The sequence below is a fragment of the Hordeum vulgare genome, chromosome 2H (assembly GCF_904849725.1).
Source record: "Hordeum vulgare subsp. vulgare chromosome 2H, MorexV3_pseudomolecules_assembly, whole genome shotgun sequence".
Taxonomy (NCBI): Eukaryota; Viridiplantae; Streptophyta; class Magnoliopsida; order Poales; family Poaceae; genus Hordeum; species Hordeum vulgare.
The window spans coordinates 516,613,024-516,684,565 of NC_058519.1; the positions used below are offsets into that span (position 1 = coordinate 516,613,024).

Genomic DNA, 71,542 nt, shown 5'->3' on the forward strand with positions numbered 1-71,542 from the left:
TAAACACTGACAACTGGCGGCTTGAGAGACAACAGCGCGCGTCCGACGCCGTCCATCAGCGGAGACACCAGGGTCGCCTGCCCCATGACCTCAATCCGACCCGTCTGTTCGACACTCCACGAACCCCCGGGATGGGAGCCGCCCCGACAGGAGGACCGGGCCGCCCACCTAACCCGCCGGCTCAGCCTATTGAGGGTCAAATTCCTCGTTTCCGGACGCCTCAAGGCCACTTCTCCAACCCGGTGGATAACGTGCTTGCCGCAACTCGCCACCTGGAGTCTCTTCTGATTCACTGCAACACCCCAGCTGAGATAGAATCAAGGAATGCCATCGAGATGTTGAAGACGGCGGTGGTTCAAAACGCCCAGTTCTCGCATAGCCTCGAGAGGTTGCACTCCACCCCTCAGGCAAGCTATACCAGGAGCAGGCCAGAGGACCAGCCTGCCATAAACAGTGGGCCACGACACTTCCCGCAGGACAACCCGCCCGAGCGGAACCCGCCGGGCCGAGATCTCCCGAACATCCAAGACGCCCTGGCCCCCCTCGTAGGGGGCGGAGGGCGAGTTGGGGTACCATCCTTGTCCCGGGCCCTTCGGAACGAAAGGATGCCCAAGGATTTTAAGGGACCAAGGAAAGTGCCTAATTATACACCAGACCTCGAACCAACGTCATGGATCGAGGGTTATGAGATTGCCATGGACAGGCTCGACGTGAACGAGGCGGTTTGCGCCAGATACTTCACGATGATGCTCGAGGGGTCGGCACGCACTTGGTTGAAAAACTTGCCTCCCAATTCCATCCAGTCCTGGGCCGAGTTAAAAGAGCGTTTCATCAAAAACTTCCGGGGAACCTGCAAACGTCCGATGACGATTGTCGATCTACAACATTGTGTTCAGCGCCCGGATGAATCGGCCCACCATTGGTCACGGCGGGTTGCAGAAATTATTCATTCGTCAGATGGTATTACGGCGGCTCAAGTTGTGCTTATCCTCGAGCACAATTGTCATTACGAGCCCTTAATGCAGAAGTTGGGGTGACTCAAACGGAAGGTCCAAGACATGGGCGAACTGATGGACACCCTCACTAGATATGCCGAGGCTGATGATACTAAGGATCCCGGCGAGGATGGTAAGATTAACTCGCCCAAAAAGGGCGAGTCATCCAAAAATCATACCCGTTTCCAGGGGCGCAACCGTCACAATCAGGGGACCAATGGCAAGCGTAGACCGCAGGAGGAGCCCTCGGACTTGGTCGCCAACACCAATGCCAATGACGGCAAAAAGAAGAATCGAGGCTTTAGTGGGAAAAGGCCGCGTAACTATGAAGAGTTACTCAAGGGCCCTTGCCCGCACCACGCCACGGCTGACGGCCCGGCGAGTCATTCTTGGGAAAACTGTTTCGTGATGCGAGAGTTTCGGGCGGAGGCGATCAAGAAGAGTCAAAACGAAGATCCAGACCGACGCCAGGACCAACTCGCCGCGTCCAACCAAAGACAGAACCCCTTCGGTGGTTTTCCTGAATAGGGGGCTCAGGGAGGCCCGCAGCCAGGCGGCGGCCAGTACCCGGTGCACCACCAGCGGCGGTACAACCCGCCGGGAGTTTTCCAGCAGCCACCCCCACAGGGGGCTCCACAGGACCAGGATGATAATGGGGGCTTCCGCAGCAACCCCAAACAGCTAAGTAATGGGCAGTACCATGTTTTCACTACTAATGCTTGCAGGCATGATAAAAAGGTAAGTCATCGGGCGTACAGTGTATCTGAGCCGGCGATCCCCAGATATCTCCATTGGTCTGAGCAGACCATAACATGGAGCAGGGAGGATCACCCGCCAAGAGTAGATAACCCGGGCGATCCGGCGTTGGTCATGGCTCCCCAAGTGGGGGGTTACACCCTATCAAAGGTATTAATGGATGGTGGCAGCAGCATCAATATCCTATACTTCGACACCTTCTAGAGGATGAATCTATTGGAGAAAGACTTGATGCCTTCAACCACGGTTTTCCACGGAATTGTCCCGGGCAAGTCGGCTTATCCCATAGGCCGGGTCAGGCTCACAGTGGCGTTTGGAACTGCGCAGAATTACAGGTCGGAGTCTCTAATATTTGAGGTGGTCAAGCTGAAAAGCCCCTACCATGCACTGTTCGGGCGACCGGCTTACGCCCGCTTCATGGCCCGCCCGTGCTATGTCTACCTCAAGCTCAAAATGCCTGGTCCCAAAGGACCCATCACAGTTGATGGAGATAGAAGGATCGCAAAAGAATGTGAAGAAGGGGACGTGGCTTATGCGGAAGTCGCCTGTGCGGCGGAAGAGCTCAAACACCATCGGGCCAATGTTGACCTGGCGGACATGTCACCGCTCAAGAAGCCAACTACAGATTCTGAGTCGCCCCTCAAGTTCAAACCAACGGATGACACTAAGACAATTGATTTCGTGCCTGGCGATTCATCCAAGCAGTTCACCATTGGGACGGGTCTGGACCCCAAATAGGAAAGCGCGCTCATCGAATTCATCCGTGAGAATCGGGACATCTGCGCATGGAAACCTTCTGACATGCCTAGTGTACCAAGAGAATTCGCTGAGCACCATCTTAACGTTGACCCAAAATGCAAACCTGTCCAGCAGTACCTTCGCAGATTCAACGAGGAACGACGCAAGGCGGTTGGAGAAGAAGTCGCCCGTCTTTTAGCCGCCGGGTTCATTGTGGAAGTTTTTCACCCCAAATGGCTGGCTAACCCGGTGTTGGTACTCAAGAAGAATGGTACTTTCCGTATGTGTATTGGTTATACAGATCTCAACAGAGCTTGTCCCAAAGATCCCTTCGCTCTTCCCCGCATCGACCAAATCATTGACTCAGTGGCGGGATGCGAACGATTGTGCTTTTTGGACGCCTATTCAGGATATCACCAGATCAAAATGGTTGTAGAGGATCAGGAGAAGACGGCCTTCATAACCCCCTTCGGGGCCTTTTGCTATGTGTCCATGCCTTTCGGACTCAAAAGCGCGGGGGCGACTTATCAACGCTGCATCCAGAATTGTCTTCGTAACCAAATTGGTCGCAACGTCCATGCCTATGTGGACGATATTGTGATCAAGACCCGCCAGGGGGAGACACTATTGGACGACCTTAAGGAGACTTTTGATAATCTGCGGGTATATCAGATGAAGCTAAATCCTACCAAGTGCGTTTTTGGTGTACCTGCACGGAAATTGCTGGGTTTCTTGGTATCGGAACGCGGCATCGAAGCTAACCCGGACAAGATCGAAGCGGTTACCTCTCTCGGAAAGCCGGCGAATGTTAATCAAGTTCAACGACTGGCGGGTCGCATTGCGGCTTTAAGTCGTTTTGTAAGTCTCCTAGGGGAAAAGGCGATTCCTCTTTATCAATTATTGAGGAAGTCCGATCGATTCGTGTGGACAAATGAGGCAGACGAGGCGCTCGAGGCCCTGAAACGCCAATTGGTTAACCCGTCGGTCCTGGCAGCCCCAACTGAAAAGGAGCCTATGCTCCTGTATATCGCGGCAAATTCCAAGGCAGTAAGTGTGGCAGTGGTCGTTGAAAGAAAGGAAGAAGGGAAGGAATACCCAGTGCAACGCCCAATATATTTTATCAGCGAGGTGTTAACTCTCTCCAAACAACGATACCCGCATTGGCAAAAACTGGTATATGGGGTGTTTATGGCGAGTCGAAAACTTAAGCATTATTTCCAGGAGCACCCGGTCACAGTGGTTAGTTCTGCTCCCCTTGGTGACATCATCCAGAATCGGGAGGCAACAGGGCGAATCGCCAAATGGGCGATAGAGCTTGGGTCTCATCACATACAATATACTCCCCGCACAGCTATCAAGTCCCAGGCACTAGTTGATTTCGTTAACGACTGGACAGAGCTACAGGTTCCAGAAGACCGGCCTGACCTTACCTACTGGACTATTTACTTTGATGGATCCAGGCAGCTGGAAGGCTCGGGGGCTGGTGTGGTGTTAGTATCCCCTCAAGGAGATAAGTTCTGTTACGTTCTCCGACTCATGTTTCCCTGCACTAATAATGCGGCAGAATATGAAGCTTTGCTTCACGGCTTGCGACTCGCAAAAGAGATGAACCTAACACGAGTCAGGTGTTTTGGTGACTCCGATTTGGTGGCGCAACAAGTTTCGGGTACCTGGGACTCTCGGGATCCCATGATGGCGGCTTACAGACGAGCTGTGTCTGATGTGGCGGGTCATTTTCATGGCTATCAGGTGGACCATATTGACCGGCGCCTCAACGAGGCAGCTGATGCCCTCCCGCGACTCGGCTCTCAGAGAAAACCGGTTCCCCCTAATGTTTTTCTGGATATCTTGCATAAACCATCCGTGGTTTTACCCTCAGAGGAGGAATTGGCGATACCAGATCCTGAGTCTCAGCTCGTGGCGGCTCTCCGTGTCACTCCGGATTGGGTTCTCCCTTATCTGGCTTATCTCACTCGCGGCGACTTACCCACCGACGAAGTTTTGGCTCGCCAGATCGTTCGGCGCAGCAAATCCATGGTCATCATTAATGGCGAGTTATATAAACGGAGCGCTTCTGGGGTGTTTCAGCGATGTGTTTCCCCCGAAGAAGGATGCGCGATCCTAAATGACATTCATTCCGGAGACTGTGGACATCACGCCGGGTCACGTTCTTTGGTATCAAAGGCTTTTCGTCATGGTTTCTTTTGGCTGACGGCTCATGCAGATGCAGAAGACATAGTTCGTCGGTGCGAGGGGTGCCAACGTTATGGGAGGCAGGCTCATGTGCTGGCTCAAGAATTAAGAATGATTCCCATTACTTGGCCTTTTGCAGTTTGGGGGCTGGACATGGTTGGTCCTTTTAAAATGTCCTCCAACAAGAAGACCCACCTATTGGTGGCAGTTGATAAATTCACCAAGTGGGTTGAGGCGGAACCTGTTGGAGCTTGCGATGCGGAGACAACGGTCAAATTTTTGAAGAAGCTGATTTTCCGGTTTGGATATTCGCACAGTATTATCACTGATAATGGTACTAACTTGTCCCAAGGGGCGATGCAGGATTTTTGTCGTCGAGAACATATCCGACTTGATATTTCTGCAGTCGCTCACCCGCAATCCAACGGGCAAGTAGAGCGGGCGAATCAGGAGGTCTTGCGAGGGATCAAGCCCCGACTCATGGTTCCCCTGGAAAGGACTCGAGGGTGTTGGGTTGAAGAGTTACCTTCGATACTGTGGAGTATTCGGACCACCCCGAACCGGTCCATGGGATTCACCCCTTTATTTTTGGTCTATGGAGCAGAGGTTGTTCTCCCTACTGACATAAGGCATGACTCTCTTAGAGTCACCGCATATGTGGAGCAAGATAATGAGCTGGCGCGTCAAGATTCTTTGGATGCCTTGGAGGAGGCGCGTGACCTGGCTGCGGCCCGTTCGGCTATCTATCAGCAAGATCTGCGGCGTTATCATAGTCGCCGGGTTAAGAGTCGGACCTTTCACGAAGGCGACTTAGTGCTTCGTCTAATACAAGATCGAGCAGGCATGCACAAGTTGTCACCCCCTTGGGAAGGGCCGTTTGTCGTCAGCAAGAACCTCTGCAATGGCTCTTATTATTTGGTGGATCTTCGGCCTAATCGACCGACCATGGAGGCTGAGTCAACTCGCCCTTGGAATATTGCCCATTTGCGGCCTTACTACACTTGATTTCTTAAGCTCTACACTTTGTAAGTTTTTCAGTTTCATTATGAAGTAATAAAATACTCCCCGACTTGGGGGCTTCTTCATTAAAAAGCAAATTGTGTCATCCTGTTGCGACCGTATGAGCCGACAGAATCCGCATTTAGGGTGGGTGCACGAGCTTTCTGACTCGCCTCCCCCTGTCGCGACCTTATGAGCCGACGAAACCTGCATTTAGGGTGGGTGCACGAGCTTTCTGACTCGCCTCCCCCTGTCGTGACCTTATGAGCCGACGAAACCTGCATTTAGGGTGGGTGCACGAGCTTTCTGACTCGCATCCCCCTGTCGCGACCTTATGAGCCGACGAAACCTGCATTTAGGGTGGGTGCACGAGCTTTCTGACTCGCCTCCCCCTGTCGCGACCTTATGAGCCGACGAAACCTGCATTTAGGGTGGGTGCACGAGCTTTCTGACTCGCCTCCCCCTGTCGCGACCTTACGAGCCGACGAAACCTACATTTAGGGTGGGTGCACGAGCTTTCTGACTCGCCTCCCCCTGTCGCGACCTTATGAGCCGACAAAACCTGCATTTAGGGTGGGTGCACGAGCTTTCTGACTCGCCTCCCCCTGTCGCGACCTTAGGAGCCGACGAAACCTGCATTTAGGGTGGGTGCACGAGCTTTCTGACTCGCCTCCCCCTGTCGCGACCTTACGAGCCGACGAAACCTGCATTTAGGGTGGGTGCACGAGCTTTCTGACTCGCCTCCCCCTGTTGCGAACTTATGAGCCGATGAAACCTGCATTTAGGGTGGGTGCACGAGCTTTCTGACTCGCCTCCCCCTGTCGCGACCTTATGAGCCGATGAAACCTGCATTTAGGGTGGGTGCACGAGCTTTCTGACTCGCCTCCCCCTGTCGTGACCTGATGAGCCGACGAAACCTGCATTTAGGGTGGGTGCACGAGCTTTCTGACTCGCCTCCCCCTGTGGCGATCTTATGAGCCGACGAAACCTGCATTTAGGGTGGGTGCACGAGCTTTCTGACTCGCCTCCCCCTGTTGCGACCTTATGAGCCGACGAAACCTGCATTTAGGGTGGGTGCACCAGCTTTCTGACTCGCCTCCCCCTGTCGCGACCTTATGAGCCGACGAAACCTGCATTTAGGGTGGGTGCACGAGCTTTCTGACTCGCCTCGCCGTGTCGCGACCTTATGAGCCGACGAAATTACTGTTGCTATTTTTCGTCGTGGCATAGCCCTGAAAGTTTTAAGCCTTTTCTTTCTGATGCTTGTTGAAAATATCTATAGTTTGTTTGTCTTCACATATGCTATTCTCAAAGCTTAAGACAGATGGGTGATAAGAATTGTTTCATCCATGGCAAATTAAGCGTTATAGAAGACTCCTATAAAGGCGGGTCAAATATTTCAAATCGCCTTAAGGGCGATATAAAGGTTCTTGCAGAGGGTATCATCAAAAACAGTACTGACTTACGGAAAAAGGACATATTACATGGCTCTCAGGCCAAAATCAAAAAGGTTTACTTTGCTGGCGCCTCGGGATCATCCTGATGTGAGCTCTGGCCGACTTCGATTTGCAAGTCGCCCAATACCCAATTGCACTAGGCCAAAGCAGCAAAGTCATCTTCATCAGTCAGAATTGATGCCAGGTCTGCTTCCAAGTCGAAAGGATTCTTGGGTCGCCGAGGAGTTAGACTGGTTGTCACAAAGGTTGGTGGGCTGACCTTCTTGTTTCTGTTATCGTAAGCCGCCTGGTATTTTGTTAAATCAAGGCTTGCGGCAAGTTGAGTTGCAGCCAGCCGAGAGTCCTTGACGACTCGCTGATAGTCCTCTTCAACAAATTCGGACCCATCGTCCTTGAGCTGAGGAAAGCCTCCGGCTACTTCTTCTAAGTTGATTTCTGGAGCATACGCCAAACAGCGACTCAGGGCAGTCAGAATACCTCTCCGGGCGGCTGACCGAGTTAACTCGCCAATCTGAGGGGGAAGTGTGGACAAGCAGCCGAGCACCTTCTTGATGGAAGTGATAGGTTCTTTGGCACCCATCACAGCTTTAACAGTCAAGACACTGCATGTGTACAATTGTTCTGTCAGCGTGTAAATCGCCTTCAGCATCAACACACGGTCTTCTTGAAGGTTGGCGGCTCTCGGACCTGAATCATGATGATTAGCGACTTATCATAAGTGTTATTTTAAAACAAAAAAGAGAGGAGGAGATCAAAGGTTTAAGTAAAGCTTACCAAAGACGGCTTGCGTCATGTTAGAGATATGACGCTTTAAGCCAGACAATTCCTGTTGTACAGTGGCCAGCCTAGCTTCAGCTTTCTCTGCCCTCTTCAAGGCGGCATTTTGGTCAGCCTGAGCTTCTTTCAACTCGGCCTTGAGTTTTACCAGTTCGGCCAAGGCCAATTGACATTTTTCCTCCGACTTAGCTCGGGCGTCTTGTTGACCAGCTAAATTCTTCCTTAAGTCGCCCAGCACCGATTCGGTCTGAGCAAGGTTTTCCTATTGAAAGTTTAAAATAAGGGCAAGTCTCAGAACTACTGCAAAGCAATATCCCTGACACTTGGGGGCTAATGTATAATTTTTTCAGATGAAATTATACAAAAATCAAGACCCGGCTCATCTTTTTACTGATGACCCGGCCCTTGGGGGTTACTGGTCGCGAAGTTTTTTCTAAATTTTTCAAGACCCGGCTCATCTTTTTACTGATGACCCGGCCCTTGGGGGTTACTGGTCGCGAAGTTTTTTCTAAATTTTTCAAGACCCGGCTCATCTTTTTACTGATGACCCGGCCCTTGGGGGTTACTGGTCGCGAAGTTTTTTCTAAATTTTCAAGACCCGGCTCATCTTTTTACTGATGACCCGGCCCTTGGGGGTTAATGGGAATAATATAGTATAACAAAATTTACCTCATGTTTGTTGTTTAACATCCGCAGTAGGTTTTTCTCCATCTCATAGCTCGCCTCCAGGCGACTTGCAAAGCCAGAGCAGAGTTCCTTCAACTCCAAATTTGCATAGTCGGAAAGTTTCGCCTTGGAGAGCCCAGACTCGGGAATGGCTTGGGAGGAGGATGCTACATGTTTGGACAACACTGTCGTCGCCAGCTTAGAAGCCAGAGCCAGTAATAACTACAGCATCTGGGTTTTCTGTTGTCGTCAATGGGCTCGGCGGCTTAGGGGCATCCATTGTTTCCTTCGGCGACTCAGGAAGATCCACTTGAGTCGCAGGCTCAGTCTGATCCGGATTGTCTTGAGTCGGAGTTGATTCTTTCGTGGGTTCTGAAGTTGCATCAGGATTTGATCCACTGGTTTTCCTCTTCTTGGCTTGTGCCCTGAAAAAAGGGAATAAGCATGTTAAGGAATTGAAAAGCTCGTTATTCTCAAAAGTCAAGGCAAGGTTATCAAAAGACTTACCCCGGAACTCGAATCATTGGTGGAAGTGTCGACATCACTGAGTCACCGGAAGTGGGAGGAGAGTTCTGCAAGAATTATACGTCAATAATACAGGCGGGTTACAAGCGTGATCCAAAAAGACATGAAGAATGGTTACTCATAAGAGTACCTCGCCTGGTTTTCTTTTGTACATTGCTGGTAAGCCAGATACCAGATCGCAGGAGTGGATTCGTGTTTCCCGTTTGAGGCATGTTGTGCTTTCTTCAGTAGGAAATTTGGATCCAAATAAGCATTTGGATGTGAGAAGGGAACTTTCCCACAAATTCGCCTGGCCGGCTTAGGTGGAGAAGGAGATGAATCGGAGGAAACAGAAATTACCTCAACAGAGTCCTCTTGGCTTTCGTTATCTTCATTCTATTTCAAGGAAAGGGAGAGATATAAATACAAAGGCTAACAGTAATAGGTGGCGAGTGAAAAGAGGACGAATTTTTACCTCCGAAAGTGCATCGCCGACTTGAGATTCGTCAACTTCGGATGGTTCAGTTGCAGCAGATTTGCCCTTACCCTTGGTTTTCTTTGAGGGCGGCTTGACATTTTTCATGGCTTGCTTTTTGGGCTTCCTGGACCAGAACTTATCGCCTTTCTGAAATGGCATATATTACGAAACCACAATACAAATGAAGCATAAAGAATAAAGACCAAAGGCGGGTTAGGTTTGTTTACCTTGGGCGCCGGGTTAATTTTGCAGAGAGGCTTAAGGCCGATTTGGCCGCATTTTCCCGCAGGCTCGCCAGTCAGCTTTTTGATAATGGTAACAATATCCTTTTTCGTTAAAGTTGTGCGGAAATAGCATTGAGGATGATCCAGGGTCCCATCAAATTCACACATCAGACCATCCCGGCGGCTCAGAGGGAGGATACACCATTCAACCCAACAGCGGATTAGGTCGACCCCGGTAAGGCCGTTGTTCGTCACAGATCTTAATTCAGATAGTATTGGGATGAATTTCGATTCCTCCTCCTCGGTAAGCTTGTCTGGAAGCTTGAAGTTGGTCGGAAGGCGAGTTGGCCTGTAACCCAGAAGCTTGTTCTCGCCAGCAGGAGACGTCTCTTGACAGTAAAACCAAGACTCGCCCCAGCCTTTGCGATGGCTAGGCATGGTGAGTGAGGGGAATGGGCTATCCCTGCGGCGCTGGACATTGACGCCACCAAGTTCCAAGCTGGGGCTGTTGTGGAATTCCGTTTGGCGATTAAGATGAAAGAAATGCCAGAATAAAGGGACAGAAGGCTCGATTCGTAGATAAGCCTCACAGAGAACTTGGAATTGGCACAAATTACTTATGGAATTGGGTCCCAGATCCTGGAGACGGACGTTCATGAAAGTCAAGGCGTCCCTAAGAAATTTTGATCCGGGCGGCTTAAAACCTCGCTCCAGGTGTTCAACAAAAACGATTATTTCCCCTTCTTTGGGGTTAAGGAGATCTTCTCCGAACCCGGTGCGCCAGCCAATAACATCCTGAGGATCCAAGCTGCCCGTTTTCACATAATCGGCTAATATGGAGTCATCGACCTTGGTAGGAAGCCAGTCACTTTTGAAGACGGCGCCCATGCTACAAATAAGTAAAGTACGATATTACAAGCCTTGGACACCTACTATATGGGATGAAATCAGTTCATTTAACCCGCCGAGTAATTTGATTAAGGAAGGCTTTGACCCGCCAGATCAAAGGGCCGAGTTGGGTCACTATGGCGACTTATGGAGGTGTGGCTATTCCCAAGAGCTACGTTCTGAAGATGGTAAAGGCGCTTCACTTAAAGTACCAGGAGATGAAGACTATAAACAACTTTTTGCAAACAGTAAATAAGGAATGGATCTACCAAACAGACGAGAAAACCTAAAGAAAATGACTGGTCGCGACAGTTTATTATCAGATGATGCCCTTCGCTTGGTGAAAACATTATTTTCAAAGATTCACGAGTACAGCGGATAAGTAAAAGTATTCGGAACATTAGCTATCCTACCAACACTCGTGCTAATCGATTCAGAGCAGATGGCGTCTATATGCAAGGAGCTTCAAGAATACGGCAATGGCGGAAGTTCAAGCGGAGAGTAAATCTACTCCTAAAGATAGGTGGAAGCCCAACCTGGTGCTATCGGGTGAGAGGAGCCGACGGTGATGGGGTTTGCTGGAGAAGCACGGGCGTCCCGTCGAGCGAAGAGGTTTCCGGCGGCGGCAAAGTTCGTGGTGAATGGCGAGGTGACCGACGGCGATGCAGTCGACGATGACGATGGCGGATGTGTTGGTTGCGGCACGAGAATGGACGACGGCGAAAGCCCACAGGCAGCACCAAAGCTCCTCGCGTGAAGGCCGAAAGCTCGGTCGGCGACGGATTCCTCTGGGCGATGCGGTTTTCTTGCTGCGCCGGTGGGGAGGAAGGTGACAGGACTGGTAGGTGGGAAGCGCCAGTTCTGTCCCCCCCCCGGGCCTATTTATCAAGGCAGGTGCTGGAATCGAGGCGCCATGAGCGGGAACCACCGGGAGATAAAAGATTCGCTATAAATGTGCGTCGAAAATTTCGGGATAACAATGCGCTAAAGATCCGTTGGAGTTGTAGCGGTCTTCCCGAAAAAATAGGAATAAGAAAGGGCCAATTAGTAATGATCTGGCGACTTAAGGGATTGTCAGTGCCCACAGGCGATGGCGGGTGTGCAATTTTTTGACAGACGAAGAAAAGTAGGGAATGAATCGCCTTCAATGAAGCAGAGGTATTGGCATGAAGAAGAAAGGTTCAAGTCAATTTGGGGCCTAATGTTGGGGATGTAACCAGTGGATGACCCGCCCTAGTTGGGCCGGGTTATCCATTGAGCGATTCATATAAATGTTTAGTTGGGCCTCGTTTGGGCCGAATCAAGGTCGTACGACGAGTATGGCTCTTGGCGGGTCTCCCAGCTTTGGAAGATGGCAATTTAGAGACCGCAATGGTCACGAGTTGTAGAAAGGAAGGAATCCTTGTAAACCCTAGGGAATCGACCTATATATAAAGGCGAAGTCCCAGGGGACACGGGGGGTTAGAAATCATCGAGTGCTAGGTTTAGGCGAGTTACGCCTTCCTTGTAATCGAATCCATATCAATACACACAAAAGCAGGACGTAAGCTATTACCTCCTCTCGAGGGGCCGAACCTGGGTAAATCGCCGTGTCTCTCCCGCTTAACCCCTTTGAGTCGCCACCAAGGTGCGATGGCTCCAGTATCAAGTCCTTTTACAAGGACATCTGCCGTGAAAAAACCACGACACAGTTGATCAAGAATAGTCACGGTCTTCTGACTATGTACAAGGTGTTGTTGCTTGATAACTGGATCACATCATTGGGTGAATCATGTGATGGACTAGACCCAAACTAATAGACGTAGCATGTTGATCGTGTCATTTTGTTGCTACTGTTTTCTGCGTGTCAAGTATTTATTCCTATGACCATTAGATCATATAACTCACTGGGACCGTAGGAATGCTTTGTGTGTATCAAACGTCACAACGTAACTGGGTGACTATAAAGATGCTCTACAGGTATCTCTGAAGGTGTCCGTTGAGTTAGTATGGATCAAGACTGGGATTTGTCACTCCGTGTGACAGAGAGGTATCTCGGGGCCCACTCGGTAATACAACATCACACACAAGCCTTGCAAGCAATGTGACTTAGTGTAAGTCACGGGATCTTGTATTACGGAACGAGTAAAGAGACTTGCCGGTAAACGAGATTGAAATAGGTATGCGGATACTGACGATCGAATCTCGAGCAAGTAACATACCGAAGGACAAAGGGAATGACATACGGGATTATATGAATCCTTGGCACTGAGGTTCCAACGATAAGATCTTCGTAGAATATGTAGGATCCAATATGGGCATCCAGGTCCCGCTATTGGATATTGACTGAGGAGTCCCTCGGATCATGTCTACATAGTTCTCGAACCCGCCGGGTCTGCACACTTAAGGTTCGACGTTGTTTTATGCGTATTTGAGTTATATGGTTGGTTACCGAATGTTGTTCAGAGTCCCGGATGAGATCACGGACGTCACGAGGGTTTCCGGAATGGTCCGGAGACGAAGATTGATATATAGGATGACCTCATTTGATTACTGGAAAGTTTTCGGCATTACCGGGAATGTACCGGGAGTGACGAATGGGTTCCGGATGTTCACCAGGGGGCAGCCCACCCCGGGGAAGCCCATAGGCCTTAGGGGTGCCGCACCAGCCCTTACTGGGCTGGTGGGAAAGCCCAAGAAGGCCCGTGCACAGGAGAGAAAGAAAATCAAAGAGAAAAGAAAAACAAGGGGGGAGTGGGAAAATAGAGAAGGACTCCACCTTCCAATCCTAGTTGGACTAGGATTGGAGGAGGAATGCTCCTCCCCCCACTTCGGCCGACCCCTTTGGGCTCCTTGAGCCTCAAGGCAAGGTCCCTCCCCTCCCTCCTATATATACTGAGGTATTAGGGCTGTTTAGAGACAACTTTGCCACGGCAGCCCGACCACATACCTCCACTGTTTTTCCTCTAGATCGCGTTTCTGCGGAGCTCGGGCGGAGCCCTGCTGAGATAAGATCACCACCAACCTCCGGAGCGCCGTCACTCTGCCGGAGAACTCATCTACCTCTCTGTCTATCTTGCTGGATCTAGAAGGCCGAGATCATCGTCGAGCTGTACGTGTGCTGAACGAGGAGGTGTCGTCCGTTCGGCACTAGATCGGAGCGGATCGTGGGATGGATCGCGGGACGGTTCGTGGGACGGTTCGTGGGGCGGATTGAGGGACGTGAGGACGTTCCACTACATCAACCACGTTTCTTAACGCTTCCTGCTGTTCGATCTACAAGGGTACGTAGATCGGAAATCCCCTCTCGTAGATGGACATCACCATGATAGGTCTTCGTGCGCGTAGGAATTTTTTTGTTTCCCATGCGACGTTCCCCAAATAGAAGATATTAAAACTTTGAGTAGTAATGAAATTACTACTATGCATTTCAAGGAATTCAATTATGATAGTTTCTCCTTGATTGAATGCATTTCCTTGATGCAATCCATGTTAAACTCTCCACACACTTATAGCCAAAACAAGGCCTTTACCGATCATATCATCGAAGCTATGATAAAATATCTTGAAGAGAAACTTGAATTGTAAGTCTCTGTCCCTAGAAAGCTTCATGATGAGTGGGAACCTACTATCAAAATCAAAATCAAAAACTATGAATGCAATGCTTTGTGTGATTTGGGTGCTAGTGTTTCCGCGGTTCCAAAGTCTTTATGTGATGTTCTGGGTTTTAATGAGATTGAAGAGTGTTCTCTTAATTTGCATCTTGCTGATTCTACTATCAAGAAACCCATGGGAAGGATCAATGATGTTCTTATTATTGCAAATAGTAACTATGTACCCGTGGATTTCATTGTGCTTGACATTGATTGCAATCCTACTTGCCCTATTATTCTTGGTAGATCTTTCCTAAGGACTATCGGTGCTATCATCGATATGAAGGAAGGGAATATTAGATTTCAATTCCCTTTAAGGAAGGGCATGGAACACTTTCCTATAAAGAAAACAAGATTGCCTTATGAATCCATGATGAGGGCCACTTATGGTTTGAGCACCAAAGACGGCGATACGTGATTCTATCGCTTTTATGCCTAGCTAAGGGTGTTAAACAATAGCGCTTGTTGGGAGGAAACCCAATGAATTTATCTTTTTCTTTCTGTTTTGTTGCATCCACATCATCATAATTCTGTTGTGATTGTGTTTTTTGTGTTTCTTTTCGTGTTTGAGCCAAGCAAAACCTTTATGACTAGTCTTGGTAATGGTTGTTTTATCCTGCTGGAAAAAGACAGGAACTTTTCGCTCACGAGATGATTTTTCATTTTTATTCAGAAAGAGATTTTGAGTTGATTCTTTTTGCTGCTGGTTTATATGCCTTTTTCCAGGCAGTCCTAATTTTTCAGATTTTTTGAGGTACCATAAGTATACGAAGTATACAGATTGCTACAGACTGGTCTGTTTTTGACAGATTCTGTCTTTGTTGAGTTGGTTGCTTGTTTTGATGAAACTATGGTTAGTATAGGGGGGTACTAGCCATGGAAAAGTGATAATACAGTATCCCAACACTAATATAGATAGAATTAAAGTTTGATACAGTACCAAAAGAAGTGGTATTTTGTTTTCTTGTGCTAATGTTATCACGAGTTTCTGTTTAAGTTTTGTGTTGTGAAGTTTTCAAGTTTTGGGTGATGTTCTCATGGACAAAGAGATAAGGAGTGGAAAGAGCTCAAGCTTGGGGATGCCCAAGGCATCCCAAGCCAAATTCAAGGACACCAAAAAGCCTAAGCTTGGGGATGCACCAGGAAGGCATCCCCTCTTTCGTCTTCAATCCATCGGTAACATTACTTGGAGCTATATTTTTATTCACCACATGATATGTGTTTTGCTTGGAGCATCTTGTATCTTAGGAGTCTTTTCTTTTTGTTGTGTCACAATCATCCTTGCTGCACACCTTTTTGAGAGAGAGAGAGACATGCACTCATCGTGATTTTGCTAGAATGCTCATAGTGCTTCACTTATATCTTTTGAGCTAGATACTTTTGCTCTATGTGCTTCACTTATATCTTTTAAAGCACGGCGGTGCGTGACTTGGTAGTTTGCTTATGCTATGAAATTAGTCCCAAAGGTGATAGGTACCCAAAGAGGATGCAAAAACCTCCATCTTCATGTGCATTGAGTAGAAAGAGAAGTCTTGATTCCTCTCAATTAGTTTTGAGACGTGGATTTGGTAGTATTAAGAGCTATGTTAGTAGGGTGTTGTGAATCTAGAAATACTTGTGTTGAAGTTAGTGATTCCCGTAGCATGCACGTATGGTGAACTGCTATGTTAGGAAGTCGGAGCATAATTGATTTATTGATTGTCATCCTTTGTGTTGAGGTCGGGATCGCGCGATGGTTAACACCTACCAACCCTTCCCCTAGGAGTATGCGTTTAGCACTTTGTTTTGATTACTAATAAAAACTTTCGCAACAAGTATGTGAGTTCTTCATGACTAATGTGAGTCCATGGTATAGATTCACTTTCACCTTCCACCATTGCTAGCCTCTCTAGTGCCGCACAATTCTCGCCGGTGCACAAACCCACCATATGCCTTCCTCAAAACAGCCACCATACCTACCCACTATGGCATTTTCATAGCCATTCCGAGATATATTGCCATGCAACTCCCACCGTTCCGTCTCATGACTTGTGTCGTCACTTTCATATTGCCATTGCATGATCGTAAGATAGCTAGCGAGATGTTTCAACGTCATACGCCATGCTAGATCGTTGCACATCCTGGTACACTGTCGGAGGCATTTCCTATAGAGTCATCATCATTTTGAGCTTTGAGCTGTGAGTAAATAAAAGTGTGATGATCATCATTATTAGAGCATTGTCCCATGTGATGAAATAAAAAACAAAGAGGCAAAGGGCCCAAAAATAAAAATAAAAAGAGAAAAAAAGAGGCCCAAGAGCCCAAATAAAAAAAGAGAAAAAGAGAGAAGGGACAATGCTACTATCCTTTTCCACACTTGTGCTTAATAGCACCATGTTCTTCATGATTGAGAGCTTCTTGCTTTGTCACTACCATATGCTAGTGGGAATCTTCATTATATAACTTGGCTTGTATATTCCAATGATGGGCTTCCTCAAAATTTCCCTAGGTCTTCGTGAGCAAGCAAGTTGGATGCACACCCACTAGTTCTCCTTTTGTGCTTTCACATACTTATAGCTCTAGTGCATCTCTTGTATGGCAATCCCTACTCAATTACATTGATATCTATTAATGGGCATCTCCATAGCCCTTTGATACGCCAAGTCAATGTGACCATCTCCTCCTTTTTTTTGCCTCACAACCACCACCACACTCTATTCCACTTATAGTGCTATATCCATGGCTCACGCTCATGTATTGCGTGATAGTTATAAAAAGTTTGAGAAAGTAAGAGTGCAAAAACAATTACTTGGCCAATACTGGGGTTGTGCATCATTTACATTACTTGTGTGAGGATCATGGAGCATAGCCAGACTATATGATTTTGTAGGGATAACTTTCCTTGGCCTTGTTATTTTGAAAGTTCATCATTACCTTACTAGTTTGCTTGAAGTATTATGGTTTTCATGTCAATAGCAAACTATTGTTTCGAATCTTACAGATCTGAACATTCATGTCACGTGAAAGAAGTTGCAAAGGACAACTATGCTAGGTAGCATTCCACATCAAAAACTCATTCTTTATGACTTCCCTACTCGAGGACGAGCAGGAGTTAAGCTTGGGGATGCTTGATACTTATCCAACGTATCTATAATTTTTGATGGTTTCATGCTATTATCTTGTCAAACTTTGGATGTTTTGCATGCCTTTTATATATTTTTTGGGACTAACTTATTAACTCAGTGCCAAGTGCGAGTTCCTGTTTTTTTTCATGTTTTTGACCCCTTTCAGAGGAGGATTTTGAACGGAGTCCAAACGGAATAAAACTTCCGAAAAGATTTTTCCCGGAACGGAAGAAGATCGGGAGACTTGAGAACAAAGGCAGGGGGTCCTCAGGGACCCCACAAGCCCTCATGGCGCGGCCAGGCGGGAGCCCGCACCGTCCAGGCTTGTGGGCTCCCTGGGCCACCTGTGCCCTAGGTTTTGCGCCTATATATCCCCAAAAATTCCACAAAAAATCAGGAGATCATCGAAAGTACTTTTCCGCCGCTGCAAGCTTCTATCTTCGCAAGATCCCATCTGGGGCACATTCTGGTGCCGTGTCGGAGGGGGGATTCGGATACGGAGGGCTTCTTCATCAACACCATGACCTCTCCGATGATGCGTGAGTAGTTCACCATAGACCTACAGGTCCATAGCTAGTAACTAGATGGCTTCTTTTCTCTCTTGGATCTTCAATATAAAGTTCTCCATGATCTTCATGGAGATCTATCCGATGTAATCTTCTTTTGCGGTGTGTTTGTCGAGATCCGATGAATTGTGGATTTATGATTAGATTATCTATGAATCTTATTTGAGTTTCTTCTGATCTCTCTTATGCATGATTTCATATCCTTGTAATTCTCTTCGAGTTGTGGGTTTTTTTTGGCCAACTAGATCTATGATTCTTGCAATGGGAGAAGTGCTTGGTTTTGGGTTCATACCATGCGGTGACCTCACCCAGTGACAGAAGGGGTAGCGAGGCACTCATCGTGTTGTTTCCATCAAGGGTAAAAAGATCGGGTTTTCATCATTGGTTTGAGATTATCCCTCTACATCATGTCATCTTGCTTAAGGTTGTTAGAGCATATATCTCCATATGTGGTTTTGGTAATTGATGACAATTCCTATGGACTAATGGTTGCCTTAAGTTATATTTATAGGATTTGTCCATAGGCACTTCTTGAAGTCCATCTGTTGGGTTCAAGGAGTTTATATGATGACCAAGGTGGTATTCAAGGTATTATCCAAAGAATGGTCATAGAGACACAAGGTTGATCAAGATCGTCAGACAAAGAGTAAATCAAGATGATCAACACAGAAAGCGTACAAGATGTACCGAGAGGGATCAAGTGATCCCATGGTATGGTAAGCGGTGTCCAGTACGTATTTGTGTACTAACCCATGGTCTTTGTGAGAGTTCTATGTGGGGGTTAGGTGTGTTTCCATGGGCTTGTGTCTAGAGGAAAATCTCATACAACCCATGAAGGATGACGTCAAGTGGTGATCGTCATCAAGATTGTGGTGTGCAAGTTCAAGAGGATCAGCACGAATATATCGTGCTTGAAGCTTGCCGTCCATTGTGGTGGCAATGGACTTGTGAAGATATGCTGAAGAGTGGCTCACCCATAGTAAGTATGGGGGATCAATCAACTAGTCTTCATCAAGCCAACGCAATCAAGAAAGGTGGTCGATCTTGAGGAAGCCAAGATCATCATCATCTAGCTCAAGAGGACGAGGTGCAAGGTATAGGTTTGCCCTTGATAGGTTTTCTGTTTAGGATAGATTGATGTACTATCAAGGGGGGCTCTCCAGTGAGTAGCTTGATCGTATCGTTCGTTGAGAGCTCAAACCATTTTAGTGAGTTTTAGAGCTTATGGTCATCTTCGTGACAAGCTCGAGTTCATCAAAAACGGAGTCCATATGCATCTACTATGATGTTTTCGATGTTGGATTTTTTGTCGGTTCTTCATTCATAGAGGAATCACATCTCTATATAATTGGCATTTTCATATCTGCATGGTCTTAAGATTTCCAACAATCTTGGGTTTGCTCGATTCGGAGCTCGTATGCGAAAGTTATGGCTGTTTCAGTGGCGAGCGGTAGTACCGTTGGACCTAGTGATAGTACCGCTAGAGTTGGCGGTAGTACCGCTGGCCCTAGCGGTAGGACCGCTAGAGCTGGCGGTAGTACCATTGTCCCAGCGGTAGTACCGCCCCTGGTCAGCGGTAGTACCGCTCCAAGATTTTAGTACCGTCATCTTTGCGGTTGTACTGCGTCAGACATTTTTGCGAAGACTTTCTTGGCGGTGGTTGGCCCGGTAGTATCTTTGCGCTACCATGGGCTCAGCGGTAGTACCGCTGCAGCCAGCGGTAGTACCGCTGGAGGGTCAGCGGTAGTACCGCCGGAGGGTCAGCGGTAGTACCACTGCAGCCAGCCGTAGTACCGCCGGAGGGTCAGCGGTAGTACCGCTGCAGCCAGCTGTAGTACCGCTGGGCTCGGGCTGTAAGTGGGGGTAACGGTCTGATTCCTTCCCCCACTATATAAAGGGGGTCTTCTTCCCCCTTGGTCTTATCCATCCATTGAGCTCTTGTTCTACCTCCATTGTTGACATTCTTAGAGCTTGCTAACTCCCAATCCCTCCAATGATTCTTGCTTGTTCTTGAGGGAAAAGAGAGAGGAGATCTAGATCCACATCTCCACCAATCACTTTCTCCTCTATGTGAGGGGTACCCCTTGGATCTAGATCTTGGAGTTCTTTGTGAGCTCCTTGTTCTTCCTCTCATATTTCTCCATAGCTTTCGTTGTTGTGGAGGGATTTGAGTGTGAGGGACTTGACCACTTCGTGTATTCTTGCCATTGCATGAGTTGTATCGGTTTGAGTTCTCCACGGTGATTCGTGGAAGTGAGAAGTTGAGAAGCTTACTACCTTTGGTACTTAGTACCCTAGATATTGTTCTTCGTGGATGCTTTGGCGTCCTAGAAGCTTGGTGGTGTCTTGGAGCTCAATCATTGTGGTGTGAAGCTCCGGGCAAGCGTCGGGGTCTCCAATTAGGTTGTGGAGATTGCCCCGAGCAATTTGTACGGGTACCGGTAACTGCCCCCAAGGGTTGCCACGTGTACGGGTTTGGTGACCGCCCCCAAGGTTTGCCATTTCTACGGGTTCGGTGACCGCCCTCAAGGGTCCCTTAGTGGAATCACCGCATCTTGCATTGTGCGAGGGCGTGAGGAGATTATGGTGGCCTTAGTGGCATCTTGGGGAGCATTGTGCCTCACACCGCTCCAACGGAGATTAGCATCCGCAAGGGTGTGAACTTCGGGATACATCATCGTCTCCCCGTGCCTCGGTTATCTCTTACCCGAACCCTTTACTTATGCACTTTACTTTGTGATAGAGATATTGTTTTTTGTAATATATCTTGCTATCACTTAGTTGTTTATCTTGCTTAGCCTAAGTTGTTGGTGCACATAGGTGAGCCTAGCTGTTTGTAGGTTTTTGTGCTTGACATATTAAACGTTAGTTTTATTCCGCATTTGTTCAAGCCTAAACCTTAATTATTTTAAAGCACCTATTCACCCCCCCCCCTCTAGGCGACATCCACGTCCTTTCAAAGGCGTTACTCTGTTCGTCATGAACTCAATACACTAGATTCATGTTGGATAGCGGTCGATGTGTGGATTAATAGTAGTAGATGCAGAAAGTATCGGTCTACTTGTCTCGGACGTGATGCCTATATGTATGATCATTGCCTTAGATATCGTCATGACTTTCCGCGGTTCTATCAATTGCTCGACAGTAATTTGTTCACCCACCGTGATATTTGCTATTTTGAGAGAAGCCTCTAGTGAACACTATGGCCCCCAGGGTCTACTTCACACCATATTTTCAGCCTTACACTTTTTAATTCGTTGCACTTCCCGCCTTCAGATCTCACTTTGCAAACAATCTTGAAGGGATTGACAACCCCTTTGAAGCGTTGGGTGCAAGCTCGTTTGTGTTTGCGCAGGTACTCTGGACTTGACGAGACCCTCCTAGTGGATCAATATCTTGGTTCTCAAACTGAGGGAAATACTTACTGCTCCTTTGCTGCATCACCCTTTCCTCTTCAAGGGAAAAACCAACGCAAGCAAGTCTCCGTCAACGTGTCAATTCCTGGTGCTGTTGTTTGAGAAGTAGCATCCCCCATGCGGGGAAGGGAAGTTTTCCGCGAAGGCCTTCCCATCAATGGAGGTCAGACCAGCGCGAGTGGGTGCAAGATCTGATTGGGGGAGATATCCCTGCGTTTCAAGATCACGCAGTCTGAGGGAATATACAAAGCAACTGGCCCAGTCCCGTGGAATGGGATCGAGGGGGCGCGAAGAAGAACCAACCATGATTCCAGGGGTGTTAAGAGCTCTAGGGTTTCTTGGCAGGGCTAACATGTGATGGGGCCTCAAGACGGATTTTGATATGTTTATAAAGGGCGCTACCCTCGCCTGCTATAAGGAACGGTTCCGTCCAGGATTGCCAAAGTTGTTTAGCTCTATAAAAGGATGTGAGAATCAAGAAATATTGTTAATCTTTGTGCAAAATTAAAATTCATGGGCCCCGTGATGCTTCGGTGATCGTGAGCCAGTCGAAGACCAAGACCATCATTTCTTGCTCGGAGGAGACGAAGGAACTCTCCTTGCAAGCCGAACACTTTGGGCATAATCATCCGAAGACCCTGCACATCGGCGTTAAAGGCTAGTTCGGGGGCTACTGAGGGAGTCCGACATTAGGGGTCCTCAGGTAGTCGGCTTACTACGAAGAGGTTCGCCTGATGGACTGTGCCTATCATGGATTGGGATGTGCGATTGTCTCATATTCAAGAAGGAGAACCCCAAAGACTAGCATGGCGACCAAGTAAAGTAGGCTAGGTCGGTTGCATGTAACCATAGGCCCTCCCAATGACTATATGAACCGGGGGGTCCTCGTCCATGCCGGGGCATTATTCCACCTAGGGTTTAGTATACACGATCTCGAGGTAGACTCTGTAATCATCATCCACATCAATATAATCAAGCACGACGTAAGGTTTTACTTTATCAAGAGGACCCGAACCTGGGTAAACATTATCTCCCCCTCTCTCATGCAACCCATCGATCTAAGGTCTACAGTTCGGGACACCTACCCGAGATCTGTCGGTTTTGACACCGACAGCGGTACAACATACAATCATCCACACAAGCGTGTATTTTTTGGACTTCAAGCTTCAATGGATAAACAACTTTTTTCGCTTAGTTCGTGCTTTTGGTGAGCACATTATCTTCTGGAAGAATGTGTTCGAAAAGACTCCACAACTATATGAAGGCCTTGTTTGATAGACCGCTTTCTGCTTTCATACTGAGAAGCGCCAGTGTGACACTCAACTTGGAATATTTCTTTGTGCAACCTGGATAGAATTCTTTCTTGGAGGCTGCATCAATGGTTGGCAACTCCTTGTACTCGGCTAAATGTGCTTCTTGTCCTTGGAAATCTGCAACCATAGCAGCAAAATCTGGCATATCATCAAGGTCGATTTTGTGTGCCTCACACTTGGTTCTTCATTTGGGGGTTTCGCATGCTAGTCTTACGTCTATAGCTTGACGTCTCATCCCTGAGGTTAAATCCAACACCCATGTGACTCTGATCGGGGTTTGGCACCTCGTCGCCATGCAGTTTATTACCTTCATCCATAACCGGCTCTTCATCGTGTCTAGTCCATCGTGTGTATCCACCCATGAATCCCCTCTTGTATAAGTGAAACTCAATGTCACTAATTGGATGTGACACCGTACTGATACAATTCTTGCATGGACAGAGGACGTAATATTCTTTGCCAATTCTCCTCTTTGTCCGTTCAGCGAAAGCCATAAACTCCTTCGTGTCATCCACATACCTTGAGCTTCTTCGAACCCCCATCCGTTCAGATGGTTTCATCTGCACACATGAGGGGTAATTCAAAAAACATCAATATATGGATTAATGGATGCACAAAGATGTGTGGATAAATCACAAGATTTTATTTTCAAAATTTATGCAGGGTGTTGCATAATGTTATACAGTTGTGCGATGGCACTAACTAATGACCGGTCAATTTGCACGTATCATCCCTACCCTTGTATGAATTTAATACCTTAATTAGGCCACTCAACAAAAAAAAAACTTAATTACTTAGTCACACGGTGACCTCCACCAATCCCACAGATCGAGCAGCGCATATCAGCGGCACGATGAGACAACAGGGTCGAGGAGCAGAGCTTAGCACGGCAACCGCTTGAAATTCGAGCTCCACTATCCCGCGTACGACCGCGAGGGACGTGCTCCAATCACACCGGCGCCGACCACGAGGATTGAGCTCCTCCTATATCTCCCGCTACATAGCGTACACACACGCGCGCGCACACACACAGAGCAGCGACAAATAGAGCTATTAGCGGATGGGTCCGCTCTGAGAGAGAGTGTGAGGTGGGAGAAAGGTTGAGATTTTTCCCTTTTCCTTTATCTTTTGTTGTTAGGCCCCACATGTAAGTTATTGATGGAGGGAGGTGGGAGAGAGTTTTTTCTGGTCCTTTTTAGTTGGGGTCCACTTGTAAGCGTGTGTGAGATGGGGGGCGAGAGAAATAGTGTTCCCTTTATTTTTTGGAGTGGGTCCCGCATGTAAGTGGCAAATGGAGACCTAGGAAAAAATGACCAATAAATGTTCAGAAGACGATCAAAGCCCATTGAATGGACGAAACCACACGAAAGGGCACCTAACGGCACATGGGAGAATTTTAGCTAATTTGGAATAAGGATTTAATATGAGTAGTGAGTTTGAGTTGAGGGCTGAAATGTAATCGTCCATCTTGTATCTACGAAGAAAAACTCTCGGAGCCATGAAATCATAATCGGTATGGATCTCTCACCATTGGTGTATTTTTTTGTGTGTATCAAAATAGTGTAAGCTACACACTTACTAGTTCTTCCTCAATTCTACCACGAGATCTTCTATTTATGAAAAAATGGAGCCATAAAATCTTATGCCGTATGAACCCCTCACAATTCATGTATGACTAGAAGGGTTAGTCGTGCTTTGCTACGTCGATGTTGTTGGGTTTGCTTTTTTACCCCTTCCTTAAAATACATGGCGTATTTATTTTTTGAAAAGCAAAAACTCTTCTAAGTTTGATTAAATATGTACAGAAATATATCAATATTCATAATATCAACTCGGTATCGTTGCATTTATAATGAAATGTTTTTTGTATTTTATTTATTTAGTAGACCGTCCATAACTTAATATAAAATATTTTTGACATTATCTATGTCAAAAAGTCTTATATTAAGTTATAGAGATAGTATTGTGAATGTTCATATTTTTTGCTCTCAACCTGGTCAAAATATAAAAAATTGACTTTTCAAACACTTAACATTTTGGAATTGAGAGAATATTTGGTTTGGTGAGTGTGTGGGATGATGAAGTATGTTTTTTTCTTTACTTAATGCGGTGTTTTGGTTGGTCTTCCCTGGTGTGACTCTATGTTATCTGCTAATCAATTCATATTTATGATGAAATTTTCTGCATTATTAACTATATGTACTATATTGGTGCTATAGTATTGCATGCATGCACTACTTTTCTCTAGGTGGTGAGAGGATGTACTGGGTTGATATATTTTTATTTGTCCGTTGCTGCCGACTGATTTGATTAACCATCGTTCCCGACAAAATGTGAACCAAATTCAAAATTGTACACGTGAGTAAAATATGAGAGCTTCAAAAGTAGGAAGCATCTCAATTAGAAGAATTGAATGGGAATGCTCATCGAGAGATTGTTGATCCAGTCAAAATTGGGTGACCCAATTCTAAATTTTAGTTAATTGTGAGGATTTAAAATTAGGAATAATAGTGTATTGTATAAAAAAATCAAATGAGAGAGTTTAAAAATATTCTTGACCCGGTCAAAATTGAGTGATCAAATTCCAATTGGACACCTCAATTGATTGTGAGGCCTCCAATCCCGCGAAACTTAGGAAACATAGTGTATTGTATAAAAAGAGAGTTTTAAGAAATTGCTGACCCGATCAAAATTGGTTGACCAAATTGCAATTGGGACCTCAATTGATTGTGAGGCCTTCAATTCTAGGGAGATTAGTCATATAGTATATGTATCTTTTTTCTAGTATCAAAATAGTGTAAGCTACATAGTAACTGGTTTTTCCTCAATTCTACTATGAAACCTTCTATTTAGAATATTTTTGGAGCCAAGATGTGTATCAGCATAGACGAACTCACGTCGGCGGAGGTAGCCATGGGAGCGGACGCGACATCGCGTGAGTAGAGGGGAGGTAGACGGCGAGGAGAGGCGGAGGCAGAGGTGATCGCGACGGTGAGTAGTGGCGGGCCACGACGATTTAGGAAGGGAAGAGAGGATTTTTTTGGTAGTGTGGTGGTGCGGAAAATTTGTGAAGGGGAGATGAGAGTGTGTGAGGGAGACTGAGGAGCGAGGGGGGGGGGGGGATGGGCCACGGGCCGATGATTTTGGCCCACTAACTCGTAGCATTGGCTGGCACCACATGTGTAATATTTTTATTTTTATTTAGGTTAGTTTGTATTTAAATTATATGTTATGTTTTATTTAAGTCTTTCTTACTATTTATGTTTTATATAGGTATATATAGGAAGAGAAAAGTGATGGAGATATCAGTTACTCGTGGCTGGAAGTATTTGGTGGGTGAAAAAGTAGCCACGCAACGAGTAATCCTTTACACGCGGCGTACCAAATATGTACACATTATCATTATTACAAAAAAATAGTGATGACGTGGATTCGAATTGGCACCCCACTAATATAGATTGTGGGTAACACTTTCTCTACTAGTGGGGAGGCTTTGATTTATAGGTGGGAGTTGTAGTTTCCCTCTTTTGTCATTAGGCAAGTCTTCGTTCTGCGATGACGAGATGATGTTGTTGCCACCGGGGTGGAATAAAGTCTCATCACGTCTTCCTTACTTCGGTGATGCACCTTTTTTTATCGGCGACATGATCTTTCTCTAGATCATGTTCTTCCAGCCTCGCATTTTCTTCTACAGGTTTGTCATGATCACATGATCACACTGTCCGGCAGAGCAGACAACATTATTGTATGTCTTGATCCTCTCACTCTAGTTTTGAATGATGAAGGTTGACATCCTCGACCTCATTAAGGAGCATGTGAGGTTTGTGTTTCGAGACTCTGCCTGGCCGAAACTAGGGCGTTCTACAAGCCCTCCGCATAACTTTTATGAGAGGCGACAATTTGCTATGCATATCGTGGCCGCATGCTTTTTCTGGTTTACATCGATAATTTCTTGAATACTGTTTTTACAAGATCATGGGATTAAACAAGTTTGCTTAGCTCAGACGAAGGCATAAAAGCGGGAACCAACTTTGCACAACGCACATCATCAGAGGACGTACGTGAAAGAAGGCTTCAGCATCCTCGAGGATTTAGATCTATTTTTAAATTTTTATAAGGCCTTGTTTGGCAGGAAGGGGGTTGGGGGGTTTGTGGAGGGGGATTTCAAAGGATTGGGTGAATCCCTTCCTTCCACCCAATCCTTTCAAATCCCCTCAATCACCAAACCTCTCACATACCCTTACTATTTGGTACACAGGGATTCATACAAAGGGTTTACAAAATTACTATACTATAATTAAAAATGTAACTTTTACAACTTCAAAAGTTCACAGAAGGAATGTACTTAGAACAAAGGTTCAACTAAATTACGCAAAACAACAAACATGCTCATATAATCTGTTTGAAGTACTATCAAGGGTTCAAATGAAAATGCATATAATCTCTTTCAAGTACTATCAACGGTTCAAATCAAAAATGGTACATGCATACATGCCACGGTCCAAATAAAAAACGTGACACAAAGCCATGGTCCAAATGAGAAATACAAGATGTTCGATCAACGAAAGTCAATGGTTCATCACAACATGAACACATGTTTGATCGGCAAATGCCGTGTGACATGTTTGCGGGCGGCACGATGTGAAGGAGACTTGTGGCATCAATGCTTGGTCGCCATCTTCTGCAAGATCATGTACCTATAAAAAATAGATGAACTGGTCCAAGGGTTAGATCTACTTGATGTTGATGCGAGCATTAGATGGCTCTTTCTGAATTAAAATGTAAAACCAGACAGATTCCAGAACAGAAGAAAGGTGTGAAACTCAGCTCACACTTGTTGTATTATTAATACCTGGTGTTTTGCGCTACCTCTGATACATTTTAAAACTACGAAAATCAGTGGCTAAAATTAGAAATGTTTGACCAGTACTAGCTACTAGCTACCGTCGACGACTATCTTAGTATGTGATGATAGATGGTAGTGGTACTGTATTTAAGGTGGTCGTTGTAGACACACAACAACATAAGGAAATATATTGTCAATTATAATCATACAAGATCATAGGTCAAGAATACTAGAAAAAATGTCGCGTTCATCAATTTTAGTGTTAAAGGTAAAATAACCTTCTACGTAAGAGCATATCCTAGCATATTTTAGGAAAAACAACCACAACCCAATAGATGATGGTAAATTTAGATCCTAGCATATTTTAGGCTAACAACTAGGTTCAGGAGCGGAGGTGGAGTAAGAAACGAGGCATTCATATTCTTTGTAAATGTTGTTACAGTTTGGCTTGTACATACCTCGAGGCAAGTCTGCCATTTCGCTCCGAAGGAACACGGCGGCACTCACTTCATCTTTGGCGGCGGCATTGAGGAAAATCTCACGACTCTCAACATTTTTAATCACCTTGTATGCAACGGATCTTTCTCCGTGTGAGATGCTTTCCATCTTGTACAGAACAACAATGCACTTGCTCATGGTGAACTGTTGGGCATTTTTTGACTCTAAGAACAGAGCAGACTCCTCCATTGCTTGCTTCCGTTTGATATCCACATACTTCGCCATCACTTCCACCATGGGATCATCCCACTTCTTCTTCTTGGGCTCTTCCACTGGCTTTTTATTGGAACCACCAGGAGCACCTGCTCGAGTAACATCACTTTGAGTATCATCTTTTGGACCATCACTTTGAGTAGCTCCTCTTGGACCATCAATTTGAGTCGCATCTCTTGGATCATCACACATGTGTAAATCATCTTCGCATTGATTCAGATCAAAAGAGAAGGCAATCTCATCTCTTTCAACTTCAGGATCATCGTCACTCACTTCTGTAGCCTCAATTGATGTAAAATTGAAATTACCTTCTGCTATGTGTTCTGCACAAGCACCCAAGTTCTCATTAAAGGTCACATAGCAATAGAAATTCTTTACAAAGGTCAAGAAAAAAGTAGCAAATGAAAATCCATTAAACTCACCGTCATAAAGATCACTTAGCTTGTCATATAGAGGAAATGGCTTTGTCTGAAACTTGCTTATGTCTGGCCACGATTGTATATAAGAGAAATGATTTATCAAACCTAGATTACCCGAAAACAAGATTGATTACAAAAGAAGCATGTAATACAAGTTGCATTAACTTACAATAGTCAAGTTTTGCCAAAGATGTGGGTCGGCCTCTATCATGTGTGTATGATAGTTCCAGCTAACACCACCTTGCTTTCGAGCATCCTTGATAAGCATGTATTGACCCTTCAATTCTTTTTGCTTCTCTTGGATTTGTTGTTTTGTGAAATTTGTATGGCCATATCTTTCATGGAATATTGTTGCCATTCTATTCCAAGATTCAGTAGACCAACCATTATGTCCCCTATGATATGGATTATTGTGTTCATGAAGTAAATCTACCAGACCCTTTTCAAGATGCGGGATCCACTGAGCTCCGGGCTTCTTAACTACACATAGCACAAATTTACATTGCTCAAACTAATTCTCAACATGATAAGAGTTACTATCATTCAAATTGAAAAAAAATGCATAGAGTAAAATAGCCATGAAAATAATGGCATACTTGATCACACTCAACATGACAAGAGTTGCTATAATTCAACAAGTGGAGATGAAGCATTAAAATAACTTTTGGGTGAAAACTTCTTCACACCGTGTGAAGCCTTTTTTCGAGTCGCTTTCATAAGATTGTACTTTGGAGACCCCTTTGGATACATATTTGCATTGAACAAGGATTACATTATTAGATGATGAAGACGACATAAGTTAATTAATGCATATGTATAATGATTAAAAAACACACCACAATGTTGGTTATTCAGGATGATATGCCTCCCACATTTGCATTGCATTTTCATCCCTCAAAGTGTTCCCTAAGCCATTGTTCCCATACTTATTCTTATCATCATTTGGGAGATCAACAAAATCATTTGGCGCTATTTTATTGGGCTGGTTGTCAAGCCAATTCGTGTCTCCATTATGCATCTTGATGATATTGTGAAGAACTGCAGCAACTGCGGAAGCTTCACTTGGTTATCGATTGTATGTAGTGTGCCAACGTGAAGAATTGGGAAGCGCTTCTTAAAAATTCCTAGGGACCTTTCCACGTGGTTGTGTAGAATAACATGCCGATGGTTGAACAATTCCATGTGGTTCTGTGGCCGAGCGTGTCCATGACCAAATTCCTTCAAATGATATCGTACACCCCGATAAGGTGCCAGAAATAACTGAGTGTTTGCATAACACCCATCAGCTAGGTAAAACTTGCATTCGGGTACTCTAAATCCTGTCATCATCGCAGAGTGAAGAACTCTGTCATCTATTGCTGAACCCTCCCAGTCACATGATATGAAAGTGAATCGTAGGTCGAAGTCCCAATGCAATCATGATGTTATGACGGAGGGTGCCCTTCCTATTCTGAAATGGAGCGGCAATCCCAGGTGTTGCAGTTATAGGTACATGTGAACCATCAATGGCTCCTAAACAGTTCTAAAAGTAAATGGATTGAAGGTCCATAAATAACTTCAAGTTATATAAGTCAAGAAATTGTGGAAGTGTTACTGATGGAAACCTGGAAATAAGGATAGAATCTTGGGTCGATGGAGATTTTTGGATGTGGCTCATCAATGCTCAGAGGCTTCAAAAACGACTAGCTAAGAAAGGAATAATGTTGAAGAACCCGTTGATGTACTCATGGAATGTTTGGCCACTATCTTGAAATTCTAACTGGAGATCTTCATAAACGCGTTGTGGGACACCATGTACAAAAAATGCCAACTTCCCTCCACCTTAATTCTTGTATCCAATATCAACTTTTCTCTTCTAAGGTAAGATGCCAAAGCCCTAATAAGATATGTGGCTCCATCCTATAAGCTACGAGGCACTTTTTAATATGCCGTGTAAGAATATCATGGACATGCTTCTTTTCATATAGGATGGAGCTATGTTGCCGCTTTCTCTTGATTGATCCTCTTTTACGCATTCGGTGCAATACGAGCCAAATGAAGGACATCATGTCTTCATCATCCTCTCTTCTTCTCTTCCGAATTCGGTCGATGATTTCGCAATTCATCTCGACACTGAAACTAGAATCAACAAGCAACAAGCAGGATAATAAACGACGTGTAACATAACACATAATTACTCATATACATATATATAATATAGACACAACCATCCCTACTGTATTGTTTGATCTTTTATACCACATCTTCGCCAATTAATCCATCATCCGTGTGCTACAGTTTAAGCATGCTTACACGCAAACGGAAATGTCAAGCATTAGAAGGCAGAAACATTTTTCTCTTGCTTTTTTGCCCTAACTGAAACAGGGGGATATGATGCACTAAACGTGCCACTTCCATCACATAAAAGATCATAAAAGCATAGGTGGTCAAGTACAGCAGGCACAAGAATGATGGAACAGAGAGCTAGCACATGCAAAAAAACTAGATGACTGATTGAAACTTGATCGGGTACAAGTTGTGGTTGGGCCGGATCACTGGACATCAGAGTAGAGCATGCTTGGGTACAACCAGCAGGACCAAACACTGAACCAGCTATGACACTGCAGTTGCAGACTTGCAGGAATATAATGGAAACAACAGCAACAGGCAGGCACGAGTGTTTTGATTTTGGACCCCTCTCTCGATGGAAACAACATGCATGCACAAGCCTAGTAAAAAGGAGTGGTGATTGATTTTGGACCCCTCCCTAAATCACACCTGCTCAAGGTCAGAACAGATCATCACGAGGGTTTTGTTAGATTTTTTTTCCTTCGTCGAGCCATGTTTGCTTTACAGACAATCAACAATTAAGCCTACCGTCGGCCTACACATAATCAACAATCATGGCGCAGTGTTGGTGCCTAAGATCTGGTACCCTGTTCAAGGTGCGGCGTAGGCCATCGGGGGCGCGGGTCAACTGTTGTTGTTGCTTCGGTAGAAGTGGTGGCCGGTGACCATGGATTCTGTGCGGGACGAAGGACAAGGTGGACGAGGGCGTGCAACCATGGCGAAGACTAACCATGGGAGAGGGAGGGGATGGTGGGAGGGGGGAGGTGAGGGGCGGCGATGACTTACCACCGGAGCTCCTGTTGGCCGGAGGAGTTCGTCGCCGTCGGGACACGAGGTGTTGAGGCGAAGACGACGACAGGGTTGAAGAGTAGTCGGGCGGCGGCAACGGGTTGAGGAGGAGGTGTTGGAGTCGTTCCTCTCAATTCCCCAAGCACCCCCTCGAGGGCTTTAACCACGTGGGTTGGGGTGTTTTTCGTGGATCACGGGTCGCTGGCCTGGGGAAACCCTGTCCACCAAATGAGCCGAGAGGGAATTTAAAGGTTTTCCGCACCATGCGGGGATAATCCCCTCAATCCCTTCCTCTCAAACGACACGAAGGGATTCAGGAGGTTTCGAGAGGAAAATCCTCGGGAGGGTCAGAAACCCCACAAAACCTCGGACACCCATTTGGTAGGAGGGGTTTGCTTAACCGAATTCCCTCCGCTCCCCTTTAATTCATTTCTATCCATGTGTTTCAGGATCCTCCTTGAGGGACTGGTGGAAGTAAAATCCTGAGGATTTGAGAGGATTGGGTGAAAGGAAGGGATTCACCCCCTCCTTCCTAAACCTTCCCAATCCGCTTCTATCAAATAAAGCCTAGCCTAAGGGTGTTTTTGCAAGGGTCCGTGCTATTTTGTACAGCAGGGCCTTTGCCTCTTCGCAAATCGCAAAAATAAATAAATCCAGATCAACCGTTTGATTCGGAGGCGCACCACGCAATCGTGCGGTCGTGGCCTACGGTCATCACAACCGTTGCCGACACACACACGCCGTGGACAGGCGATAAAAAACAACAAACAAATTGAATTTGGACACGAATAAAATTCATTATACGAAAACCGAAATCTCGGAGAGCGCAAAAAAGCCCGCACCTTTGGGGTGTGTTTGGTTTGTGTCACCGGGTGGAATGTAACGGGTCCGTCCCGTCCCTAGAGGTCGTTCTTCTGTTTAGTTGGGTCCAGGAATCGGAACCCACTCATTCCCTGGAATGGCATATTCCTCCGAGATCCGGAACGCGCTGGTACCTCCGAATCGGTGGAACGACGCGGAACGCCTCGCGCTCTCACATTTCCCCCGACGCTGCCCCCTTTCTCCCATAACCTCGCTGGCCACCTCCCTCCCTAAGCCGCACCGCCGGCCACCTTCTGCTGCGCCGGCGGCCCCCTTCAGCTGCGTCGGTGGCCTCCATCAGCTGCGCCGGCGGCCTCCTTCAGCTGCGCCGGCGGCCTCCTTCTGCCGCACCGCCGGCCACCTTCTGCTGCGCCGACGGCCCCCTTCAGCTGCGCCGGCGGCCTTCATCTACTGCGCCATCGAGGCCCCTCTACCACGCCGCCGCCCCCTGCATCTACCGCGCCGCCGCCCCCTGCATCTGCTGCGCCGCCGCCGGGAGCACGCACCGCCGGGAGCACGTGCCGCAGCCCCATGGCGTGCAGTGATGGCGACGATGAGATGCAGCAGAGGATGAACAAATCCATTCCATTCCATTCCATCCCTCCAACTAAACATCAAAATGTAACCATTCCGTTCCTTTAAATCTCCTCTACCAAATACAAGGACGGAACCAACCCGTTCCAGTGGAATGGAATCATGACATTCCGTTCCACTTCGTTCCCGAACCAAACACACCCTTGGTGGCTTCGTGCTACCGAATCGAACCCGAGGAGACCCCCGTCCCCCGTCCCGTCCCGTCCCAAGCGCCGGTAAACTGCGTCACGCCCCCAATCTCCATTCGCCACAAACCCTAACCGCCCCCCTGTGTCGCGCCGCCGGCCGCCCCGTCCCGCCCCGCCGCCCCCCCTCGCCCTTCCAGGGCTCCGGCGAAGGCTGTAATCTGCGGGGAGCGGCGGCGATGGCATCCACAGCGAAGGTCACCATCACCCTCGGCCGCAGCGGTCAGGTGAGCCGTCGCATCGGATCTCCGGGCTCTAACGCTCGTGGGATTCCTCTATATCTTGAGTGCTCGTTTGTGATTCGGCTGTGCCCTCGTCGCCCGTTTGGTTGATTAGAAACGAGACGGATGATCGGGTGCAGTGCAGCTTTAGTCAAGCCGTAGCTGTAGCGCGCGCCGCGAGAATAGATGCTCAGTTTTCACTAGTCATAGCTGCGATTTTAGCGCGTCGAGTGGTGGATACCTTGTTGGCTTGAATGTTCATCTCCCCTGAAGGTTACAAGTGAGTGTTGCATCAAATGCTGTTGTTGTGGTTTCCTGTAGGTATTGATTGAGGGTGATTAAGGTCACATGATTTACTAAGTTGTTGATAAATGCGTTAGTTAACACTAGTTTCTGGATCTCTTTGCCACTAGTAGGTTTGTGGGTGTGCTGGGGGGTAAGTACATGGCTCACTATTAGGGATAAATGTCACTTGGATGACTAGGATCCTGACACATTTTTGAGTTGAGGGGAAACCACTGTATCAGGGATGTTTTCTTGTAACTATTGTTCAGACCTTCAGGGCATTGCCCTGTTGTCCAATGGTTGAATGCTCTCTGCCGGCTGTATTGACTTATCATTATTGCAAGTCCTGAATTCAGAGCTGTGTCGGTGCTAATCGTAAGTTGATAGAAGAATGCATGTCAATTCATCTCCTCCCCGTTTGCACTTTTACAATTTTAGCTGACCAACTCAGCTACGACTTCATTCCATGGCTGGTTATGTTTTCCTTTTTTTTTGGATAATGGGGTGCTAGTAAGTACTAGTAACTATCTTGAAGTTGGTAACAGACCCCCCTCCCCCTGTTTCAGGCCATTCTGTGTTGATGTTAGCATGGATGCAAGTATCTTGATTGCGTATTTAAATTATTTTATTTCTTTTAAGACTTGAGAATGCTGCGTCAATTATTCAACTTTGGCTTCCTCGCCTTATTTTTTTGGATTGCAGGTTGTCAAAAGGCGAACTATTTCTGATATGGGTAATGATGATGAAGTGCCAGTATCAGGTAGAAAGCGACCTGTCCGAGAGAGGTTAGGAAATAATGTGGCTGATTCTGATTTGTATGGAAGTCAGCAGAGTAACAAAAGGTATATTTGCTTCATGTATATTACTCAATGTTTATTAAAACAGTGTTGCAAAGTTTTTTATAAGAAGCAGTATACACAATGACCCTTGCATATCAGATGATTCAGATGGTCATGGAGTGAATCCCTTTGTGGTGTTTCACCCCCTATTGTGTGTCATCGCTTCAGTTTTACAGTCCTCCATACTATGTTCTAATGCATGTTAGTGTCAGTTTGTCACTTTATATGTTCACTTGTCAAGTAGGACCCTGCCAGTTCATCAGTTAGAATGCTGCATCACATGTCTCTTTTATTCGTGTCCCTGCATGTTTTGTTATTTTCAGTGAAGTGTATTGCACTTTGTGTCTCCTTTGCATATTTATTCAATTTTAGCTACCTTGTACATCTTTTGCACTTTTACTTACTATATTTATTTCGTTTTATTAAGAAAGCACTTGCTATCTGCAAGTTCCACTAGCTGTCTTTATGTTCAATTACTTCTCATGCTCCAGACTGCAGCTCACTGCATGTCTCTTTCTGTTGTATCCTCAGTTTGAGCATCTGTTGAAAGTGTTTGCTTATAAATTTTACTCTCCTATGCTGTTCTCTTGCAGACGGCAAACAGAAAGCAGTAGCTCCCAGCTTGGAGATGATGGTTTGGGTGATGATAAACATTTCATTTCCACTATCAGTATTCTAAGATTTCAATACTGGTCTGTCTGTCTGACATTTCTTTTTGTTTTCCTGCATACGTTGGGCTGTATAATATTGAAGCTCGCCAGATTGGCAGGGATGATTTAAGGCTGAAGCTTATGAGGAAAGGCTTGACACAGAAGAGCAACAGTGAGGCAGAACAGAATGGAGTGGATCTCCGTGAAAAGCTTTCCAGGAAGTCAAAAAAACTCCAGGGATATGAGGCAAGAAGGGGTGATCCAGAATCAAGGTCTAGTTATGATGAGGGAGAAATCCCAGAATCAGGATCTGGATATGGTTCGAGGGGGAGGGTCCCAGAGTCAAGAGCCTCTACTCTTGTAAGCCAAGTGCCTTCTTCTAGGAGTGCAGATGGGTTGTTCAAGTTGGAGTCTTCAGGAAAACCTTATCCCTCGTGGACCGCTGATTGTTTGAGGTATACGTCCCCAGACAAGCTTCCAAGTGTTCGAAGGGACATGACTCCCCCAAGAAGTGTTCGAAGAGGCATGTCTCCCCCGAGGGCCATTCGGAGAGGCATGTCTCCCCCGATAAGTGGTCGAAGAGGCATGTCTCCCCCGAGAAGTGCTCGAAGAGGCATGTCTCCTCCAAGAAATGTTCGAGGAGGCATGTCTCCTCCAAGAACAAGAAGTGTTCAAAGAGGCATGTCTCCTCCAAGAAGTGTCCGAAGAGGCATGTCTCCGCCAAGAACATATGATCATATCACAAGATCTTCTAGTCATATCACAAGAGATGCTGCTGACACATTAAGAACCCATCAACCTTACGAAGACAGCTCTACCATGGGGATCGATAGAGGACAACAAACTAATGGAATCACACCATCTGGACGCCGGCCTACATCCCCTGTGCTGGTTTGTATCTCTCATATATCTGAAATTAGCCTGGTTTCTGAATGTTCACTTTATTACTTTATTTTGTGCTCTTCATTTTCAATGATCTTTTGGGACTGTGTCTGTTGTTTGCCCTACAATGTTGTTTATGCCATGAAATTTGTCAATTATGATTTGAAAGGGAACTCGAAGTCGAATGTGAACTTATCTCTTCCTATAAGGTTCATCTTGCATTTTGGTTAGGTTGCAGTGATGTATTTGCTTAGTGCTGCATGCTCAATGCAGCCGGCTTCATAGGATCAGAATAGGACTTTCGTCTTCATAGTTCATAGAACACCCTGATACATTCTAAAGTTAACATTGGTAAAACATGCTCATTGTTATGTATGCGATATATCGTCATGTGCGCTGACCATTAGCTCAGTTTTCTCTTCACATTGCCCTCGGTTACAGGCTTATAGCTGAATTTCTGTTCACTTTGCCCATAGTTGTTGATGTGAGAATTTTTCGACATCCAGTTATGCTGACCAATGGCTAGTCTTGCGCCGATTATATTAGCGAGTTTCTGTTTATGCAATCATTGTGTTATGTGATTTTGCTCCAGATTTTTTAACATTGTTATGTGTGATTTGCAGAAAGAAATACCGTCGACAGTTACTGGATTACTGAATTCAATGGGACTTGAGAAGTATGTTGTTCTCTTTCAAGCTGAGGAGGTGATTTTCCATTATCTAGACATATTTCCTGTAGACATTAGCATTTGATGCCTTCTGTTTGATGTTTTGCATGGAGTTATGAATTTATGCCCCCGAGGAGCTCTAGCGGTTGTTTTTGTATAAGCTGGACAGTTCATTATAATTTCTATCCTTCCAGTCTCTTATCTCTCTTCTTTCACAATTATCTTGCATTAAAACAATTTCATTCCTATGCATGTTCCTCTTGACTCTACCCTATTCGATTTTTCAACTACTCCCTCCATCCACATATATAGGCCCTAATACGCTTTTTGAGGTAACCTTTCACCAATTATAGAATTATTAGTATATGAGATGTATGATATAAATTATATCATTAGAAACTCCTTTCACATACCAATTCGATGGTATGCTTTGTGTAACATGCATGTCATATATTATTATGCTAGCCCGTGGTCAAAGGCAACGCCGAAAAATGTATTAGATCCTATATATGTGGAGGGAGGGAGTACCTGTGTACCATTGAACGCTTTCTTTTTTTCTTTCTGCAAGATTGAGAATGTGTTTGTCAGTCCATTCAAGTATACTCTTGAATCCATGAGAGTATGTTCAGACATACTACTCCCTCCGTCCTAAAATAACTGTCTCAACCTTAGTATAAATTTGTACTAGAACTAGTACAAAGTTGAGACACTTATTTTGGGACGGAGGGAGTATGTTTTATTATGGAGTGTTCATTTTCCTTTGGTTTACTTGTTTGCAGGTTGATATGGCTGCATTGAGTCAGATGAAAGATAGCGACCTCAAAGATATGGGAGTACCTATGGTAGTGTTTGTCATTCAATTACTAGCTGCTTTACATGATATACATAGTGATTTTCTTGCTCTGAGTATGTTTTTTCTCTAAAAGCTATCTGATTACACTGTCAACATCAAATATTAATGGGATTGAAACGTTAGACATGAGTTGCAGGCTTTCAGCAGAATTGAACTTGATAGTAGTTAGGAATAGTGTCTGCATTATATGCTATGTTTTTTCATTGTAATTTCATTACCATGCTTCTAGTACTTGAATATGCATAGTGGAGGGATTTACCTTCAGAATCTAGCAAGAGCATGTCAAATATGGCATTGTACTTGTAGTAACCACCGCTTTGCAGTCTTGTACTCCCTCCGTCTCAAAATAAGTGTCGCAAAATTTGTACTAGGTTAGTACAAATTTTATACTAGATCAATGACACTTATTTTGGGACGGAGGGAGTAGAATTTAGGCTTTCTCTTGCACTTTTGACTGGAGTGTCACCATTGTGATGGATCAGGGCCCCAGGAAGAAGATACTCCTTGCGGTGGCGCCTTACGGAAAACAACGGCACAGATGAGCAGCATGTGCCCTGGGACGTTGGAACATTTGCTGGGAAATGCATTTTTATCGGTGTAAGCAATGCTCTGCTGCGGATCTTGTATATCCTCACTGGTAGTCTGGCTTAGTTAACCTTTTTTGTCGCTGATAGATGAATGTCGCCCTGTTCCTGGCTTGTGTAAAGTTGTGTCTGTCCGCTGATGCTCCCAAATCCTGCCATTCCTGCTGTATTTGTTAAGAGCAGCAGTTTGAAACAGAGTGGATACAACATGGTCTAGCGCCATCTTCGATCTGGACTTTGTGTATTTTGGGAGCATAGTGAGAGTCGCAACAAATCCAGTCGTTTATGTATGCCAAATGGCCAACGAATTCCATCAGTCTCATCCCAAGGGTTGGGGATTTTAAGGCTTGTGCATGGAGGTAGCAGATTGCCCTTCGTTCGTAAATATAAGTCTTTTTAGAGGTTTCACTAGGAGACTACATATGGATGTATATAGACATACTCTATAGTGGAGATTCACTCATTTTGCTCGGTATGTAGTTTCGTAGTGAAATTTTTAGAAAGACTTGTATTTACGAAAGGAGGAGGTACATTTGTTGAATTGTCATTATTCGCCACGTGGATTATCCTAGCTGTGTTGCCTGTATAGTGTATGCCGGTGCCCCAGCTTTTCAACTAGGTGTTGTTCTTCAACAATGTTTAGGACGTTGAGCATGATTAGTTACTAGCAAGGACTGGTTGATTATGCACTGCAGCTGAGTAGCGACGGCTCAGCAGGACCCGTGGAAGCTGTGCTGCGCCAGTACTTTTTTTTTGTTATCATTATGCAACGACCCAAACTATTGGCCCTGGAAATGGACGTGAGTGTTTGGCCTAATCATTGTTGTATCCAAACTGTCACAACAAGGGCACCGAGTCGGAAAAATCAGACCGTCCATGCACCCCCAGATGCCTCCCCGTACCGGCATCCCCTGTCCAGGGTCCACCATTAAAACGCAACCGAAAAAAGCTTCACCCAACATGAACCGGCCCGGCGCTGTACGAGAAAAAGGCAGCAGCCAATGCTGCCTTGCCCTCCCATGTGCCAACGGCCGGCAATCCGCTCGTGTCACCTTTGTCGCCGTTGGTCGCGTGATTATGCTCCGTTAGCTGCGTAATAACCACAAGGAGCTTCGGCGGCGGCACTTGAGCCTGTGATGACTACGCGGAGTGTATGACTGGAAGTGACAATGCATGCACAAGATGAGTCCAGGCGACGATAATGACTCGCAACAGAAAGGGAGATGCCAACGGCCCAGCGCCACTCGCTGAATTGGACGGCCTTGGTTTGGTCGCTCGCTTTTCAATTCACAAGGCCGAAAAAAGCATCACACAATTCACAAGACCGAAAAGCATCGCAATTCACAACTTCATTCAGAAAATCAGAGCGGACGCACACCAAAATCCAATCCTAATAATACCGTCCAGTTCTCATCACCGGACATAAGCCACGCGCCGGTCAGTCGAGGATGTCGCACTGCCGCCTGACGACGCCCTGCCGCCCCGTCTTGACGCCGACGGTGCCGAGCTTCTGCATGGCCTTGGCGAAGTCCTGGAAGAACGCGGTCCGGTTGTCGGCGTACTGCTGGACGAACACCTTGGTGGGCGGGTACTCCCACAGCGCGGCGTCGGAGGCGAGCAGCCCGAGGCCCCGGGGCAGGTTCTTGAAGTAGAGCTCGTCGAAGTCCCGCGGCGTCACGATGTCGTTGAAGATGGAGATGTCCGGGTTGCTCTCGTAGCCGGCGCAGGAGCTCTGCAGCGCCCGCGCGAACTCCGGGTTCAGCGAGGGGTCGTGCCCGCCGGCGGCGCCGCCTGCGCCCTTGTAGTTGTACACCCGGTGCGCGAACTCGGAGCAGTGGGAGAAGCCCACGGTGTGGGCGCCCGCCAGCGCCACCATCTCCTGCGGCGTGATGCCCTTGCGCGCGAACAGGACCGTCATGGCCCGCGCCGACATGTTGGTGCGCGGGAGGTTGCCCTCCACGTCGCGCGCGTCGGAGCGGCGCGCGTCGCGGCGGCCGAGGAAGACGGGGAACCGCGGCCCGCCGAGGATCCCCACCAGGTCGCGCGCCGCCAGCGCGAGGATGTCGGCGCAGGAGACGGTGCCCGGGCAGGCGGCCTCGAGCGCGGCCTTGGCGCGGGCCACGGCGTCGAAGGCGTCCCCCGGGAGGGAGAGGTTGATCTCCGCGGCGCGCTCCGGGGTCCGGTCGGAGGAGAGCGGGGAGACGAGGACGGAGGCGTCGCAGCCGGAGACGAAGCAGTCGTGGAAGAAGAGCCGCAGAGTGCCCGCCGCCGTGGACGGGTTGGCCTGCTGTTTGGCGGCGACCACGTCCGAGACGATCTGCTCCACGCGGGGGCAGCTGCGGCTGTAGTACGACGTCGACAGCCTGGCCGCCGCCGCCGCGCCGGGGGCTGCGGCGGCGGCGAGGAGCGCGAGGGAGAGGAGCAAGCGTCGGAGAAGCGTGCCCATGGAGAGATAGAGAGAGAGAGAGGGAGGGGTGGAGGTGGCTGGATTTGGAAATGAGAGAGACGGGGATTGGGGTGAGGGGAAAAGGCGGTGGACTGGAGAAGAAGGGTGAAGTGGGAGGATTAGTGGGGTGTGGTGATGACTGATGAGTGAAGTAATTGTGGGGTTTAAGGTTAAGGGGGAAGGGAGGTCAGAGGTGCGGTGGCCTGGTAAAGACGGGGGGTGGAGCTCGAGGACGGATGGACGGATGTTCCTGCCGCAACCGCGATGACTTCTTTATATGCGGTGGTGGTCCGCGGTCCAGACTCTGCAGTGAATTTTATTTTTTCTGAATATATATATTATAAACATGTTTTCTTACTAAAAGGGCACGCATTCGTTAAAAAAATCGTTAAAATACAAAAAACAAACATAAACATAATGCTTCCTCGGTCTGAAACCGCGAATGTATCTAGGCACATTTTAATTCTAAATATATATTTTATCTATTTTTATGACAAGCATCACGACGGGAGAGTAAAACTATCCATGAACCATAAACACGATTATCATTGTGAGAACGAACTACTAACGGGTTGATGTTGTTGCTCCTCAATCAGAGTCGGTCCGACCTTATGAGTAACACCCAAAAAAAATTGTGCATGTGCTTCTAAGGATCAGGGTCCTAGAGCCACACTCGTCGTTGTTGAATCTTTCAATCGATCTAAAGCATGTGGCACCAAATCTTAGCTGTTGCGCACGCATGACAAGAAATCCTAACTTCATTGCTCCAAGAGATGGCAAGAATCTACTTCAGAGCTTCGCCGACTTCCATCTGTTGCCATCCTGGGGATTGATGCGACAAGCCCTTGTCATTGTACCTTCACCTTTAATCGAAGGCCCCCGCCACATCGTGGGGAATGATGCGATAGGCGCCCTTCAGCCGCTGGCAGCTTGGCCAGCCGGCCAGAGAGTAGACGGCTACTCCCCTAGCCGGCAAGTATTTCGTAGTCGGCCAAGGCGAGCTGACAGTTGAGGATGCTATTGCTTCTTTCTATACCCAAGTACATAGGAGTAGGCTTGATGAGCCTACCCCGGGGTTATCCCCCCGTCAGTAGTCCCTGAAGCAGGGGTGGTCCGCAGTCTCGAGGCGGAGTGCCTTGCCGGCTTGAGTATCCGGCTTGCGGGCTTTCGGAGCCGTTGTATGGGAGGCGATCAAGCCGGGAGCCGGCTGGCTTCCGGCACACGCCTCGGCTTCTTCGCACGCAGCGTGGATGCGCCACGTGTCATGCTTTGGGCACCGTGCCCTGAAAAGCCACACGCATGATGGGACGGGGCATGCGTCATGGGGCCTGCCACGCCGCGCCCTTGGCCCGTGTGCGCGGATCCTCTATGGATTTGCGATGACGGTTGGTATTTTTGGAACACATTAAAGCTTCCGCACGATCCGGAGGGGGTGGGGATCATGCACACCAGGTCCCCTCCCCACGATCTCTTCGATGGTTTAAATGGAGGTGCGGGGCGCCGAAGAGATCATTTGCCCCCGTCCCGCTCTGTTCCAGCGCTCCCTCCCTCCCAGAGCAAGAGAGAGAGAGAGAGACCGCTTGCGCCTTCGCCGCCGGAGCTTCGCGCATTCTGTTCGAGCTTCTCATCGCCGCCTCGCCATGTCTCAATCTATCGCCAAGAAGGCGAAGTCCCGAGGCGCCTGGGAAGGCAGAGAGGTCACCGCGGGGCACATTTAGGTGCTCCGCCACCGCCGCATGCTGCCCTCGGAGGAGCTCATCGCGGTGTGCCTCCCTGATCCCGAAGCATCACCGACCCCTCGCGAAGGTGAGGTGGTGGGAACATTTCTTCCACGGGTTCGGGCTCCCCGCTAGCGATTTCTTCTCGCGCTTCTTGGTGCATTTCGGCCTGCAGCCGCACCACCTTGCGCCGAACGCCGTCCTCTAGCTAGCAGCCTTTGTCACCCCTGTGCGAGGGATTTGTGGGGATTGAACCCCGATTGGATCTGTGGCGGCAGTTGTTCTTCTTCAAGCAGCAGCCGGCGCCAACTGATGTTCCCTGCGTCATGAAGATGACTCCTTGCGGCGCTGCCCTAGTTCATCATCGAACCGCCTCCGGCTTCCCGAAGCCCCCCCTCCAGGACTGGGTGAAGAAGTGGCAGAGGGGATTCTTCTACGTGAAGAATGTGGACCCCCTCCTCGACTACATCAACCTACCCCTTTCGCCATTGCTTCGTCGACCGCAAAGCAAAACTGGAAGAGCTCTCTTCCAAAGCCGATCCTAGAGGTGAAGCAGATTTGCGCCCACCTCGAGCTTTTGAAGACTCGAGGCCTCCTAGTAGAAGATTTTCTTGCCACCATGGTGGCATGCCGGATCCTGCCCCTTCAGCGCCGGCCGCACTTGATCTGTCAGATGGGTGACCGACATGATCCATGCCGACTCACAACGAAGAACCTGTGAGCCGGTAGGGTGGCTTATCAGGTGAACCTAATCTCCTTCGCCTCCATGGATGAAGGTGGCGAATGGGAGTGGGGCATAACCCCTTACGGGCGAAGCCATCCGGCTCCGATGGTATGTTTCTTTATTGATTGCGTTTCTTGTCTTTCTTTGGATACCATCCGACATGTGATGCCGGACGCCGGCTACTCCCTCAGCTATTCAAGCGTCTGCAAGTCTACCAGCCGCCGACTGCCGACGTCGAAATCGAGGATGAGGACTAGGTGGAGCTTCAGCCGTCCGCCTCCGAAGATGTGGAGGGGGCGGCGGAGTCGGAAGGAACCGAGTCGGTCGGTGAGTTTGTTGCGTCTGGGTTGCTTGACTAGACATATGATGACGAGGTGTCGCCTCCCTTGCGCGGTGCAGCCAACGTGGAAGACCTGGAAGAGATAGAGGAGGTCTCCATCCCTGCCTTGACGCGGCAACATCGAGCCGCCCGTGAGCCGGCAAATGATGGCGAAGGAGCGCGACGAAAAGGCAAGCAGGCCGCCATCGCCGAGCCGGCTCCCAAACGAACCGCAGGAGGGCCTCCAGCTGGAGGTCGTGGGGGCAGCTCGAAGAAGTGGCGAGTCATCCCGGCCGTCGTCGGGAGACGGCCGGTTCCCGTCATTGTCGGGTAAGTAGTCACGTTTATCTTCTTTCCCCATGTTTGATTCTTCTGAAGAAAATCCCTCCTTACCGATTTATGGTAAGCAGGGAGATCGAGGCAGTGGAGGAGGATGACGCCACCGCCATAGAGCAGGCCGCCTGGGCCGAGATGGATGCTGCCCAGAGGGTGCTGATTGAGCAGGAACGCCGTCCCTGGGAGGAGGCGCCCCGAAAGGCGGCTGTAGGCCGGGATCAGCCCGGCAAGCGCGCATCCGGCCCTGCTCCGAAGCCCGCCCCCAAGGAGAGGCGCTCCAAGACGAGGCACGATCCCGCCTCACGGGTGAGTGTGGAGGCCCAGACCAGCGAGCCGGCTCGTTCCGGAGCAAGCGCAGCCGAGACCGCCAAGACCACCGGGCCAGAGCCTGCCTCCGCGCAGGTGGATCTTGATGCAGCACCCGACGCGCCTGACGCTGGAGAGGACACCGCACCGGAGGTGCAAATGGATGCGCCGGAAGCGGAGATTCCGCCCCAACACGGAGACGACCCTGGTGGTGAAGGACAAGACTGTGCGGACCGAGGATCCGCAGGCGCCTCGTCGGGCCGATGCGTCGAAGGAGCCGACACAAAGCGTGTCCCCAGGATACGACACAATGGTCGTTTCTCGCCGTGGCCCGTCCGCCTCCGGAGCCGGCCCCTTCTCTAGGAGCCGGCCCATAGAGTCCTGGAAAGCGGCCAAAGCAAGCCGCGCGACCTTGCCTCCTGGCGCAACGCTGAGTGGGGTCCCAGCGCTGGTGGTGGCATATTCCCGCAGCCGTGACAAGGTGGCGGAGGCGGTCTTGGTGGCCCAGGAGGACCTGAACCGCCTCGAGGAGTGGACTCGGTAAGTTTTCGATTCCCGCACCTTTCGGTCGAGCTTTTTCTTCTTCTTTCTTCGCTTCAATGGGGGCGTGCCAGCGCACCCACTGGGTGTAGCCCCCGAGAGTCGGGTCGGCTGAGAGTTAGCCGGGCCGAGTCTTACTCGCGGCGGCTTGGTTTCTTCTTTCTCTTACAGTGGGGGCGCGCCAGCGCACCCACTGGGTGTAGCCCCCGAGAGTCGGGCCGGCTGAGAGTTAGCCGGGCCGAGTCTTACTCTTGATTTGCTTTGATTCTTTTCGTCGTATGACCTTCACAACAACCAAGCACATGCTCACAACGCGCTGCTGGCCCGAATCCAAGAGGCCAAGAGTTGTTCCAGCGACCTTCAAGGCCGGTTGGACCAAGCCGTCACGGAGCGCGATGCCTTGCATGGCGAAGACGACCGGCTACGTCAGGAGGTGGAGCTTCTCCAGATGGAGAAGAAGGACCACGAGGCAGCCCACCAGACGGAGCTGGAGTAGCAGTGTGCCGCTCGTGACGCCGCCTTGGCGTAGAAGGATGCCACCCACGTCGCCGACCTGGAGAGCCTAGAGAAGCTGCGCCTTGACGAGAAGGCGCAGCAGGACGCCGTCAGCAAGGATCTGAAGGCCCAGCTGGTGAAGGAGACCGAGGCGGCCCAAGCCCTTCGGAGCGAAATCACGTGCCTGACTCAAGAGCGTGTGGCTCGGGACCGCGAGGCTCTAGAGAAGGCGGGCGAGGTCGAGATTCACCTCAACCGTAAGCCATCCTTGCCTTGTGTTCTTTTCTATGCTTCTCTTTTCTCTTTTTCTCACGTCATGCTCCTATTCCTGCTCCCCAGAACTCTTCCCAGGGACACGGAATGCGGCGGAAGTAGCCGTAGAGGCCAGCTGCGACGAGCGACGTCCTGCCAGCATTGAGGTGGATGCCACCGCCGGCTGGACCATGGAGGAGATAGCCATTGGCGCCAGGGCCCGTAAGAGGGAGCTGACGCATTCTTTGGCCCGGCTCCAGGATGCCGGGCTGGCGATGGTGAAGGCCCTTTGGCCCGATGAGGTGGAGCCGACGTCAATGAGCCGGCTCTCCCGCTGGCTTGAAGCGAGAAGCTCCCGTCTGGACGCCTGGCGCGCGTCGGCTGCACGAGATGGAGCATAGATGGCGCTCCGCTTGGCTAATTCATGGTATAAAAATGTGAACTTGGGCCGGCTTGCAGCACAACGCGCCAGCGCGGAGGCGAAGCTAGCAGCCGTTGAGGATGAGCTGCAGGTGCGGGCCAGCGACATCGCATCCTTCGCTGCTTGGAACGAGTTCAGCTTGGAGCGTGAAGCTGACGGCAACGTGATCCTGGAGATCACTTCTAGCTGGCTCTCCATGATGCTGATGGTAGCTCTGACGAGACAACATTTGAGGACGCCGACTCCAGCGACGAGGCCTATGCCGACTCCGCCGCAAGGGGCGGTGCCGAGGGCGCTCGGGCGGATAACGACGCCTCTACCTGAGGCGGAGGCCTTGTCAGGGATAGAAGCGCATCTTGTCGTGTCGCAAGAATGGATATCGTTACAAGTACATGTACTGAAAAGAAGAGTTATATATATAGAATTGGCTTACACTCGCCACAAGCTACATCAGAGTCACATCAGTACATTACATAATCATCAAGAGTAAGAGCAGGGTCCGACTACGGACGAAAACAAACGACAAAAGAAGAACGACGTCCATCCTTGCTATCCCAGGCTGCCGGCCTGGAACCCATCCTAGATCGAAGAAGAAGAAGAAGAAGAAGAAGCAACTCCAAATGAACAATCAACGCGCTCGCGTCAAGTAACCTTTACCTGTACCTGCAACTGGTGTTGTAGTAATCTGTGAGCCACAGGGGACTCAACAATCTCATTTCCAAAGGTATCAAGACTAGCAAAGCTTAATGGGTGAGGCATGGTTAAGTGGTGAGGTTGCAGCAGCGGCAAAGCATATATTTGGTGGCTAAACTTACGAGTACAAGAATAAGAGGGGGAAGTTCTACGCATAACGGACGTGAACTACGGGTGATCAAATGAATGATCCTGAACACCTACCTACGTCAGACATAACCCCACCGTGTCCTCGATCGGCGAAGGAACTCACGAAAGATACAGTCACGGTTACGCACACAGTTGGCAAGTTTTAATTAAGTTAACTTCAAGTTATCTAGAACCAGTGTTAAACAAAGCTTCCACGTTGCCACATAACCACGGGCATGGCTTTCCGAAAAGATTTAACCCTGCAGGGGTGCTCCAACTAGTCCATCACAAATTACCACAAGCCGCATAGAAATCCTCAATCACGAAGCTCGCGATCTCGTCGGATTCCCTAGTGGAAAACCTCAACTCTGAGATTACCCAAAGCATCAACGGAATCCCAATGCACAAGATATCTCGTCAAAGGCAAAACTAATCCAGCAAGGCCGCCCGGCGTGTCGACGACCCCGAGAGGAGCCGCGTATCTCGTTCTCAGGACACGACGGATAAGCACAGCGTACGGTGGCCTGATAGAAATCTCCCGAGTTGCCCCGGGTTGGCCCCGCAAACGGCTCTAGTTTTGGACCACCACCAACAACACTGCCCCCCTGTATTATGTGAAATTACTCCTCGGGTTCATGACGCCCTATGCTTTCAGTATTAACAAGTTATTATGTTGGGCAAATGTAGTACCAATGTTGGGCCTTGCCGGACCAGCTTTAATCTAAAACGAATTATCAAGGGGGTCCCCATAACAACCCCAATCGTGTTAGGAGCGCTCGTTTATGGAACATAACACCGGTAGCCGAAACTAAGGGGGCAAAGGTAGAACAAAACACCCGGCTAGAAAGGCCGAGCCTTCCACCTTTTACCAAGTATATAGGTGCATTAAATTAAATAGCATTTAATATGGTGATATGACAAGGAACCCATGTTATCACATGGAAGCAACTACACCTGCAACTAGCAACGCTAACAACATGGTTAAGCAAGCGGTAACATAGCCAATCAGTGGTTTGCTAGGTCGAACGGGTTGAAGGTTATCATGGCATGATTGAGAGGCTGATATTTAACATGTGGTAGGCAACGAGACATAATCGATAGAGGCGTTAAAGCTAGCACGGCAATGATAGTAATGGTATCTGGGGAAATGGTCATCTTGCCTGAGACCCGCTTGGAAGAAGAACAACTCGGTGAAGCAGACAAACCGATGTAGTCGAACGGGTCCTCACAATCCGACACGCTTGCGGAACTCTATCGAGACGAAGGGAACCGAAAACAAGCATCAACAAACATATTCACCACACGACATGCACAACAGGATGCACTACCCAATATGATGCATGGATGCTCAACCCCTATTGATGCACTTAACCCATCCTGCATCGGTAAACAAGTGCCACCTCATCACAAAGTGACACTTCTGCAGAACTGCTCAGAACTGGAATCTAGTGTCTCCATTGGATTCCTTGGGTTCTCCTACCCCAAATCCATATATTACAGTGCTATATATGCATGAAGAAAAACACCACAAACAGCAAAGGGAAAACTACACATGATCAAACTCCGATATTAACAAGAACAGGGGGCTGTTCTTATATGCCAGATTTTGCATATTCCTCTTCTAGAATATTCCAGATTTGGAAATACCTCAAAAATACTACAGAAAACAATATACGTATCATCATCAGGGGGTCCCACTGGCCATGCACACCAGGGCCCCTAGTTGGTGTATGCAAGTGGGCCTAGAACGCACAACACACACACACAAAATAAAAGAAAAAAATGTGTAGGTGGGGGGATCAAACCTGCACCTCTCCTACAGACACACACACACAGCCACTGGGCTAGCCCATGCTAGTTGAACTAGTAGAGGCATCAGGCAAGGAAGCTATGACTCGAACCAAGTTAACACACCAGAAAAAACAAAAGGGCACACCGGGGACTCGAACCCAGGACCTCACGGTCGCAATACAACAGACTAACCAGTTGGCTACACAAGAATTATGCTAACAGAAGCTGTATTGCGCTAGGTGAAGCACCCTTACAGCAACTCTGATGAAAAAAGAATGAAAAAGCTGGCAAAATAAATATGGCGCTACTGGGATTCGAACCCCAGATCTCTGGGATGGAACCGGTTGTCACAAGCCAGTTGACCTATGCCTGTTCGAGGGATATATTGCAGGGTTTGTGCCAGATGAACCATACCGTGGGGCGAGTCTGACGAAACTCAATCACGAAACAGAGATATCTCTGTTGCCAGGACGGGATGCAGGCTGTGGCGGCTAGCTGGGCTGCGGTGATGCCGGCATGGGGTCCAGGCGAGGCGAGGGAGGCGGATCCGGGGCGTCTGCTCCATTCCCAAAGACGGGGATGGTCAAGGTCGATCACAGCAATGGCAGCATGAAGCTCCATCGGGCTGGCCTTGGCACAGAGCTGCAGCGTGCTTCTCTGCATCACGGAACAAGGAGAGGGAGAGGTCAAGGGGAGAGAGAGAGAGAGGAGGCAGGGAGGGAAGAGAAGGGTCGATGTCGCTCATCTGATGGGGCTGCTCGCGGGCAGAACAAGCTGGACCACGGCGCCATGGGTACTGCTGGAGGTTCGCTCCTGCCTGCTGCAGCTGCTTGATGCCACGAAGGAAGGCCAGCTGCAGCGCGCGTCTGGTCGAGGACGGCTTCGACGGTGATCACCGGCAGGGACGGCGACTTAGTTCCCTCGATCCAAATCGGGATCCGGGAGACTGCACGAGCACGGAAGCTGCGTTGGGTCGGGGCTACGGGCGACAGATGTGGTGCACCACGGTGCTCGGGCTGGGTAGGTTGCTGGCTCCAGGATCGATGGAAGACCCGGTGGCTGCGCGTTGGTTGGCTCGGGTTGGACCCCGAGGTGGGAGAAATAGATGGGTGGCGGCGGCCATGGGATTGGGTTAATGGATAGGACAGTGGTCCTAGGTTTTAGGGTTGGACGCTATATATAGGTAGGTTAGGGGTCATCTGGTCCTTCCGATCGTAATCGGACGGTCCAAAAAAAATTAGGCTAGGCAGATCCAATTGACAAACCGATGACAGTTTGCGGTAAAACGGGGTTGATCCGGACCCAACGGTTACGACTGTGTGTTTCGGGTACCGGGAGGTTTTCGGGCTAGGTTGCGGGCAGGTCGGTGCACTGTGTAGGGAGGCTAGGCGAAGATGAGAGGGAAAATGGGCAGCGCGGCAACGCGATTTGAAACACCGACAAACGTCCGACGGTAGACCGAATACGACGCCGCTACGGTCGACCGTTCGGGTACCAGACAGACTCCGATCGCGACGAAACTTGACAGGTGGCCTACCTATATTAAAATAACACCGCGCGACAAATTACAACCCAATCAGAGAAAGTTTTCAACACACTTTTAAAACAGGGTTTTGACAATGCCGCGGGCGCGTGCGTGTGCGGTCGGGCTCAGAACGGACAACGACGAGAACCGGCAACTACTAACGGATGCATGTTTTGAAAACTGGCGGCAATGGGATGCCGATGCAATGCTGATGATGTGCATGATGCAATGATGATGCGACAAAAGAAAATAGACACATGATTAAAACGGAATAGAAGGCGAATCTTCTGGATCGTCGGCACCGGGCTGTCACAGGCGGGGCTGGCGATGCGAGCGCCTCGTCCTTAGGAGCCGTTGGTGACGTCGGAGCCATGGGTGGAGCCGCCATCGAATGAAGCTTTTTTCGGGTTTTCTGCATTCCTTTTGTTAGTCCAGTAGTTCCACCCACTAGGGGTGTTATGTAATGAACTCCGGCCATGGGCCTTTTCACGCTTTTGAATGTCATATACGTTTGCTTATTTGCATTGTGCCTTAAAGGCTGGGCTTGCCGGCTCGTTCTTCCGTCTTTTGTTTCTCTTTGGCTTATGTCTGTCCAATAGCTTGCCTCCTCCAGCATCCACCCTGCCAGTCCGACAGCCAGGAGCTGGTCTGTAACTGGGACGAGGCTTCTGCCTTCGAAGGCGTCAACCTCGGATTTTTTGAAGGTGCTAAGATACTTAGACTTTGAGTGAGCCAGCATAGGCCGGCTAGAAAGGAAGACCGGATGCGATCGAACCAACCCGAGCCAGTGACCCCTTTCGTAGACGGATTTTTCGTGCAATCGGCCTTCCTTCCCACAACCCCGTTAGCCGGACAGCCGGGAGCCGGTCTGTAGCTTGTGTAGGGTGGTAAGGGTTTCGGCTCGACATCATTATATACTCAACTACGACTAAGGAAGTAGCTCGGGCCGTCTAGCGAGCCCCCAAGCCTGAGGAATCGGATCGAAGAGCTCACTCTTAAAATGACAACTCTCTTTATGAACTTGAAAAAGGTATTCCCCAAGTACTGGCTTGGAACATCCATTGCATTCATTGAAATCCCGAAAAGGGTAAAGGATACATACGCACACATTTGTCTCTCTTGTTCTTAGCAGTAGAACGAGCGAAGCAATGCCGCGTTCCATGGACGCTCCGTTTCTTCGACAGAATCGTCTCTCTTGCGCTTTTGCGGCTTCTGGGCGTCTATCACATAGTATGCATTGTTGTGCAAAGCTCTGCTGATGATGAAGGGCCCCTCCCATGGGGAAGAGAGCTTGTGCTTGCCGATTGTTCGTTGGATTCTTCTTTGTACCAGGTACCCCTCATGAAAGGAGAGAGGCCTGATCTTCTTGTTGTGGTAGTGCCTCAGCTTCTGCTGGTAGATGGCCATCTCGCTCAAGGCCAGCTCCCGTGCCTCCTCGAGTAGATCGACGCCGTATTATGTTGCCTTTTTTGCATCCGCCTCCGTGTACAGAGTGACACGAGGTGAGTCGAACTGGATATCTGCGGGGATGATTTCCTCGGACCCATATACAAGGAAGAATGGTGTCAAGCCGGTTGACCGGTTCGGCGTGGTGCGGAGGCTCCACAGTACAACCAACAACTCTTCGATCCAGCAGCCGGCTGACCTAACGAGCGGCGCCACAAGTCTTGGCTTGATGACGGCCAGGATTAATCCGTTTTCTTTATCCGCCTAGCCATTTGACTCTGGGTGTGCCACCGACGCCAGATCAAGCCGGATGCCCTCTTTGGCACAGAAGAGCGCCATTGCACCCTTGGAGAAATTGGTGCCGTTGTCGGTGATGATGATGTGTGGGACGCCTTAGCGGAGTGTGATGTCCTTGATGAACCTTACGGCTGTGGGACTGTCAAGTTTCTTGATTGGCCTGGCTTCAATTCACTTGGTGAACTTGTCGACGGCTACCAAGAGATGCGTCATGCCGCCTCGAGCGGTGTTGAATGGACCCACTGTTGGAAATATGCCCTAGAGGCAATAATAAAATAGTTATTATTATATTTCTTGTTTCGAAGATAATCTTTGTTATCCATGCTATAACTGTATTGAATGGAAACATAAATGCATGTGTGGATATATAGACAAAACTGTGTCCCTAGTGAGTCTCTAGTTGACTAGCTTGTTGATCAAGGATGGTTGAAGTTTCCTAGCCATAGATAAGTGTTGTCGCTTGATGACAGGATCACATCATTAGGAGAATGATGTCATGGACAAGACCCAAACTGTGAACGTAGCATATGATCGTGCCGTTTTGTTGCTATTGTTTTGTGCATGTCAAGTATTCATTCCTATGACCATGGGATCATGTAACTCACTGACACCGGAGGAATGCCTTGTGTGTATCAAACGTCGCAACGTTACTGGGTGACTATAAAGGTGCTCTACAGGTATCTCCGAAGGTGTCCGTTGAGTTAGCATGGATCAAGACTGGGATTTGTCACTTCGAGTGACGGAGAGGTATCTCGGGGCCCACTCGGTAATAGAACATCACATATAAGCCTTGCAAGTAATGTGACTAAAGAGTTAGCCACAGGATCTTGTATTACGGAACGAGTAAAAAGACTTTCCAGTAACGAGATTGAAATAGGTATGACGATACCAACGATCGAATCTCGGGCAAGTAACATATCGAAGGACAAAGGGAATGGTATACAGGATTATATGAATCCTTGACATAGAGGTTCAACCGATAAGATCTTCGTAGAATATGTAGGATCCAATATGGACATCCAGGTCCCGCTATTGCATATTGACCGGAGAGTGTCTTAGGTCATGTCTGCATAGTTCTCGAACCCGCAGGGTCTGCACACTTAAGGTTCGGTGACGTTTCGGTATAGTTGATTTATAGGTGCTGGTAGCTGATACGTCTCAAACGTATCTATAATTTTTGATGGTTTCACGCTGTTATCTTGTCAACTTTGGATGTTTTGTTTACCTTTTATATCTTTTTTGGGAATAACTTATTAATTCAGTGCCAAGTGCCAGTTCCTGTTTTTTCTGTGTTTTTGACTCTTTTCAGATCTGATTTTGGAACGGAGTCCAAACGGAATAAAATCCCCGAAATAAAATTTTCCAGAACGGAAGAAGATCAGGAGCCTTGAGGGCCAAGGCAAGGGGCTCCCTGGGAGCCCACAACCCCTATTGTCGCGGCCAGGGGGGCCGCGGCAACCAGGCTTGTGGCCTCCCTGGCGCTCCCCTGCCCTAGCTCTTTGGCCTATACATTCCCTAAAAATCCAGCAAAAATCTGGGCATCCACGAAAACACTTTTCCGCCGCCGCAAGCTTCCGTTTCTGCGAGATCTCATCTGGAGACCCTTCCCGGTGCCCTGCCGGAGGGGACTTTGGAGTTGGAGGGCTTCTTCATCAACATCATCGCCCCTCCAATGACTCGTGAGTAGTTCACTTCAGACCTACGGGTCCGTAGTTAGTAGCTAGATGGCTTCTTCTCTCTATTGGATCTTCAATACAAAGTTCTCCATGATCTTCATGGAGATCTATCCGATGTAATCCTCTTTGGCGGTGTGTTTGTCGAGATCCGATGAATTGTGGATTTGTGATCAGATTATCTATGAATTATATTTGAGTCTTTGCTGATTTCTTATATGCATGATTTGATATCCTTGTAAGGCTCTCCGAGTCTTGGGTTTTGTTTGGCCAACTAGATCTATCATTCTTGCAATGGGAGAAGGGGCAGCAAGGCACACATCGTGTTGTTGCCATCAAGGGTAACAAGATGGGCTTTTATCATAGATATGAGATTGTCCATCTACATCATGTCAACTTGCTTAAGGCGTTACTCTGTTCTTTTGGACTTAATACACTAGATGCATGCTGGATCGCGGTCGACGTATGGAGTAATAGTAGTTGATGCAGAAAGTATCGGTCTACTTGTTTTGGACGTGATACCTATAGATATAATCATTGCCTTAGATAACGTCACGACTTTGCGCGGTTCTATCAATTGTTCGACAGTAATTCGTTCACCCACCGTCTACTTGCTTTCATGAGAGAAGCCACTAGTGAACACTACGGCCCCCGGGTCTATTCACAACTATCGTTTCCACTTTCACTTTTACTTTGCTTTGTTTCCTTTGTTGCTTTCAGTTCTCACTTTGCAAACAATCTATAAGGGATTGACAACCCCTTCATAGCGTTGGGTGCAAGCTCTTTGTGTTTGTGCAGGTACTTGTGGCTTGACGCAATCCTTTCTCTGGATCGATACCTTGGTTCTCAAAACTGAGGGAAATACTTGTCGCCGTTGTGCTACATCACCCTTTCCACTTCGAGGGAACACCAACGCAAGGATCCAAGGCCACGGGGGAATCCTTTGCATATTTGCCAAGGAAGTCCCTAAAGGCGTAGCCGTAGCAGGAGGATTCCTGGCGCTGTTGCTGAGGAGTATCAAGACAAGAACAGTCTCCCGTCAACACGCTTGTTTCTGGCGCCGTTGGAAGGTCTTTTGTTGTAGTAGCAGTAACCGAAGGTTGTTCGGAGTCCCGAATGAGATCCTGGACGTCAGAGGAGCTCCGGAATGGTTCGTAGGTAAAGATTGATATATAGCAAGTTCTGTTTTTGTCACCGGAATGGTTTCAGGCTCATCGGTAGTGTACCGGAAGTGCCGGGAGGGTACCGGGGGACCACCGGGAGGGGTGTGACGACCCTAGGGGCTTCATGGGCCAAGAGAGAAGGCAAACCAGCTCCTGGTGGGCTGGCTGACGCCACCTCTAAGGGCCCATGCGACTGGATGAGGAATAAAGGAAAAAAACCACAAGGTGGAGAAGGTTTCCAAATGGGAGAAGGGGAATCCTACTAGGAGTAGGATTGGAGGAGGAATCCTTCTCTCCTCCCACATCGGCCGGCCCAAAGGGGAAACCCTAGGGCCAACAGCCTCCCTCCTCTCCTCTTATATATACTAGAGGTTTGAGGGCTTTTGAGAGAGAATTTCAGCCACGTGCAACCCTCTCCTCTAGTTCGTAGTTCTTCCTCTAGATCGGATTTCTAAGGTGCTTAGGCGAAGCCCTGCAGGAATAGATCACCACCAAAGCCGGCTCGCCGTCACGCTGCCGGAGAACTCATCTACTTCCCATTCTCTCTTGTTGGATCAAGAAGGCGGAGACCGTCATCGAGCTGTATGTGTGCTGAACGCGGTGGTGTCGTCCGTTCGGTACTCGATCGGGGCGGATCGTGGGACGACGGTGATTTGAATCACGAAGACGTTCCACTACATCAACCGCGTTTCTTAACGCTTCCCGCTTAGCGATCTACAAGGGTATGTAGATCCGATCTCCCTCTCGTAGATGATCATCACCATGACAGGTCTTCGTGTGCGTAGGGATTTTTTGTTTCCCATGCAATGTTCCCCAACACCCACCATATCCAGCCCCCAGACGACAAAGGGCCATGACAAGGGGATGGTCTTGAGAGCTGAGGCCGGCAAGTGGCTTTGTGTGCTTAAGCATTGGCAGCCTTCGCACTTGTCGACCAAGGTTGTGGCCTCTTCTAGAGCTGTGGGCCAGTAGAATCCATGGCGGAACGCCTTGGCCACCAGGGTTCTGGAGGCGGATGCCCGCACTCACCCTGGTGTATGTCCTTGAGAATTTCTTGCCCTTTTTCTGATTCGACGCAGCGTTGGAATACGTAGGTTACGCTACGTCTAACCAGCTTGCGGTTGATGATGTCATACGCGGGAGAACGATGCTGGATCTGTCACGCCTCCGCCTCATCTTGAGGAAGATTGCTATGAAGAAGGAAGGCCAGGATGGGGTGTGCCCATAAGGGAGCCGATACGGGAGCCGGCTCCGACTCGGCCTGAAGATTCGGAGCATCTGAAGCCCCCGTGTCTGTCGTTGTGGTCCTGGGCTCGAGACCTTCTGTCTCTGGTGCTGTCGTGGCAGCTGGCATGCCTTCAACCTACATGACGACCACCCACTGGGTGTTGAACCGACTTGGATTGAGGTTTGATGCAGCCGGCAGAGTCGCTGGAGCCGGCGAAGCAGGTGGAGCCGGTGAAGCAGTTGGAGCAGGCGAGGTTGCCAGAGCCGTTGGAGTTGATGTTTCCAGTAGTTTCTCCGTACCCAAAGCCGTTGAGATGGGTGGGTCCGCAGGCATGAAGATTGATGCCGACTCCACAGACGGCTTGATGGAGGGCTTGTGCAACTGCTCGAGGGAGACACCGGCTGGGATTTCTTGCCTTGTGGAGCCAATTTTTGCCAATGTATCAGCCGCCTCATTGTCCGCTCGGGGGATGTGGTGGAACTCGCACCCTCGAAGGGGCCACTGAGCTGCTGGATGAGGAAGCGGTAGTTGGCTGATACGTCTCCAACGTATCTATAATTTTTGATGGTTTCATGCTAATATCTTGTCAAACTTTGGATGTTTTGCATGCCTTTTATTTATTTTTTGGGACTAACTTATTAACTCAGTGCCAAGTGCCAGTTCCTGTTTTTTCCATGTTTTTGACCCCTTTCAGAGGAGATTTTGAAACGGAGTCCAAACGGAAGAAAATCCCCGAAAAGAATTTTTCTCGAACGGAAGAAGATCGGAGGACTTGGGAGCCAAGCCAAAAGAGCCCCAGGGGCCCCACAAGCCCCCACCCCGCGGCCAGGGGGGCCGCGGCATGCAGGCTTGTGGGACCACTGGAGGTCCCCTGACCTAGATCTTGCGCCTATATATTCCCAAATATTCCCAAAAAAATCAAGAGAGGGTCGCAATCGCTTTTCCGCCGCCGCAAGCTTCTGTCTCCGCAAGATCCCATGTGGGGCACGTCCTGGTGCCCTGCCGGAGGGGGGATTCGGACACGGAAGGCTTCTTCATCAACACCATGACCTCTCCGATGATGCGTGAGTAGTTCACCATAGACCTACGGGTCCATAGCTAGTAACTAGATGACTTCTTCTCTCTCTTGGATCTTCAATACAAAGTTCTCCATGATCTTCACGGAGATCTATCTGATGTAATCTTCTTTTGCGGTGTGTTTGTCGAGATTCGATGAATTTTGGATTTATGATCATATTGTCTATGAATCTTATTTGAGTTTCTTCTGATCTCTCTTATGCATGATTTCATATCCTTGTAATTCTCTTCGAGTTGTGGGTTTATCTGGCCAACTAGATCTATGATTCTTGCAATGGGAGAAGTGCTTGGTTTTGGGTTCATACCGTGCGGTGACCTCACCCAGTGACAGAAGGGGTAGTGAGGCACGCATCATGTTGTCGCCATCAAGGGTAAAAAGATGGGGTTTTCATCATTGGTTTGAGATTATCCCTCTACATCATGTCATCTTGCTTAAAGCGTTACTCTGTTCGTCATGAACTCAATACACTAGATGCATGTTCTATAGCGGTCGATGTGTGGAGTAATAGTAGTAGATGCAGAAAGTATCGGTCTACTTGTCTCGGGCGTGATGCCTATATATATCATTGCCTTAGATATCGTCATGACTTTGCGCGGTTCTATCAGTTGCTCGACAGTAATTTGTTCACCCACCGTAATACTTGCTATTTTGAGAGAAGCCTCTAGTGAACACTATGGCCCCCAGGGTCTACTTCACACCATATTTTCAGCCTTACACTTTTTACTTCGTTGCACTTTCCGCCTTCAGATCTCACTTTGCAAACAATCTTGAAGGGATTGACAACCCCTTTGAAGCGTTGGGTGCAAGCTTGTTTGTGTTTGTGCAGGTACTCTAGACTTGACGAGACCCTCCTTCTGGATCGATACCTTGGTTCTCAAACAGAGGGAAATACTTACCGCTCCTGTGCTGCATCACTCTTTCCTCTTCAAGGGAAAAAAACAACGCAAGCCCAATCTCCATCAACGTGTCAATTTTTGGCGCTGTAGTTTGAGAAGTAGCAGAAGGATTTCTGGCGCCGTTGCCGGGGAGGAAGATCAAGTCAAGAACTCATCCAAGTAAGCAGTCGCAAACTCATGTCTTGCATTTACTTTGTTTGCCAGTTGCCTCTCGTATTCCTCTCCCCCACTTCACCAGTTTGCCTTTTTCGTTTGCCCTTTTCTCTCGCTTGCTTTCTGTTCGCTTGTGTGCCATGTTCCTTCAATATGCTTGCATCTTCGCTTGTTGAAAATCTAGTGATATGGATCCTCATCCACTTGCTAATCTCTTTAAGAGTTCCAATTATGTTGAACCAATTGCTAGTGAGTTTTGTGCACTTGATTATCTTTATGGAGTTTTGCTTGAGATGCGTGAGTCTGAAAATCGTGATGAAGAAATTTATGAAGTGATTCACGAGGGCTCCTTGGATGAAAAGCATGATTGCAATGGTTTCACTATAAATTCTATTAGTGACAATCATGCTAAGAATATGCAAAACCCTAAGCTTGGGGATGCTAGTTTTGCTATGTCCACTACTTGTTGCAATGATCATGAGTGGGGCGATGATTTTTCTTATGATCTTGAAAATTTGTTTAAGCCTCATGATGAATATGATATTTGCAATATTATTGAAAGTGGGTTTGGAGAAGTCATGACTTTAGTTGATGATAATCCCACTATTTTTGTAGAAAGTCAACTTTGCATGCATGTGGGTCATGAAAAGAATATCCTATGTGGTAGTTACATTGTTGAATTCGAATATGATCCCACATGTAATTATTATGAGAGAGGAAAATATGGTGGTAGAAACTTTCGTATCACTAAATCACCTCTCGTTATGTTGAGATTGCTATTGTCTCTTTCTTCTTCCTTGCATATGGTAACTATTGGTTGTCTTGACAATCTGTTTTCCTATAAAATTCCTATGCATAGGAAGTATGTTAGACTTAGATGTGATTCTCACATGCTTTATGATGCTCTCGTTGTGCTTCAATTCTTTTCTTTTGTGTGAGCATCATTGAATTATCAATGCCTAGCTAAGGGCGTTAAACAATAGCGCTTGTTGGGAGGCAACCCAATGAATTTATCTTTTTTCTTTCTGTTTTGTTGTGTCCACACTTTCATAATTGTGTTGTGATTGTGTTTTGTGTGTTTCTTTTTGTGTTTGAGCGAAGCAAAGCCTTTATGATTAGTCTTGGTAATGGTTGTTTGATCCTGCTGGAAAAAGACAGAAACTTTTCGCTCACGAGATGATTTTTTATTTTTATTCGGAAAGAGATTTTGAGTTGATTCTTTTTTTCTGCTAATTGATATGCTTTTTCCCCAGACCGTCGTAATTTTTTAGATTTTTTGAGGTACCAGAAGTATACGAAGTATATAGATTGCTACATACTGGTGTATTTTTGACAGATTCTGTTTTTTGTTGGGTTGGTTGCTTGTTTTGATGAAACTATGGTTAGTATCGGGGGGTACTAGCCATGGGAAAGTGAAAATACAGTATCCCATCATCAATATAGATAGAATTCAAGTTTGCTACAGTACCAAAAGAAGTGGTTGTTTGTTCTCTTGTACTAATGTTATCACAAGTTTCTGTTTAAGTTTTGTGTTGTGAAGTTTTCAAGTTTTGGGTGACGTTCTCATGGACAAAGAGATAAGGATTAGAAAGAGCTCAAGCTTGGGATGCGCAAGGCACCCCAAGACAAATTCAAGGACACCAAAAAGCCTAAGCTTGGGAATGCCCCGGGAAGGCATCCCCTCTTTCGTCTTCAATCCATCGGTAACATTACTTGGAGCTATATTTTTATTCACCACATGATATGTGTTTTGCTTGGAGTGTCTTGTATCATAGGAGTCTTTTCTTTTTTTTGTGTCACAATCATCCTTGCTGCGCACCTTTTTGAGAGAGAAACATGCACTCATCATGATTTAGCTAGAATGCTCATAGTGCTTCACTTATATCTTTTGAGCTAGATACTTTTACTCATAGTGCTTCACTTATATCTTTTGAGCTAGATACTTTTGCTCATAGTGCTTCACTTATATCTTTTGAGCTAGATACTTTTGCTCATGTGCTTCACTTATATCTTTAGAGCACGGCGGTGCATTATTTGGTAGTTGGCTTACGCTATGAAAGTAGTCCCATGTGCTAGGTACCCAAAGAGGATGCAAAAACCTCCATCTTCATGTGCATTGAGTAGAAAGAGAAGTTTTGATTCCTCTCAATTAGTTTTGAGACATGGATTAGGTAATATTAAGAGTTATGTTAGTAGTGTGTTGTGAATCTAGAAATACTTGTGTTGAAGTTAGTGATTCCCGTAGCATGCATGTATGGTGAACCTCTATGTTAGGAAGTCGGAGCATAATTGATCTATTGATTGTCATCCTTTGTGTTGAGGTCAGGATCGAGCGATGGTTTACACCTACCAACCCTTCCCCTCGGAGTATGCGTTTAGCACTTTGTTTCGATTACTAATAAAAACTTTCGCAACAAGTATGTGAGTTCTTTATGACTAATGGTGAGTCCATGGTATAGATGCACTTTCACCTTCCACCATTGCTAGCCTCTCTAGTGCCGCGCAATTCTCACCGGTGCACAAACCTGATACGTCTCAAACATATCTATAATTTTTGATGGTTTCATGCTGTTATCTTGTCATCTTTGGATGTTTTATGTACCTTTTATATCTTGTTTGGGACTAACTTATTAATTCAGTGCCAAGTGCCTGTTCCTGTTTTTTCTGTGTTTTTGGCTCTTTTCAGATCTGATTTTGGAAGGGAGTCCAAACGGAATAAAATCCCCGAAATGATTTTTTCCCGAATGAAAGAAGATCACGGGGCTTGTGGGCCAAGCCAGGAGGGCTACACGGAGCCCAAAAGCCCCCACTCCACCACGAGGGGGGTGGCGGTGGGCAGGCTTGTGGCCTGCGTGACCTAGATCTTGCGCCTATATATTCCCTAAAAATCAGAAAAAAATCAAGGGATCCACGAAAATACTTTTCCGCCGCCGCAAGCTTCCGTTTCCGCGAGATCTCATCTAGAGACCCTTCCCGGTGCCCTGCTGGAGGGGACTTTGGAGTTGGAGGGCTTCATCATCATCATCATCGCCCCTCGAATGACTCATGAGTAGTTCACTTCAGACCTACGGGTCCGTAGTTAGTAGCTAGATGGCTTGTTCTCTCTCTTGGATCTTCCATACAAAGTTCTCCATGATCTTCATGGAGATCAATCCGATGTAATCTTCTTTGGCGGTGTGTTTGTCGAGATCCGATGAATTGTGGATTTGTGATCAGATTATCTATGATATATATTTGAGTCTTTGCTGATTTCTTATATGCATGATTTGATATCCTTGTAAGTCTCTCCGAGTCTTGGGTTTTGTTTGGCTAACTAGATCTATGATTCTTGCAATGGGAGAAGTGCTTGGTTTTGGGTTCTTACTATGTGGTGACCTTTCCCAGTGATAGTAGGGGTAGCAAGGCACACATCGTGTAGTTGCCATCAAGGGTAACAAGGTGGGCTCTGTCATAGATATGAGATTGTCCATCTACATCATGTCATCTTGCTTAAGGCGTTACTCTGTTCTTTTGGACTTAATACACTAGATGCATGCTGGATAGCGGTCGACGTGTGGAGTAATAGTAGTAGATGCACAAAGTATCGGTCTACTTGTTTTGGACGTGATGCCTATAGATATAATCATTTCCATAGATGACGTCACGACTTTGCGCGGTTCTATCAATTGTTCGACAGTAATTTGTTCACCCACCGTCTACTTGCTTTCATGAGAGAAGCCACTAGTAAACACTACGACCCCCGGGTCTATTCGCACCTATCGTTTCCACTTTTGCTTTTACTTTGCTTTGTTACTTTGTTGCTTTCAGTTCTCACTTGGCGAACAATCTATAAGGGATTGACAACCCCTTCACAGCGTTGGGAGCAAGCTTTTTGTGTATGTGCAGGCTCTTGTGATACTCCTTCACTGGATCGATACCTTGGTTCTCAAACTGAGGGAAATACTTACCACCGCTGCGCTACATCACCCTTTCCACTTCGAGGGAACACCAACGCAAGGCTCCACGGCCACGGGGGAAATCCTTTGCATATTTGCCTAGGAAGTCCCTTAAGGCGTAGCCGTAGAAGAAGGATTCCTGGTGCCGTCGACACACCTATTTCTGGCGCCGTTGGAAGGTCTTTTTTTTTGCAGTAGCAGAAGTATTTCTGGCGCCGTTGCCGGGGAAGGAGAGATCTATCCAAGTAGGACTCACAAACTCATCTCTTGCATTTACTTTTTTGCCAGTCGCCTCTCGTTTTCCTCTCCCCCACTTCACAATTGCCGTTTTCATTTGCCTTTCTCCTTTGCCTTTTTCGTTTGCCTTTTTTGTTCACCCTTTTCTCTCGTTTTCCTTTCCGTTGCTTGTGTGCTATGTGCCTTCAATATGCTTGCATCTTCGCTTGCTGAAAATCTAGTGATATGGATCCTCATCCACTTGCTAATCTCTTTAAGTGACCCACTTATGTGGAACGAATTGCTAGTGAGTTGAGGGCACTTGACTATCTTTATGGATTTTTGCTTGAGATGCGTGAATCTTAAAATTGTGAGGAAGAAATTTATGAAGTGATTCGCGAGGGCTCGTTGGATGAAAAGCATGATTGCAATGGTTTCACTATAAATCCTATTAGTGAAAATCATGCTAAAAATATGCAAAACCCTAAGCTTGGGGATGCTAGTTTTGCTATGTCCCCTACTTGTTGCAATAATCATGATTGGGATGATGATCTTTCTTATGATCTTGAAAATTTGTTTAAGCCTGATGATGAGTATGATATTTGCAACAATATTGAAAGTGGGATTGGAGAAGTCATGACTTTATTTGATGATAATCCCACTATTTTTGAAGAGCTTCAACTTTGCATGCATGTGGATCATGAAAATAATATCCTATGTGATAGCTATATTGTTGAATTTGAATATGATCCCACATGTAATTGCTATGAGAGAGGAAAATATTTTGGTAGAAACTTTCATGTTACCAAATTACCTCTCGTTATGTGGAGATTGCTATTATCTCTTTCTTCTTCCTTGCATATGGTAACTATTGGTTGTCTTGACAATCTGTTTTCCTATAAAATGCCTATGCATTGGAAGTATGTTAGACTTAGATGTGATTATCACATGCTTTATGATGCTCTCGTTGTTCTTCAACTCTTGTCTTTTGTGTGAGCATCATTTATGCCTAGCTAAGGGCGTTAAACAATAGCGCTTGTTGGGAGGCAACCCAACGAATCTATCATTTTTTCTTTCTGTTTTGTGTTTTCCACACTTTCATAATTCTGTTATGATTGTGTTTTTTGTGTTTCTTTTTGCGTTTGTGCCAAGAAAAACCTTTATGATTAGTCTTGGGGATGATCGTTTGGTCATGCTGGAAAAGACAGAAACTTTCTGCCCACGAAAAGAATTTTCATTTTTTTTCTGTAAGAGCTTTTGAGTTGATTCTTTTTGCTGCTAATTTCTATGAAAATTCTTCAGACTATCGTAATGCTTCAGAATTGTTGAAGTACGAGAAGTATACGAAATATACAGATTGCTACAGACTGGTCTGTTGTTAACAGATTCTGTTTTTGTTGTGTTGGTTGCTTATTTTGATGAAACTATGGATAGTATCGGGGGGTATTAGCCATGGAAGATTGAAAATACAATAACCCAACATCAGCATAAGTATAATTTAAGTTTGCTAAAGTACCTAAGGAAGTGGTGGTTTGCTTTCTCATACTAATGTTATCACGAGTTTCTGTTTAAGTTTCGCGTTGTGAAGTTTTCAAGTTTTGGGTGAAGTTCTTATGGGCAAAGAGATAAAGAGTCGAAAGAGCTCAAGCTTGGGGATGCCCAAGGCAACCCAAGAGATTCAAGGATGTCGTAAAAGCCTAAGCTTGGGGATGCCCCAGGAAGGCATCCCCTCTCTCGTCTTCAATCCATCGGTAACGTTACTTGGGGCTATATTTTTATTCTACACATGTTATGTGTTTTTGCTTGGAGCGTATTGTATCGTAGGAGTATTTTATTTTTGTTGTGTCACAATTATCCTTGCTGCACACCTAGATAGAGAGACATGCACGCACCGTGATTTTGTCGAGCTTCACTTATATCTTTTGGTAGACAATTCAGCTCACATGTGCTTCACTTATATCTTTTGAGCGAGATACTTTTGCTCTATGTGCTTCACTTATATCTTTTAGAGCACAGCGGTGCGTGGCTTGGTAGTTGATCTATGCTTTGAAATTATTCTCAAAAGGGGTAGTTATCCAAAGGGATACGAAAACTTCCACCTTCACGTGCATTGAATAGTTAGAGAAGTTTGATTCATCTCAATTAGTTTTGAGTTGTGGTTTTGGTAATATTGAAGTCATGCTAGTAAGTTGTTGTGGATCTAGAAATACTTGTGTTGAAGTTAGTGATTCCCGTAGCTTGCACGTATGGTGAACCACTATGTTATGAAATCTGAGCATGATTAGTCTATTGATTGTTATGCTTTGCGTGGCGGTCGGGATCGCGTGATGGTTTATACCTACCAACCCTTCCCCTAGGAGTATGCGTTGAATGCTTTGTTTCGATTACTAATAAAACTTTTGCAACAAGTATATGAGTTCTTCATGACTAATGTTGAGTCCATGGTTTAGATGCACTTTCACCTTCCACCATCACTATCTTCTTAGTGCCGTGCAAATTTCGCCGGTGCACAAAACCCACCATTAGCCTCCCTCAAAACAGCCACCATACGTACCTACTATGGCTTTTTCAAAGTCATTCCGATATATATTGCCATGTAACTACCACCATGACATGTGCCATCACGTCTACATTGCCATTGCATGATCGTAAGATAGCTAGCATGATGTTTCCATTAATGTCTATGCCATACTAGATCATTGTCACGGTACACCACTGAAGGCATTCCATATAGAGTCATCATTGCTCTAAATTTTGAGTTGTAAGTGTGATGATCATCATTGATGGAGCATTGTCCCATGTGAGGAAATAAAAGAGGCCAAAGAAGCCCACCATAAAAAAAGAGGCCAAAGAGCCCACCAAAATAAAAATGAGAGAAAAAGAGAGAAGGGACAATGCTACCACTTTTTCACTTGTGCATATTAAGCACCATGATCTTCATAATTGAGAGTCTCTCGTTTTGTCACCACCATATAGCTAGTGGGAATTTTTCATTATATAACTTGGCTTGTATATTCCAATGATAGGCTTCCTCAAAATTGCCTTAGGTCTTCGTGAGCAAGCAAGTTGGATGCACACCCACTAGTTTTCTTTAAGAGATTTCACATACTCCTAGCTCTAGTGCATAATTCGTATGGAAATCCCTACTCATTCACATTGATATCTATTGATGAGAATCTCCACAGCTCATTGATATGCCTAGTTAATGTGACTATCTTCTCCTTTTTTGTCTTGCAACCTCCACCACACTCCACACCATCTATAGTGCTATAACCATGGCTCACGCTCATGTATTGCGTGAGAGTTGAAAAGGTTTGAGAAAGTAAAGGTGTTAAACAATTACTTGGCCAATACCGGGGTTGTGCATGAATTATATTCGTTGTGCAATGATGATAGAGCATAGCCAGACTATATGCTTTTGTAAGGATAACTTTCTTTTGGCCTTGTTATTTTGAAAGTTCATGATTACCTTGCTAGTTTGCTTGAATTATTATTGTTTCCACGTCAATAGCAAACTATTGTTTTGAATCTAATGGATCTGAACATTCACGTCACATAATAGGAATTACAAAGGACACCTATGCTAGGTAGCATGAAAGCATCAAAAATTCATTCTTTATCACTTCCCTACTCGAGGACGAGCATGAGTTCAGCTTGGGGGTGCTTGATACGTCTCAAACGTATCTATAATTTTTGATGGTTTCACGCTGTTATCTTGTCATCTTTGGATGTTTTATGTACCTTTTATATCTTTTTTGGTACTAACTTATTAATTCAGTGCCAAGTGCGAGTTCCTGTTTTTTCTGTGTTTTTGACTCTTTTCAGATCTGATTTTGGAACGGAGTGCAAACGGAATAAAAACCCCGAAATGATTTCTTCCCGAACGGAAGAAGATCAGGGGGCCTCTAGGCCAAGCCAGGTGGGCCCCAGGGAGCCCACAAGCTCCCACCCCGCCACTAGAGGGAGGCGGTGGTGTCAGGGCTTGTGGCCTCCCTGGCCGCCCCTTGACCTAGATCCTTGGCCTATATATTCCCGAAAATTCAGCAAAAAATCAGGGGAGCCTCGAAAATACTTTTCCGCCGCCGCAATCTTCCGTTTCCGCGAGATCTCATCTCGAGACCCTTCCCGGCGCCCTGCCGGAGTGGACTTTGGAGTTGGAGGGCTTCTTCATCATCATCATCATCGCCCCTCCAATGACTCGTGAGTAGTTCACTTCAGACCTACGGGTCCGTAGTTAGTAGCTAGATGGCTTCTTCTCTCTCTTAGATCTTCAATACAAAGTTCTCCATGATCTTCATGGAGATCTATCCGATGTAATCTTCTTTGGCGGTGTGTTTGTCGAGATGCAATGAATTGTGGATTTGTGATCATATTATCTATGATTTATATTTGAGTCTTTGCTGATTTCTTATATGCATGATTTGATATCCTTGTAAGTCTCTCCGAGTCTTGGGTTTTGTTTGGCCAACTAGATCTATGATTCTTGCAATGGGAGAAGTGCTTGGTTTTGGGTTCTACCATGTGGTGACCTTTCCCAGTGACAGTACGGGCAGCAAGGCACACATCAACTAGTTGCCATCAAGGGTAACAAGATGGGGTTTTCATCATTGGTTTGAGATTATCCCTCTACATCATGTCCTCTTGCTTAAGGCGTTACTCTGTTCTTATGGACTTAATACACTAGATGCATGCTGGATAGCGGTCGACGTGTGGAGTAATAGTAGTAGATGCAGAAAGTATCGGTCTACTTGTTTTGGACGTGATGCCTATAGATATAATCATTGCCATAGATATCGTCATGACTTTGCGTGGTTGTATCAATTGCTCGACAGTAATTTGTTCACGGACGGTCTACTTGCTTTCATGAGAGAAGCCACTAGTAAACACTACGGCCCCCGGGTCTATTCACATCCGTCGTTTACACCTCCACTTTTACTTTGCTTTGTTACTTTGTTGCTTTCAGTTCTCACTTGGCAAACAATCTATAAGGGATTGACAACCCCTTCATAGCGTTGGGAGCAAGCTTTTTGTGTTTGTGCACGCTCTTGGGATACTCCTCCTCTGGATCGATACCTTGGTTCTCAAACTGATGGAAATACTTACCACCGCTATGTTACATCACCCTTTCCGCTTTGAGGGAACACCAACGCAAGGCTCCAAGGCCACGGGGGAAATCCTTTGCATACTTGCCTAGGAAGTCCCTTAAGGCGTAGCCGTAGCAGAAGGATTCCTGGTGCCGTCAACACACCTATTTCTGGCGCCGTTGGAAGGTCTTTTGTTGAAGTAGCACGACCTGACCGCAGCCGCAGACCTCTCGACGCCGGCTGAGACCATCAGCAGCTGGAGTGAAGCCGTAAGCGGAGTTATACTCATGCTGCGCGGCCTTCATCCGACGCTTGGCGGCGGCAAGGGTGGTGCCCTCTACCAGTAGTTGCTTGCGAGCTTCGTCTAGCTCAGCCCTTGCCGTGGTTGTGTTAGCCATCGTGGCGATGGGAGTAGTCAACCCAGCAAGGGTGGCATGAAGCGGATCGGCAGGGCCCTGGGGGGGGGGGGGGTTGCTGCATCCGCCGCGGCCTTGCCATGGCTCGAACTAGTGCTAGTGTCAGCAACCATCACCTCCATGAGATCGGAGGGAATGGCAAAGTCGTGCGGGGCAAGACACGCGACGAACGACGGGGCATCGCTGCAGTCGAGTACGTCGCTCGGGTACTCGTTGAGTGTAGGTGCCTCCTCGAGGCCGAGCCTGCTGAAACGCATGCAGAGAGCATCGATGCGATGTCCCCACCAAGGTGGCGAGGTTCCTCGTCAAGGCACGGGTTGCAAAGAGAGTGCAGAGGCGAGCGACGTCGGGGGCGACGTCGCCGACAAGCGGCTTGCTGGCGATCTCCTCAACAAAGCTCGTAGGACGGGCTGAACCATCGATCAACACCACGGAAACCTCCGTAGGGGCAGGCTCCACGGGCGTGCTCATCAGTCTGGATGCGAGATAACGAGTGAAGTTGGCGGAGGGTCACGCTCGGAGCGTAACCCCGACCGATGCCACGGACGGCCCCATGTTGGGCGCCAACTGGCGTCGTTTTCTCACGACAGATGCCATAGGTAGGCTTATAGAGGGTGGTTGGGGCCAAAGGGACACCGACGGGCTCCAGGAACAAGGATGGTAACTGTTGGAAATATGCCCTAGAGGCAATAATAAATTGGTTATTATTATATTTCCTTGGTCATGATAATCATTTATTATCCATGCTATAATTGTATTGATTGGAAACTCAAATACATGTGTGGATACACAGACAAAACACTGTCCCTAGTAAGCCTCTAGTTGACTAGCTCGTTGATCAAATATGGTTAAGGTTTCCTAGCCATAGACAAATGTTGTCACTAGATAACGGGATCACATCATTAGGAGAATGATGTGATGGAAAAGACCCAAACTATAAATGTAACATATGATCATGTTAGTTTATTGCTAATATTTTCTGCATGTCAATGTATCTATTCCAATGAATATGAGATCATGCAACTCCCGGACACCAGAGGGATACCTTGTGTGTATCAAACGTCGCTACGCAGCTGGGTGACTATGAAGGTGCTCTACAGGTATCTCCGAAGGTGTCTATTGGGTTGGCGTGAGTCGAAACTAGGACTTGTCACTCTGTATGACAGAGAGGTCTCTCGGGGCCCACTCGGTAATACAACATCACAATAAGCATTACAAGCAATGTGACTAAGGAGTTAGCCACGAGATCTTGTATTACGGAATGAGTAAAGAGACTTGCCGATAACGAGATTGAACAAAGTATAGAGATACCGACGATCGAATCTCGGGCAAGTAACGTACCGAAGGACCAAGGGAACAACATACATGATTAACTGAATCATTGACATAGAGGTTCAAGCGATAAAGATCTTCGTAGAATATGTAGGAGCCAATATGGGCATCCAGGTCCCGCTATTGGTTATTGATCGTAGAGGTGTCTCGGTCATGTCTGCATAGTTCTCGAACCCGCAGGGTCTGCACACTTAAGGTTTGATGACGTTTTGGTATAGTTGAGTTATAGGTGTTGGTAAAGAAAGTTCTTTAGAGTCCCGGATGAGATCCTGGACGTCACGAGGAGCTCCGGAATGGTCTATAGGTAAAGATTGATATATAGGAAGTCTTGTTTTAGTCACCGGAAAAGTTTCGGGCTCATCGGTAGTGTACCGAGAGTGCCGGGAGGGTACCTGGGACCATCGGGAGAGGTGTCACGCCCCGAGGGTCCTTATGGGCTGTGGGTGGATACAAACCATCCCCTAGTGGGCTGACATTAGCTCCCACTAAGGCCCATGAGGTTTGAGAGGCAAAAAACCCAAAGGTGGAAAAGGTGGAAAGGGTTTCCAAGTGGAAAGGAGGAATCCTACTCCTAGTAGGATTGGAGTACGACTCCTCCACCTCCAATTTCGGCCAAACCTTGAGGGTTTGAGGCTGCCTCCTCCCCTCCCTCTCTCCTATATATACTAGAGGCATTGAGGGTTTTTTGAGACACAGAAAAACAGTCATGTGCTGCCCTCTCTCTCTAGATTCGTTTCTCCTCTAGTGTAGTTTCAGAAGTCCTTAGGCGAAGCCCTGCTGGAATAGCTCCACCACTACCACCACCATGCCGCCGTGCTGGGGAACTCATCTACTTGTCCGCCCCTCTTGATGGATCAAGAAGGTGGAGATCTTCATCGAGCTGTACGTGTGCTGAACGCGGAGGTGTCGTCCGTTCGACACTAGATTGGGATGGATCATGATGGGATCGCGGGACAGATCGTGATGAGATCGCGGGACGGGCTGCAACTTGCATCACAAATATGTTACACTACATCAACCACGTTTTATACGCTTCTGCTTAGCGATCTACAAGGGTATGTAGATGCACTCTCCCCTCTAGTAGATGATCATCACCATGAATAGGTATTGCGTGTGCGTAGGAATTTTTTTGTTTCCCATGCGACGTTCCCCAACAGTGGCATCATGAGCTAGGTTCATGCGTAGATGATATCTCGAGTAGAACACAAAATAATTTGTGGGCGTTGATGTTCAATTTGCTGCCCTCCTTAATCTTTTCTTGATTCGGCGGTATTGTTGGATTGAACCGTCCCGAACGAACTTTACTCGTATGCTTACGAGAGACCGGTTTCGTCGACTGACATGCAACTTGTTGCGTGAAGATGACTGGCGGGTGTGTGTTTCTTCAACTTTAGTTGAATCAGATTTGACCGAGGTGGTCCTTGGAGAAGGTTAAATAGCAATTTGCATATCACCGTTGTGGCTTTGCGTAAGTGAGATGCGATCATACTAGATACCCATAGCAACCACGTAAAACATGAAACACCAAATTAGAGTACGTCTAACTTGTTTTTGCAGGGTATGCATGTGATGTGATATGGCCAAAGACATGATATGATATATTGGATGTATGAGATGATCATGTTGTAATAGTTAAATATCGACTAGTACGTCGATGCTACAACAACCGGCAGGAGCCATAGGGTTGTCTTTAAACTAACATTTGTGCTTGCAGATGCATTTACTATATTGCTAGGTAGTAGCTTTAGTAGTAATAGCATAGATAGCGCGACAACATCGATGGCGACACGATGATGGAGATCATGGTGCGGCGTCGGTGACGATGGAGATCATGCCGGTGCTTTGGCGATGGAGATCAAGAAGCACAAGTTCATGGCCATATCATGTCACTTATGATTTGCATGTGATGTTAATACTTTTATGCACCTTATTTTTCTTAGAACGACGGTAGCATTATAAGGTGATCCCTCACTAAAATTTCAAGATAAAATTGTGTTCTACCCGACTATGCACCGTTGCGACAGTTCGTTGTTTCGAGACACCACGTGATGATCAGGTGTGATAGACTCAACGTTCACATACAACGGGTTTAAAACAGTTTCACACGCGGAACACTCGGGTTAAACTTGACGACCTAGCATGTACAAACATGGCCTCGGAACACAAGAGACCGAAAGGTCGAGCATGAATCATATAGTTGATATGATCAGCATGGAGATGTTCACCACTGAAACTATACTCAACTCACGCGATGATCGTACTTGAGTTAGTTGATTTGGATCATGTGCCACTCGAATAACTATAGGGATGTCTATTTGAGTGGGAGTTATTAGTAATATGATTAGCTAAACTCAATTATCATGAACATAGTCAATATGTCTTTGCAAATGATGTTGTAGCTTGCGTTGTAGCTCTACTGTTTTTGATATGTTCCTAGAGAAAATTTAGTTGAAAGATGATAGTAGCAATTATGCAGACTAGGTCCATAAACTAAGGATTGTCCACATTGC

The 71,542-nt window shown here is 47.3% G+C and overlaps 3 protein-coding genes across 4 annotated transcripts; 1 reads left to right on the forward strand and 2 right to left on the reverse strand.

The window, feature by feature from the left end:
- Positions 1 to 27,461: 27,461 nt before the first annotated feature.
- LOC123428587 lies at positions 27,462 to 29,890 on the reverse strand. The gene is made up of 5 exons (XM_045112812.1): positions 29,815 to 29,890; positions 28,686 to 28,787; positions 28,181 to 28,586; positions 28,011 to 28,096; positions 27,462 to 27,475 (listed from the first exon to the last, which is right to left on the reverse strand). The coding sequence occupies exons 1-5, from the start codon at positions 29,888 to 29,890 to the stop codon at positions 27,462 to 27,464; spliced, it is 684 nt and encodes a 227-aa protein (XP_044968747.1).
- A 3,485-nt stretch (positions 29,891 to 33,375) lies between these two features.
- On the forward strand, positions 33,376 to 38,764 carry LOC123426944 (serine/arginine repetitive matrix protein 1). Of its 2 annotated transcripts, none has more exons than XM_045110865.1 (7): positions 33,376 to 33,666; positions 34,648 to 34,787; positions 35,378 to 35,424; positions 35,538 to 36,325; positions 36,940 to 37,020; positions 37,763 to 37,825; positions 38,319 to 38,764. In XM_045110865.1, exons 1-7 carry the CDS (start codon positions 33,619 to 33,621, stop codon positions 38,376 to 38,378), a joined length of 1,227 nt encoding a protein of 408 aa, XP_044966800.1. In that variant the 5' UTR covers positions 33,376 to 33,618; the 3' UTR covers positions 38,379 to 38,764. The 2 variants fall into 2 exon arrangements, with proteins under 2 accessions (XP_044966800.1, XP_044966801.1); XM_045110866.1 differs by having other exon boundaries at positions 33,405 to 33,666; positions 35,378 to 35,418.
- A 986-nt stretch (positions 38,765 to 39,750) lies between these two features.
- On the reverse strand, positions 39,751 to 41,114 carry LOC123426945 (peroxidase 31-like). The gene has a single exon (XM_045110867.1). The coding sequence runs from the start codon at positions 40,864 to 40,866 to the stop codon at positions 39,859 to 39,861; it is 1,008 nt and encodes a 335-aa protein (XP_044966802.1). The 5' UTR covers positions 40,867 to 41,114; the 3' UTR covers positions 39,751 to 39,858.
- Positions 41,115 to 71,542: the final 30,428 nt, after the last annotated feature.

Bases quoted from the DNA above. Each gene is read 5' to 3' on its own strand.
- LOC123428587 (XM_045112812.1), bottom strand. From the start codon at position 29,890: ATGGACACGCTCGGCCACAGAACCACATGGAATTGTTCAACCATCGGC. The intron at 28,788-29,814 runs GTCCCTAGGAAT...CGGGTAATCTAG, and splicing joins CTACACAACCACGTGGAAAG to GTTTGATAAATCATTTCTCT. The intron at 28,097-28,180 runs GTGCATTGTTGT...AAATGTTGAGAG, and splicing joins CAACAGTTCACCATGAGCAA to TCGTGAGATTTTCCTCAATG.
- LOC123426944 (XM_045110865.1), top strand. From the start codon at position 33,619: ATGGCATCCACAGCGAAGGTCACCATCACCCTCGGCCGCAGCGGTCAG. The intron at 35,425-35,537 runs GTGATGATAAAC...ATAATATTGAAG, and splicing joins GCTTGGAGATGATGGTTTGG to CTCGCCAGATTGGCAGGGAT. The intron at 37,021-37,762 runs GTGATTTTCCAT...ACTTGTTTGCAG, and splicing joins TTCTCTTTCAAGCTGAGGAG to GTTGATATGGCTGCATTGAG.
- LOC123426945 (XM_045110867.1), bottom strand. From the start codon at position 40,866: ATGGGCACGCTTCTCCGACGCTTGCTCCTCTCCCTCGCGCTCCTCGCC.